At 33.2% G+C, this 72089-nt stretch overlaps 2 protein-coding genes and 1 non-coding gene across 6 annotated transcripts; 1 reads left to right on the top strand and 2 right to left on the bottom strand.

Annotated features, from left to right (window-relative positions):
- The first annotated feature begins 13621 nt into the window (after positions 1-13621).
- On the top strand, positions 13622-45402 carry LOC141394633 (sodium- and chloride-dependent neutral and basic amino acid transporter B(0+)-like). Its single transcript, XM_073969356.1, has 9 exons — positions 13622-14724; positions 34478-34782; positions 34842-34975; positions 35056-35191; positions 38617-38944; positions 39012-39160; positions 39302-39430; positions 39497-39703; positions 44870-45402. Exons 1-9 carry the CDS (start codon positions 14562-14564, stop codon positions 45152-45154), a joined length of 1836 nt encoding a protein of 611 aa, XP_073825457.1. The 5' UTR covers positions 13622-14561; the 3' UTR covers positions 45155-45402.
- On the bottom strand, positions 45340-69481 carry Ntl (Neurotransmitter transporter-like). 4 transcript variants are annotated; one of them, XM_073969354.1, is made up of 11 exons: positions 69375-69481; positions 68782-69161; positions 53191-53322; positions 52961-53124; positions 52837-52898; positions 52482-52605; positions 52075-52408; positions 50000-50151; positions 49806-49934; positions 45917-46117; positions 45340-45809 (listed from the first exon to the last, which is right to left on the bottom strand). In XM_073969354.1, the coding sequence occupies exons 2-11, from the start codon at positions 69029-69031 to the stop codon at positions 45492-45494; spliced, it is 1866 nt and encodes a 621-aa protein (XP_073825455.1). In that variant the 5' UTR covers positions 69032-69161; positions 69375-69481; the 3' UTR covers positions 45340-45491. The 4 variants fall into 4 exon arrangements, with proteins under 4 accessions (XP_073825455.1, XP_073825454.1, XP_073825453.1 ...); XM_073969353.1 differs by having other exon boundaries at positions 69333-69479; XM_073969352.1 differs by having other exon boundaries at positions 69356-69479.
- On the bottom strand, positions 53395-53605 carry TRNAY-GUA (transfer RNA tyrosine (anticodon GUA)). The gene is made up of 2 exons: positions 53569-53605; positions 53395-53430 (listed from the first exon to the last, which is right to left on the bottom strand). It is a non-coding gene; the product is annotated as a tRNA-Tyr (tRNA).
- Positions 69482-72089: the final 2608 nt, after the last annotated feature.

The raw sequence follows: 72089 nt of genomic DNA, 5'->3' as shown, positions 1-72089 counted from the left end.
TAATAAATAATAAATAATAAATAATAAATAATAAATAATAAATAATAAATAATAAATAATAAATAATAAATAATAAATAATAAATAATAAATAATAAATAATAAATAATAAATAATAAATAATAAATAATAAATAATAAATAATAAATAATAAATAATAAATAATAAATAATAAATAATAAATAATAAATAATAAATAATAAATAATAAATAATAAATAATAAATAATAAATAATAAATAATAATAATAAATAATAAATAATAAATAATAAATAATAAATAATAAATAATAAATAATAAAATAATAAATAATAAATAATAAATAATAAATAATAAATAATAAATAATAAATAATAAATAATAAATATAAATAATAAATAATAAATAAATAAATAATAAATAATAAATAATAAAATAATAAATAATAAATAATAAATAATAAATAATAAATAATAAATAATAAATAATAAATAATAAATAATAAATAATAAATAATAAATAATAAATAATAAATAATAAATAATAAATAATAAATAATAAATAATAAATAATAAATAATAAATAATAAATAATAAATAATAATAAATAATAAATAATAAATAATAAATAATAAATAATAAATAATAAATAATAAATAATAAATAATAAATAATAAATAATAAATAATAAATAATAAATAATAAATAATAAATATAAATAATAAATAATATAATAAATAATAAATAATAAATAATAAATAATAAATAATAAATAATAAATAATAAATAATAAATAATAAATAATAAATAATAAATAATAAATAATAAATAAATAAATAATAAATAATAAATAATAAATAATAAATAATAAATAATAAATAATAAATAATAAATAATAAATAATAAATAATAAATAATAAATAATAAATAATAAATAATAAATAATAAATAAATAATAATAAATAATAAATAATAAATAATAAATAATAAATAATAAATAATAAATAATAAATAATAAATAATAAATAATAAATAATAAATAATAAATAATAAATAATAAATAATAAATAATAAATAATAAATAATAAATAATAAATAATAAATAATAAATAATAAATAATAAATAATAAATAATAAATAATAAATAATAATAATAAATAATAAATAATAAATAATAAATAATAAATAATAAATAATAAATAATAAATAATAAATAATAAATAATAAATAATAAATAATAAATAATAAATAATAAATAATAAATAATAAATAATAAATAATAAATAATAAATAATAAATAATAAATAATAAATAATAAATAATAAATAAATAATAAATAAATAATAATAATAAATAATAAATAATAAATAATAAATAATAAATAATAAATAATAAATAATAAATAATAAATAATAAATAATAAATAATAAATAATAAATAATAAATAATAAATAATAAATAATAAATAATAAATAATAAATAATAAATAATAAATAATAAATAATAAATAATAAATAATAAATAATAAATAATAAATAATAAATAATAAATAATAAATAATAAATAATAAATAATAAATAATAAATAATAAATAATAAATAATAAATAATAAATAATAAATAATAAATAATAAATAATAAATAATAAATAATAAATAATAAATAATAAATAATAAATAATAAATAATAAATAATAAATAATAAATAATAAATAATAAATAATAAATAATAAATAATAAATAATAAATAATAAATAATAAATAATAAATAATAAATAATAAATAATAAATAATAAATAATAAATAATAAATAATAAATAATAAATAATAAATAATAAATAATAAATAATAAATAATAAATAATAAATAATAAATAATAAATAATAAATAATAAATAATAAATAATAAATAATAAATAATAAATAATAAATAATAAATAATAAATAATAAATAATAAATAATAAATAATAAATAATAAATAATAAATAATAAATAATAAATAATAAATAATAAATAATAAATAATAAATAATAAATAATAAATAATAAATAATAAATAATAAATAATAAATAATAAATAATAAATAATAAATAATAAATAATAAATAACAAATAATAAATAACAAATAATAAATAATAAATAATAAATAATAAATAATAAATAATAAATAATAAATAAAAAACCTTAAAGTTAGTAAAAGTCGCGCAATGTGCATACGATTTTGATGCGCATCCGGTTTCATCAGCGCCCATCAAAAATACGTCAATATACACCTATTTCAAATAGATTCTTCAAAAACCGCGGATGTGCCTCCACATTAAATTTTTGTCGAAATACCCATATTACTCGCGTATCTCTGTTTTTTTTATGACACATGTTTTCGCAAATATTATAATCGCAAGTAAAAGATTCCATTTATGGAAAAAATTTTAAAGAAAATAGCGGTTTAGTACGCGGATTTGTCAAAATTTATTTCTGCTGATTTTCCGATTTTCAAGGTATCTATACGCGGTTTTAGTTGATGAATTCGATCGCGGAAGGCTTCATTAGAACCGTCGCGTAAAAAAACTAAATTCACGCGGGTTTCAAAGGAAATTGAATGACAGTTGTAAATTTTACACGCAAAAAATATGTTTTGTAAGAAAATTCACGCATGAAATTTTGGCCTTTCGACTCCAATTACTACGATGCTGTAAGGAACACACTGTAAGGTTAAGCCAGAAATCGCATGGGAACATAAAAAAACTTGTTGGCTTCAACCCATTTTTACCCATTTTTCTACATTGATGCCAACACAGCTTCCACGAAAATTAATTTTAATGGTCGACATTATGGGATCCCTCCTAAAACACTTCATTTTAAAGAATTGTAGTCATACTTTATAGAATATGTTAACAGTTCGCGAATTCTGAAAGGGTGAAACTCGGATTCATCGATTGAAAAACATTTTTGTTATTTACCATATGCAGTTTGATTTGTATTGGCTACTACACCATTTTCAACTGTAATTCAGAAAACACCAGTTGTAATTCACATATTTTATTTGAAATTCAGATGTTTTATTTGTAATTCAGACATTATATTTGTAATTCAGATATTCCGCTTCAAATTCAGAATACTTCATTTGAATTTCAGATTTTCCATTTGAAATTCAGAAATTCCATTTGAAATTCAGAATATTGCAATTGATATTCAGATATTCCATTTGAAATTCCGAATTTCCATTTGATATTCAGAATTTTTCTATTGATATTCGGAATTTCCATTTGAAATTCAGGAATTCCATTTAAAAGTCAGATATTCCATTTTAAATTCAGAACACGTCAATTGAAATTCAGATTTTTCATTTGAAATTCAGAAATTCCATTTGAAATTCAGAGTACATCAATTGAAATTCAGAAATATTCAATTGAAATTCAGAAAATAATCTATTAAACACATTTTTAATAATATATTGAGTTTTATTTAACAAGAAAAACAGCGAACGACTAAAGTGATGATAGGATTGTAAATAAAATGGTGGAAAATTAAGAATGCATAACAATGACAATACAACGCATATCTATATATATAAAAGAGCTTAGTGATGACTGAGTGAGTGAGTGAGTGAGTGACATGTATATCATCGCCCAGACGAAACCGCTGAAGCTAGAAAGCTGAAATTTTGACTGTGGGTTGCTGTCGGTGTGTAGGGGTGAGATAAGGCTGGGTTTTTGGAAATTCGACCTAGAAGGGTACGAAAAGTACTAAAAGGTACTAAATATGGTACCCTTTGTATTAGGCAAACGGGAAGAGCTAGAATTCTGAAATTTGGAATGAGGGTAACTGATGGAGATTTAGAAAGATGTACCAAAGGGTTTTTGGAAATTCGACTTATAAGTGTACGAAAAGTTACTAAATTTGGTACCAATTGTATATTTTGAGCGGATATAGCTACAATGTTCATATTTGGTATGGAAATCAAGGTTGTGAAGTGGTGTTGATATAAGGAAATTATTTTGGAAGTTCGTACTTATGTGTACGAGTAGTACTAAATGGTACTAAATTTGGTACAATTTGGATTTGGGTGAACGGATAGAGCTGAAAACCTGAAATTTGGAATTTAGATTACCGTTGAAGCCAATTTGGATTTGGGTGAACGGATAGAGCTGAAAACCTGAAATTTGGAATTTAGATTACCGTTGAAGCGTACGATTGAGATATGGGTGTACTTTTGGAAAATCATACTTATGTGTACGAAAAGTACTAAATGGTACAAAATTTGGTACAATTTGGATTTAGATAGACATGGAAACCTGAAATTTGGAATTAAGATTACTGATGGAGTAAAGGAATTAGGTAGTTTTGGAAATTCTTACTTATGGGTACGAAAAGTAGTAAACGGTACTAAATTTGGTACAATTTCTATTTAGGTGAACGGATAGAGCTGGAATCCTGAAATTTGGAATTTCATTACTTTTGGAGTGTAGGATTGAGTTAGTCTTGGAAATGTATACTTATGGGCACGGAAAGTACTAAATGGTACTAAATTTGGTACAATTTAAATTTAGTTGAACGGATAGAGTTGGAATCCTGAAATTTCGAATTAAGTTTACTGATGGAATGTAGGATAGAGGTAGTTTTGGAAATTCATACTTATAGAAACGGAAAGTACTAAATTTGGTACAATTTGGATGTGAGTGAACGCATAGAGATGGAATGCTGAAATTTGCAATTAAAACTACTTTTGAAGTGTAGGATTGAGGTAATTCTGAAATTCGTACTTTTAAGTACGGAAAATACTAAATTTGGTATAAATTGCCTTTGGATGGAGAGATAGCGCTGGAATCCGAAAATTATAATAAATAGTAAATAATAAATCATAAATAATAAATAATAAATAATAAATAATTAAATAATTAAATAATAAATAATAAATAATTAAATAATAAATAATAAATAATAAATAATAAATAATAAATAATAAATAATAAATAATAAATAATAAATAATAAATAATAAATAATAAATAATAAATAATAAATAATAAATAATAAATAATAAATAATAAATAATAAATAATAAATAATAAATAATAAATAATAAATAATAAATAATAAATAATAAATAATAAATAATAAATAATAAATAATAAATAATAAATAATAAATAATAAATAATAAATAATAAATAATAAATAATAAATAATAAATAATAAATAATAAATAATAAATAATAAATAATAAATAATAAATAATAAATAATAAATAATAAATAATAAATAATAAATAATAAATAATAAATAATAAATAATAAATAATAAATAATAAATAATAAATAATAAATAATAAATAATAAATAATAAATAATAAATAATAAATAATAAATAATAAATAATAAATAATAAATAATAAATAATAAATAATAAATAATAAATAATAAATAATAAATAATAAATAATAAATAATAAATAATAAATAATAAATAATAAATAATAAATAATAAATAATAAATAATAAATAATAAATAATAAATAATAAATAATAAATAATAAATAATAAATAATAAATAATAAATAATAAATAATAAATAATAAATAATAAATAATAAATAATAAATAATAAATAATAAATAATAAATAATAAATAATAAATAATAAATAATAAATAATAAATAATAAATAATAAATAATAAATAATAAATAATAAATAATAAATAATAAATAATAAATAATAAATAATAAATAATAAATAATAAATAATAAATAATAAATAATAAATAATAAATAATAAATAATAAATAATAAATAATAAATAATAAATAATAAATAATAAATAATAAATAATAAATAATAAATAATAAATAATAAATAATAAATAATAAATAATAAATAATAAATAATAAATAATAAATAATAAATAATAAATAATAAATAATAAATAATAAATAATAAATAATAAATAATAAATAATAAATAATAAATAATAAATAATAAATAATAAATAATAAATAATAAATAATAAATAATAAATAATAAATAATAAATAATAAATAATAAATAATAAATAATAAATAATAAATAATAAATAATAAATAATAAATAATAAATAATAAATAATAAATAATAAATAATAAATAATAAATAATAAATAATAAATAATAAATAATAAATAATAAATAATAAATAATAAATAATAAATAATAAATAATAAATAATAAATAATAAATAATAAATAATAAATAATAAATAATAAATAATAAATAATAAATAATAAATAATAAATAATAAATAATAAATAATAAATAATAAATAATAAATAATAAATAATAAATAATAAATAATAAATAATAAATAATAAATAATAAATAATAAATAATAAATAATAAATAATAAATAATAAATAATAAATAATAAATAATAAATAATAAATAATAAATAATAAATAATAAATAATAAATAATAAATAATAAATAATAAATAATAAATAATAAATAATAAATAATAAATAATAAATAATAAATAATAAATAATAAATAATAAATAATAAATAATAAATAATAAATAATAAATAATAAATAATAAATAATAAATAATAAATAATAAATAATAAATAATAAATAATAAATAATAAATAATAAATAATAAATAATAAATAATAAATAATAAATAATAAATAATAAATAATAAATAATAAATAATAAATAATAAATAATAAATAATAAATAATAAATAATAAATAATAAATAATAAATAATAAATAATAAATAATAAATAATAAATAATAAATAATAAATAATAAATAATAAATAATAAATAATAAATAATAAATAATAAATAATAAATAATAAATAATAAATAATAAATAATAAATAATAAATAATAAATAATAAATAATAAATAATAAATAATAAATAATAAATAATAAATAATAAATAATAAATAATAAATAATAAATAATAAATAATAAATAATAAATAATAAATAATAAATAATAAATAATAAATAATAAATAATAAATAATAAATAATAAATAATAAATAATAAATAATAAATAATAAATAATAAATAATAAATAATAAATAATAAATAATAAATAATAAATAATAAATAATAAATAATAAATAATAAATAATAAATAATAAATAATAAATAATAAATAATAAATAATAAATAATAAATAATAAATAATAAATAATAAATAATAAATAATAAATAATAAATAATAAATAATAAATAATAAATAATAAATAATAAATAATAAATAATAAATAATAAATAATAAATAATAAATAATAAATAATAAATAATAAATAATAAATAATAAATAATAAATAATAAATAATAAATAATAAATAATAAATAATAAATAATAAATAATAAATAATAAATAATAAATAATAAATAATAAATAATAAATAATAAATAATAAATAATAAATAATAAATAATAAATAATAAATAATAAATAATAAATAATAAATAATAAATAATAAATAATAAATAATAAATAATAAATAATAAATAATAAATAATAAATAATAAATAATAAATAATAAATAATAAATAATAAATAATAAATAATAAATAATAAATAATAAATAATAAATAATAAATAATAAATAATAAATAATAAATAATAAATAATAAATAATAAATAATAAATAATAAATAATAAATAATAAATAATAAATAATAAATAATAAATAATAAATAATAAATAATAAATAATAAATAATAAATAATAAATAATAAATAATAAATAATAAATAATAAATAATAAATAATAAATAATAAATAATAAATAATAAATAATAAATAATAAATAATAAATAATAAATAATAAATAATAAATAATAAATAATAAATAATAAATAATAAATAATAAATAATAAATAATAAATAATAAATAATAAATAATAAATAATAAATAATAAATAATAAATAATAAATAATAAATAATAAATAATAAATAATAAATAATAAATAATAAATAATAAATAATAAATAATAAATAATAAATAATAAATAATAAATAATAAATAATAAATAATAAATAATAAATAATAAATAATAAATAATAAATAATAAATAATAAATAATAAATAATCTATATATATATAAAAGAGCTTAGTGAGTGAGTGACTGAGTTACTGAGTGACTGACATATCATCACCCAGACGAAACCGCTGAAGCTAGAAAGCTGAAATTTTGACTGTGGGTTTCTGTCGGTGTGTAGGGGTGAGATAAGGCTGGGTTTTTGGAAATTCGACCTAGAAGGGTACGAAAAGTACTAAAAGGTACTAAATACGGTACCCTTTGTATTAGGCAAACGGGAAGAGCTAGAATTCTGAAATTTGGAATGAGGGTAACTGATGGAGAGTAAGAAAGATGTACCAAAGGGTTTTTGGAAATTCGACCTATAAGTGTACGAAAAGTTACTAAATTTAGTAACAATTGTATATTTTGAGCGGATATAGCTACAATCTTCATATTTGGTATAGGAATCAAGGTTGGGAAGTGGTGTTTATATAAGGAAATGATTTTGGAAGTTCGTACTTATGTGTACGAGTAGTACTAAATGGTACTAAATTTGGTACAATTTGGATTTTGGTGAACGGATAGAGCTGAAAACCTGAAATTTGGAATTTAGATTACCATTGCAGTGTATGATTGAGATATGGGGGTAGTTTTGGAAATTCATACTTATGGGTACGGAAAGTACAAAATGTACTAAATTTGGTACAATTTATATTTGGGTGAACGGATAGAGTTGGAATCCTGAAATTTCGAATTAAGGTTACTGTTGGAGTGTAGGATTGAGGATGTTTTGGAAATTCGTACTTATGGGTACGGAAAGTACTAAATGTACTAAATTTGGTACAAATTGTTTTTGGGTGAACGGATAGAGCTGGAATCCTGAAATTTGGAATTTAGACTTGGAAATTCGTACTTATGGGTACGGAAAGTACTAAATTTGGTACAATTTAAATTTAGTTGAACGGATAGAGTTAGAATCCTGAAATTTGGAATTTAGATTACCATTGCAGTGTATGATTGAGATATGGGGGTAGTTTTGGAAATTCATACTTATGGGTACGGAGAGTACTTAATGTACTAAATTTGGTACAATTTATATTTGGGTGAACGGATAAAGTTGGAATCCTGAAATTTGGAATTAAGATTACTGATGGAGTGTAGGATTAAAGTAGTTTTGGATATTCATACTTATGAGTACGGAAAGTACTAAATGTAATTTTTGAAACTTATATGTACTATAAGTACTAAATTTGGTACCAGTTTGGTGTTGCATGATGGGATATAGGTGGAATTTACGAATTGTTGTATGAGGGATTGTGTTGGTGTTTAGATACGGATTTTTTGAAATGCATACAAATTCAAAAATTAGGCTGAGGGCTGGATGATTTATTGAGAAATGCGAAATGTACTAAATGCTATTAAATTTGACGTTGGGTGTAGCAGTGAAGATGGAATTAAATCATTAGTGCGTGAAAAGTACAAAATTGCAATAAATTTGGTATTGGGCTAAGGAATAGAAGTGAAGTTCTGATATATTATTGATTTGTCAGGTTCATTGGTAGAGGTGGTCGTACAATGAGTGTACTAGAAGTATTAAATAATACTAAATATTGAAGCAATGGTTGAATCGATAAATGAAATTTGTTTTGAGGATAACTGTTGAGATTGGATCAGAATGTTTATTTAAATCCGCCTTTAAATGTATGAAAGGTTTCTACATGTAATACCATTGACATTGGGTGAACAAGCAGAGCTAAAACTGTAACATTTGAGCTAAAGTCCTGGATTTTAAAAATTATACTGTACTATTGTTTCTAGGTTAACACGAATTTGGTTTCTAAATAATGTACTGAAATCAAAAAGTCAAACGTACCTTTTCAACAAAATTGTTTTTATCTTTGTTGTCTATTCTAAACGTTATTGTAAGTTCATTTGAAAAGGTAGATCTATGCGGCTAATGTTTTACAAGAAAGTTTTTACATCCTGAGAAAAAAGGCCTATAATAAAATGTCTCAAAAACTAACTGTTATATAGGGTAACATCTTTTGAATAATGGTTTTCTAGATTTTGATATCACAAAATCCAAAATTCGGTTGGAAAATGTGGGTAAAATTTTCAAAATACCCATACCGTTCTAATAAAACATGGACTGGAATTTAAAATGTAGGCCGCTGTTGAAGTGTAGAGGCTTTTTTTGAAATTCGAACAAAACGTATACGAGCAGTACTTGAAAGAAATTAAACATGAAATCAAATAGGTATTAGTATATCAAAATTGTCAGTGTTCTCCATATTAAATATTGTTTGTTATATTATTCCTTTCCCGTTACGAAGTAGCGGGCATTTTGCTAGTAATCAATATACTATGTAAATACATAGTATTAACAGTTAAAAGCAAATGTAAAATAATCTATCGTCCCACCGGTATATCTTCCAGAGATAGGGCTTCTTCGCGGAATGTTGAGGAGTGTTGAATGGCTCGACTGCAGTCGCCTGAATGGCTCGACTGCAGTCGCCGATACTAATAGTTAACAAAGCTTCGTCTATTACAGATTCCAAATATTGCAACCTCTGCTGACCGATGTTTGGTGGTGTCACGGTTGGAATGGCCAAATTCCCTTTAACATAAGTTTATATTTACGCCATGTAATTTCGATTTGGTATTATTGACGAGAATAATGCGCTAATCGTAAAAGAGACGCGGGGGATTGCAAAAATATTTCCTCCAATCTATTGTGACATGGAGCGTTAGCCACAACAAGAACGAGTTCCGACAATTGGTTCCCCATTTCCACCCACCTGGACAAAACCGACTGGACCCACTCTTTTGCATCGTTTCCTCTGAATGCTTCTCGGCGTCGATCGATTTTTATTATGCCGCACGCGCCTATTGCTCCAATGAGATGAACATTTGGACCTCTGGACGTTGGGAGAATTTGCACTGCCCTAGTACCAGTGCGAGAACATCCATGGCTCCTTTTACAAAAAAGGTTAAAATCGGTTTCGTCCATTGTACTTAGAAATCGGTTTCGAAATTGTAGAAATCGCGACTATCTTTTGAAAGGTATTGAATATTGTTTCCTTTATTGATTTTAGGGTTATACACGGGTTATCTTCAACCCATTCCATTATTTCATCGACTTCTGCTCCTGATAGTATATGTGGTTTTTTACCACCACGTGGTTTTGGCTCTTCATACATTCGAAGGCTGAAAATCCTATGGACACTATGTTTTTAGGAATTATGTGAAGTTAATTTTAATTTGTTATTAATATTCTGAATTGTAAATGAAATTTTCTGAATTTCAATTGAAATATTCTGAATTTAAAATGAAATATCTGAATTTCAATTGACGTGTGCTGAATTTAAAATGGATATTCTGAATTTCAACTGATATTTTCTGAATTTAAACTGGAAACTCCGAATTTCAATTGATATTCTCTGAATTTAAAGTGGAAAATCTGAATTTCAAATGGAATTTATGAATTTCAATTGAAATTTTCTGAAATTTAAATGAATTATCTGAATTTAAAATGGAATTTCTGAATTTAAATTGACGAGTTCCGAATTTCAAATACAATTTCTGAATTTCAAATGGAATATCTAAATTCCAAATATAATGTCTGAATTACAAATAAAACATCTGAATTTCAAATAAAATGTCAGAATTACAACTGGTATTTTCTGAATTACAGTTGAAAATGGTGTAGTTATTTTTCTTAAAAATTTTAAATCAATTATAAATTGTTTTATGAAATGAAACATGTCTATGAAATTAAAGTTATTTTTTAATTTTCCTATGCATTTGAAATAAAAGTTGTATTTAGAAAAAAATTTAATTTTAACCAGTAAGGAAAGGATCAAAGTCGGGCGGGGCCGACTATATGATACCCTACACCACTGTGAATATGTAAAATATAAATCGGAGCTATATCCAGATCTTACTCGATTTTTATATAATTTGGCACATTTATTTCCAGACCGAATTCAGTCACACATTCCAAATATCATTGAAATCAGACTTATATATCGTGTTTGGAGCAGAAAATACACGAAATCGGCCGAAAATATATATGGATGCTATATCCAAATCTGAACCGATTTCGATATAATTTGGCACATTTATTTCTAGACTGAATTCAGTCACACATTCCAAATTTCATCGAAATCGGAAATAAATAGCGTGTTTGGTACAGAAAATACGTGAAATCGGCCGAAAATATATACGGGAGCTATATCCAAATCTGAACCGATTTCTATATAATTTGGCACATTTATTTCTAGACTGAATTCGGTCACACATTCCAAATTTCATCGAAATCGGAAAAATATAGCGTGTTTGATACAGAAAATACGTGAAATCGGCCGAAAATATATATGGGAGCTATATCGAAATCGGTTCCGATTTTCACCAAAAGCAATAGCTTTCTTCCTATGGCTAAAAAAGTTGTAGTCCCCAATTTTCAGCTGAATCGGACAAAAAATGCGACCTGTATGTTGCGAACAAAAATACATGGACAGACGGACGGACAGACAGACAGACAGACAGACGGACGGACACGCATAAATCGACTCAGAAAGTGATTATATGTATATCCCCAAAAGGAACTGTGGGTCTATTTCGTTTCCTTTTGTATGTTACATACAAATGCACAAAGACATAATACCCCTTACCAATGTGTGGTGTAGGGTATAAAAATGCTAGGGTGGGTCCGACATAGCTCCAAGGCGGACATAACTCCCAAAATAGTTTTGGGAGTTATGTCCGTTGGGAGTTATGTCGCGGCACCTGGTTTAAGAACTTCTCCGTCAAATATTACGGACATAGATCCATGTTTTGGTATGGTCCGATTTCAGTTTTTTTAAGTTTTTTTCTACATTTTCGTGCAAGATTGGTTGTCATTAGGCATTTATGGTCCCAATGGTTAACGCTTTTTAGTTGTTTTTCATTTCGTATTTATATGATTAAAGAAATAAAAAAATATGTTTTCACAAAAACATATAACGAATAGTAAAAACCTGCTGAATAGAACAAGAAAAAATTAACAATATTCGTTGTTTTGTGAATTTAAGCTTATAAATTAAAATATTTTATTTGTTTAAAGTTTTTATGCTATTTTGACCTTCAAAAACCCGTTCGCTTGAATTTTGAATGGTTCGATATCTATTGGCCCATACCCGAGAACAAATTATAAAAGAAATTTGACCTTGAAGATGAAGTTTGATGGAGTTTATGTATTCACTATTTATGTTTTTTATGACAATTGGTACAACTTTGCCTCCGAGAGTAAATCAAAATTCTTAACGGTTGGAAGATATAAGCCATATGAAGATTGTGTCGCACAGTATTAGTAGGGGAAGGCCAAGATTCTGATCTATCGATCGACAAAGTGAATAGTGATATCTCTACCTATGTAATTATTACTAAAAGTTTAATGATAACAAAATACATTAACCCCATAAGATAAAAGCTATGCCTCTGGTTTTGGGTCACTTTGAGTTTCAGCATACAATTCCTTATGAAAACACATATACCCCAGTGTGTGATATGACAAAAAATTCCCCATTGATGACGATTTCAGATGGATGGTGCCTCCAATGATGTGTGTTCTCGCATATGAATGAGTGACTGACTAGCTGACCGATATACTGAGTCGCTGCTTGTTTACCAAAGATCATCTCTCCGATGAATTTCTTTTTGAGATCACAAAGTTGACGTTTATTCGGAATGGTTGCTTAGTGTGGATGAATTTTATGAACGCTGTGATACTTATTTACATACATAGATATTTACGTATGTGATGCCTAAAGCGCTAGTGAGCATTCGAAGCATTCTCTGTAAACAGTTGGGGGTATATCGAATGCTTTTTTGATTTGTTTAGCTAACGGATTGTTTAGTTGTTCGTCAAAGCTTCGACTAATTAGAACGCTTCATATTTACGCTCTGCTTTCAATGCATTTGGATATTAACAACAATAAAAACAAATAAACAAATAAATCCACAACCCCCCTCGCCCTCCTCTAGTATATATTCAATAGCATTCACATATGTATAGTATGATTGCATGCATATGTGTCCGAGTGTGTGTTTGTGTGGCCGCTTTTTGAATGAAAACAAAAATTAATATTAATTAAAAACTTTGAATGAAGACCAAACACAGAAACAAACAAACAAAAAGTTTAATTGAAATTAGTGCTAAAGTTATTAAAAAATCCGGAAACAACGAGTCGTAAAACCTTAACCATGTTCGAGTAAAACGCAACAAGCCGCAATTACCTTGATCCGTGTCATTTTAATTTGACTGCCGACCGCCGCCTCTAAGTGTATCAACAACAACAAACATACTTACACATCATCATACTTACGAATAAGTGGTCTCTCTGAATGTGCGTTCTTTGTACAGAATTTTCAATGTCAAGTTCATAGAAATATTTTCTTACATATTTATTTATTCTGTGGGCAAATAAAACCGCCACTTCGCCAAAGTAAACAGAACGCAAACAAAACAAAACACTTCCACTGTAGATATTTGCATTTGCCGGTCGGGAAAAGAAAATCTGCCCAGTCACTATGGTCTATGAGACGTCATATGAAAGCGGGCGCCAGCCCTTTGTTCCTGACACTCAACGTGGCAATTGGTTGCATCCCAATGATTTTATTTATGCCGGCCTGAGTTTAGCATTCCGCATTGATATATTTTCAATGTCTTGGTATTTGTCAATGGAATCGGGAGGTAAGTGAACATTTCTGTCAAATAAGTAAAAAAGTTGTGACATTTGAGGTAATTTTATGCCCTGATTCTCGTCGCCATATTTTCGATTATATTGCAGTTTTATGGGTATGGTCAGAAATACGACGTAAGTTAAGGCATACAATAATTACATTTTGATAGAAAACAAGTAAGAACGGCGTTAAGTTTGGCCCGGTCCGAAAGTGTTATACCCTCCACCACGATTTGTTTGTATTAAAGTACAATAGTTTCCTTTCGTTATGATGAAGACTAAATAACAAATGTCAGCAATTTCGGTAAAGCAATATGGCTAACTTTCAAAATACCGAAATTCCGGAGGTACCGTTCTATGGGCGCTATATGAGGGCACCACCATTAACCAACAAACAACATTAGCTGTGAAATAAAAAGAAGAATTGTATTGGCCAGCAGATGCTACTTTGGCTTAAGTAAGCAGTTTAAAAACAAAGCCACATATCGTCAAACAAAAACAACACTTTACAAAAACCTGATACTACCCGGGCTAATGCATAGTTCCGAAGCCTTGGTTCTTACACAAGCAGATAAGGCAGTGCTTGGAGTGTTTGAGAGAAAAATTCTTCGAAAGATCTACGCGCCAATCTGCGTTCACGGTGAATATCAACGTCGTATGAACGACGAGCTGTATCTGCAATACGACGACATCAGTACAGATAAACGTATCGAGATGCAACGACTGCGTTGGCTAGGCCATATCATAAGAATGAACGATGATGAACACGCTAAAAAGGCGTATAAATACATAAATAACATGGCGGTATACGCAGAACTGGCAGGCCAAGGCTTCAATGGAGCAAACAACTGGAAAAAGAGATGGAAAGTCGCGGTATTTCAAAAAGCGAAGCAACAAACAGAAAGAAATGGAGATCTTTTCTTAGTAACATCTTTCAAAATACCGAAAATCGGAAGGTACCGTTCTATGGGGACTATATGAATACAAACAAATTTCATATGGAAAGTTTTATACCCCAAATGAAGACTAAATATCAAATTTCCGCCATTTCTGTGGAATATTGAGGCAACAACCTTCAAAATACCGAAAATCGGGAGGTACCGTTCTATGGGGACTACATGAAGGCGTGGACTTGTACCATCAAAATTTTGGGGGAAAGTTTTATACCCCAAAATGAAGACTCAATACAAAATTTCAGCCATTTCTGTGGAATATTAAGGCAACAACTTTCAAAATACCGAAAATCGGGAGGTACCGTTTTATGAAGGCTATATGAAGGCGTGGACCTTACCAATAAAATTCTGGGGAAAGTTTTATACCCCAGCGAATACTAAATATCAAATTTTATCCATTTCGGAGGAATATTGTGGCCATAACCTTGAAAATAGCGAAAATAGCGAAAATCGAGAGGCACCGTTCTATGGAGGCTATATTAAGGCGTGGGCATATGCCGACAAATTTCATATGGACATTTTTATACACCAAATGAAGACTAAATACCAAATTTCAGCCATTTTGGAGGAATATTGAAGCCACAACCTTCAAAATGCCGAAAATCGGGTGGTACCGTTCTATGGGAGCTATATCAAATCGTGGACCGATATAGCCCATTTGCAATACCAAACATCCTAGGAGTAATAGAAACTTCTATAACAAGCTCTATCTTAAAAATTGCGAGCTGTATCTTGTTATCAACAGACGGAGGGACAGACGGACATGGTTACTCCGACTTAGAATTTTACCCTGATCAAAAATATATATAATTTATAGGGTCTCCGATGAATATTTCGATGTGTTACAAACGGAATGATAATGCTAATTATACCATCCATATTACGGTGGAGGTGAAGACTCCCCACACCACGTTGTGCACGTTGGTGCACTACACCACTTCTCAAATGAGAGGTCAACAGTTGGTTTTCAAGTTTCGTGTTCGTAATTTGTCGAAATATGTCCCAAAAGTTTAAAATTTGGGCCAAAAATTAAATTTGGATTTTTTTCCCTCAATGGTCAGTGATCGATTTCACTCGCTAAATACTATCCAATCATTTCTAAAATTTACTTGCATTTTCCTTGACCAAAACTCTTACTTCGAGCAACAAATTTGTCAGCATTAAAATATAACTGCGACCTCTGCTTGCTTATGGTTAAACTACACACAATTATAACTGTGGGGTCCCTGTATGTACTAGGACGTAACTATGTTATCTGACCACATATATCAGCATAATTGGCATCAATGGGAAGATCAAGAGTTCCTCTTCTTAATATAAGTTACTGGTTTAGAACATATCTTCCAGCAATAAAGATATAGTAATTATTCTAAAAAATTTACTAAATTTCACACAAAAGTTTTGGTCCTTTTCACCCGCTAAATATTATCTGATCATCATGTTAATTACAAGTTTCTTCTTTGTCGTAAACCCAAACATTAAATAAAATTTCGCGTCGATCAGACCATCATTGCGACCTACAGAGCCACTACCAAATCAAATAAAAATTTTGTTTTTGATCCATTTCACCCCCTAAATGTTTTACGATCACCACCAGAAACTATTAATTTCTATTCTGGTGTGAACCAGACCTCCATACAAAATTTCGTAAGGATTGATCCATAATTGAGGCATGCAGTTTGATTACAAATTTTAATGGATTGATCCATAATTGCGGCCTGGAGTTTGATTACAATTTTTAATGGACGATACCGACAAAATTCTAAGGAAAAGTTTTATACCTCCAGAGAAGACTAAATACCAAAATTCAGATAATTCAAAATACCGAAAATCGGGAGGTACCGTTCTATGGGGGCCATATGAAGGCGTTGACGTATACCGACAAAATTTGGGCCAAAAATTAAATTTGGATTTTTTTCCCTCAATGGTCAGTGATCGATTTCACTCGCTAAATACTATCCAATCATTTCTAAAATTTACTTGCATTTTCCTTGACCAAAACTCTTACTTCGAGCAACAAATTTGTCAGCATTAAAATATAACTGCGACCTCTGCTTGCTTATGGTTAAACTACACACAATTATAACTGTGGGGTCCCTGTATGTACTAGGACGTAACTATGTTATCTGACCACATATATCAGCATAATTGGCATCAATGGGAAGATCAAGAGTTCCTCTTCTTAATATAAGTTACTGGTTTAGAACATATCTTCCAGCAATAAAGATATAGTAATTATTCTAAAAAATTTACTAAATTTCACACAAAAGTTTTGGTCCTTTTCACCCGCTAAATATTATCTGATCATCATGTTAATTACAAGTTTCTTCTTTGTCGTAAACCCAAACATTAAATAAAATTTCGCGTCGATCAGACCATCATTGCGACCTACAGAGCCACTACCAAATCAAATAAAAATTTTGTTTTTGATCCATTTCACCCCCTAAATGTTTTACGATCACCACCAGAAACTATTAATTTCTATTCTGGTGTGAACCAGACCTCCATACAAAATTTCGTAAGGATTGATCCATAATTGAGGCATGCAGTTTGATTACAAATTTTAATGGATTGATCCATAATTGCGGCCTGGAGTTTGATTACAATTTTTAATGGACGATACCGACAAAATTCTAAGGAAAAGTTTTATACCTCCAGAGAAGACTAAATACCAAAATTCAGATAATTCAAAATACCGAAAATCGGGAGGTACCGTTCTATGGGGGCCATATGAAGGCGTTGACGTATACCGACAAAATTTCGGGGGGGGGGGGGGGGAGGGGAATTGTATACCCCCCAACGAAGACCATAGGGGAGTTGTATACCCCCAACGAAGACTTAGTACCAAATTTCAATCATTTCGGTGTGATAATGGAGCTAAAACCCTAAAAATACCGAAAATTGTATACTGTTGAATCCTCTTCTGGAATGTTTAATCTGGAATGTAAGAAACATATTTTCAATATTTTCATTTCGGTGTGATAATGAAGCTAAAACCTTAAAAATATCGAAAATCGGTATATATGGGGTTATATCAAAACATGGGCTAATATATGGGGGCTATATCAAAACGTGGACCGATATAACCCATTTGCAATACCAAAACTTCCTAGGAGTAATTGAAACTTCTATACTAAATTACAAAGCTCTATCTTAAAAATTGCGAGCTGTATCTTGATTTCAACAGACGTACGGACGGACAGACGGACATGGTTATATCGACTTAGAATTTTACCCTGATCAAGAATATTCATTAGGGTTATGACTTTTTTACAACCTCATATCCCTGTATTATAGCGTGATGAGTTTTGCCATAAGATTACATAAAATCTTAATTATAAGGTGATTCGGTGAAAAAACCTCACGCACAAAATGATTTTAAAATTTGAATTTATCAAAATTATGGACAATTTTTTGAAGTCACTGAAAACAGATATATAATTGCAAATAAACTTTAGAGCCACATGAGATAATTAAAATGACATAAAATTTATTTCTCACTATTTTTCTTCAATTCTGAGAATCGTAAAAATGTCGTAAACGCTTTTATTCAAAAATATAATTTTTTAACAAAAAACAAAAATTTAAAATTTTTTCAAAGTGACTTTTTTCGCGACTTTTTTAATATTTGAATGAAATAAACGTTATTATAGTTATTAGTAGGCTTATCTTTATTCATTCGTGCAACAAAAATATTTTTTTGAAAAAATTTTTTTTTTCATATCATATGTTTTTTCAAAAATTTTTTTTTTTAAATCGATTTGTGCGTGAACTTTTTTTATATTTCAATGGAATAAACGATAGCATAGTGATTAATAGGCAAAAGTTCATTCATCCCTGCTACAGGAAATCATTTTTGAGGAAAAATGCCACCGTGGTGCAATGGTATGCACACCCGCCTTGCACGCTAAAGGTCGTGGGTTCGATTCTCAGGCCAGGCAACATCAAATTTTCAACGGTGGCAAAAATCCCCTCAGTGATGTTGTCGACATTTCCTGAGAATTTCAGCCTTGTAAAACTTCTCTACAAGTGGTGTTTTAGGACACGCCGTTCGGACTCGGCAGTAAACAGTAGTTCCCATATCATTGAGCTAATATGAATCGGGGTGCACTCATTGATATGAGAGAAGTCTCCCTTGTCCCATCTGGGATGTTTGTGGAACAATTATTATTATAGGGTCCCTGATGAATATTTCGATGTGTTACAAACGGAATGACAAATTTAATTATACCCTCCATATTATGGTGGAGAGTATAACAAGAAATGAGCGTTGAGTTCGGCGGGTCGAGCGAGACCTTTACATGGGGTCTATGTAAAAGTGTGGACTTACATATATTATTGTAGAAGTTTTGCGATCACTGGGAACCTCAAATGTGAAACTACAAGTAGTTCTGCCAAATCGGGAGGTACCTTTATATGGGGGCTATACCAAAACATGAACTTATATCGACAATTTTCATTTTTCATTTTATTTATTCAGTAATAACACTGTGCGACAACAAAAAAAATGACGAGGAAAATCGAGTAGATAATGAAAGTAGAGCTAAAAATATGAGGCACGTGTATCGGCGTTTTAAAAGTTTACGTCGGAAAGTAACCAAAATAGGCGGGGCAAGTTCCGCCCATTTTTAATTTTTTCGAAATATTCGAGTTAAGATATCTTTGAATCCTTGCATTTCAGGTATATAGTGTCTTTGGCAACTTTACAGAAGAGTATGTGGGCAATATTTTTGTTAAAAATTTTAACCCTCATGCGGTTCATCAAAGGGGTCTTGTTTGTCCTTTTTTCAAAAATCTTTCAAAAACTCCTTAAATATGTAATTGCATCAAATCCAAATATTCTACAAAATTGTTCGCCATAAAATTTTACTATAGGTCTCAGAATACACCAAATCTGTAACTCTTATCTAATTGCCAGGAATCTCTAAAAATGAAAAACAAGTTTTAGGGTTAAAGTCGGACTTCATCTGAGTTTATTCAAAATTGTCCCACAAAACATAATTTTAGAGAGATGAAGTCAAAGACGAAAATATTCTTCGTCAAATTTCACTATGAGTCACCAAAGAAATGAAATGTCTATTTACATTTTATAGCATGAAAATATCAATTTTGCTGAAAAAACATGAAAATATTTCCCAATTTTTTTGGTGAAAATTTTTTCCTTCTTTTTTCGAGTTGGTACATGGAATTAATATGAAACTTGGTTATAAGTGAAAAGTGTCAAAGGATGAAAAATTCTACACAAAATTTCACTATGAGTTTCAAAATAAACCATATATCTATGTATACTATTTCCTTAAAAAATTAGATTACAAATTTATATATATTAGGATGAAATTATATGTTTTAATTTTGGACTGTTAATTTTACATAATTCCATACTGGATCAAAATCTAGCAAAATCCTTTACTTTTTGGGAATATTGTTAAAGAAAGAAATGTTCCAAATGAAATTTTATTATGGGTCTCTGAATAAAAGAAATCTGTAACCATAACATATAACATTCTTAGCAGCACTTGTTTTTGATATATATGTTTTAGGACCATATTTCCATATTTTCATACAGATTGTCGTTGTGATTGGATACTGTAAATATCATATTGATGGTTTTTTGTTGTGAATTCATACAGAAGATGTTGTGCGTTCCATTCATAATGTTTTGTGGTGCATATATATTTGGAATATAAAAAACCCACATTGGACCTGCCCAAATTGCGTATTTTTAGTACTTTCAACTTAAATTCTGTAGTTTGGATAAGCCATTGGTTGCTTATATTGTAAGTGAAAATACATTAGAGGTCAACGGCTATGGTCAAGTGAAAATATAGGTGTCATATGGGCTCTCACATGCACAATTTGGTGTGGTCCAAAATACTACAATGATGGGACTAACTCCCACTTTGGTGGCATATTTGGATTTGATACAATCACATTTTTAAGGAGTTTTTGAAAGATTTTTGAAAAAAGGACGAAAAAGACCCCTTTGATGAACCGCATGAGGGTTAAAATTTTTAACAAAAATATTGCCCACATACTCTTCTGTAAAGTTGCCAAAGACACTATATACCTGAAATGCAAGGATTCAAAGATATCTTAACTCGAATATTTCGAAAAAATTAAAAATGGGCGGAACTTGCCCCGCCTATTTTGGTTACTTTCCGACGTAAACTTTTAAAACGGCGATACACGTGCCTCATATTTTTAGCTCTACTTTCATAATCTACCCGATTTTCCCATCATTTTGAAAAAAAATTGAATTTTGTTGCACAGTGTAATGAAGCCTAAGAGGCCGATAATATATTAAAAATGTCAAAATACGCCTGATAACTTATATAATAATATAGTTGTAGGGAACATCAAATGTCAATACCAAATTACGGTCGCCATTTTATATACCGTGAGATAGGGGCATCATTGGGAATTTCTTTCACCAACTAACATTTGATATTAGATGAAACCTGGCCGCAAAAATGGGGCCTCCCTTTAGATCCAACACAATTTTAAAATTGCTGAACAAAAGATCGTTTATAAGATCGTCATCGAAGACCAATCTTGAATCTATGCGTATGAGCCCGAAACAAAACAGCACAGATAGTAGAATTCTTGCAAAAATGTTTGCAATCACTGGAAATTCATTGAAAAAGGAGAAGCTATTTCATTCTTTTGTTTTTGAAATCTAAAAGCACATGTTTATTAGGGTTTTATTTTTTTTTTTTTCAAATTTAAAAAATTCCACACATATTAACAAATGTGTACCGCTTCTATAAGCGGTGGTAAACTGGGCAGCATGTCGTTCGGACTTGGAGGAGGTTACATGTCATCGATATGAAGTAGTCTTTATAGGAAATAGTTTTTTTTCTGAATGATATATCTTTTCCTTAAAAAATGTATATCCCTAATATACATCGAAAATAGAAATAAATATTGAAAATGTCGCACGGAATTTGACAATAACATTACAGCCCGTTTCAGTCAGCTGTGTGTTGCTGTTACCTTATATTGTTCTACCATGGTAATCAAATATATAATTGAAAACAAACTTTAGAGCCACATGAGATAACCAAACTGACATAAAGTTTGTTTCTCACTAATTTTCTTTAATTTTGAGAATCATAAAAATGTCGCAAACGCTTTTTTCAAAGATATCATTTTTTAACAAAAAACCAAAAATTCAGAATTTGTTCAAAGTGGTTGGTGTATGACCTTTTTCAATATTTGAATGGAATTAACGTTATTAGTAGGCTTAAGTTTATTCATCGTGCTACAGGAAATAATTTTTGAGATTTTTTTTCACACATTTTTTCAAAATTTGGTATGACTACTATAGTATGGAGGGTATAATTTAATTTGTCATTCCGTTTGTAACACATCGAAATATTCATCGGAGACGGTATAAAGTATGTACATATATTCTTGATCAGGGTAAAATTCAAAGTTGATATAACCATGTCCGTCTGTTGAAATCAAGATACAGCTCGCAATTTTTAAGATAGAGCTTTGTAATTTGGTACAGAAGTTTATATTACTCCTAGGATGTTTGGCATTGCAAATAGAGTTGTGCCAAAGGAACTATTTGGAACTATCTAGTTCCTTTCGCAGTTCCAATGGCCCACATTTTTTCTTTGAACAAACTGCGTATACTTACTATCACACGTTATATTTCATGATGTTACTCATACGCTTTGGAACTAGTACAAGGAACTAGGAACTAGATTGCCCAACTCTAATTGCAAATGGGCTGTATCGTTCCACGTTTTGATAAAGCCTTCATAGAACAGTACCAACCAATTTTCGGTATTTTGAAGTTTGTGGCATTAATATTCCACCGAAATTATTGAAATTTGTTATTTAGTCTTCATTTGGGGTATAAAACTTTTCATATGAAATTTGTCGGTATAGGCCCACGCCTTCATATAGCCTCCATAGAACAATACCTCCTGATTCTCGGTATTTTAAAGGTTGTGGCCTCAATATCCCTCCGAAATGGCTGAAATTTGGTACTTAATCTTCGTTGGGGTGTAAAACTTTCTCCCTGAATTTTGTCGGTATAGATCCACGCCTTCATATATCTCCCATAGAACAATACCTCCCGATTTTCGGTATTTTGAAGTTTGTGGCATCAATATTCCACCGATACTTAGTCTTCTGTTACTTAGTACTTAGTCTTCGTTAGGGGTCTAAAACTTTCCCCAGAAATTTTTCGATACGGGTTCACGCCTTAGTATAGCCCCCATAGAACGGTACCTCCCTATTTTCGGTATTTTGAAGGTTGTGACCGCACTAATCCAACGAAATGGCTTAAATTTCGTATTTAGTCTTCGCTGGGGGTATTCAACTTTCCTCTCTAAATTTGACGGTACATCCCAATTTTCGATATTTGAAGGTTGTGGCCTCAATATTCCAACGAAATGGATGAAATTTGGTATTTAATCTTCGTTGGGGGTACAAAACTTTCCACCTGAAATTTTTAGGTACTGGTCCACCCCTTCATATTGCCCTTAAAGAAAGGAACATCCCGATTTTCGGTATTTTGAAGGTTTGTGACCACAACCTTCAAAATACCGAAAATCAGCCACAGAAACGACTGAAATTTGGTATTTTGTCTACGTTGGAGGTAAAAACCTTTCCCACTGAAATTCATCGGTATAGGTCCAAGTTTCGATATAGCCCCCATAGAACGATACCTTTCGATTTTCGTAATTCTGAGGGTTGTGAAATTTGTTATTTAGTCTTCCATGGGTTTATAAAATGTTCCAGAAGAGAATTATCAGTATAGGTCCACGTCTTCCTATATGCCCCAAAGAAGCGTACCTCTTAGTTTTCCGTATATTGTAGGTTTTACCAACTTTTTGAGTCTAAAAACATTCCGCCAGAAATTTGTCGTTACAGATCAAAGTTTTGATATAGCCCCCATAGAACGGTACCTCCCGAATTTCGGTATTTTGAAATTGCTGAAATTTGGTATTTGGCCTTTTTCATAAACATAATATTACTACTTGGGGATTTTAACGCCCAAATAGGCTCAAACATTGATGGTTTTGAACATGTAATTGGGGCTCATGCGCTAGGAAATCGCAACATAAACGGGGAATTGCTGTTAGAGTTGTGTATGAACTTTGACCTAAAGATTGGTGGTTCGTTATTCCCCCATAAGCAGAAACATAAAACAACATGGAAATCACCTAGTGGAAATTACGAAAATCAAATAGACCACATATGTATCTCAAAGAGATGGTGCAACATATTATGCGATGTTCGTAACAAAAGAAGCGCAGAAATTGGTAGCGACCATTACCTACTTTTAGCGGAGATAAAACTAAAATTATTTTATAAACATAACAATCAATCACCTCAGGTGAGAAAATTTGATATTGAAAAACTAAAAATGAGCCAAACGAAAAGTATATTTTCAAACAAAGTGAGAGAAATAAACATAAATACCAATGAAACACTGGAAGAAAAATGGAAGCGGTTTAAAGACAAGATGACAGATATATGCAAGGAAGTCTTAGGATTCAAGAAACGGCAACAAGATGCGGAGTGGATGACCAATCTCTCCTGGGATCTTATCGACAAAAGGAAGAACCTAAAGCTTAAAATGCTCAATGAACAGGAAGAGACCAGCATAGAAGAATACAAAGCAACATATAAACAATTGAGTAAGGAAATAAAGAAACAGATAAAACGAGGCAAACGACATTACTACAATACAATGGGTAGTGAGGCCCAAAATGCAGCAAACAGTGGACACACTAAAGAGCTCTACAATGTCATTAGAAAGCTAAGTGGAAAAGCTACTTCTCAGACTAATCGTACTCCGGTAGAAGACGAAACGGGATGTCTTGTTACAGCAAAAGACGACCAAATAAAAATTTGGAAAAGGCATTTCGAAAAAACCTTGAATACTAGTCAACATCATCAGGAACAATTTCACATATATAGATCCCATCCATCAAACCCGCAAATTAATATTGAAAATCCTACGCGAAATGAAATTAAAGAAGCTATTGATAGCCTAAAAAATGGAAAAGCCCCCGGAAATGACGGTATACCATCAGAATGTTATAAGGCATGCAGCACAATAATGGCGGATACATTATTTCCTCTGTTCAAACAAATATGGGTGGAAGAAAGTACCCCTATGGACTGGAAAGAGTCAATAATAGTAAAACTCCATAAAAAGGGTCCTAAGACTAAATGTGGTAACTGGAGAGGCATATCGTTGCTACCATCAATATTACAGATATTCAACAAAATAATATTGAACAGAATAGCAGATCCCTTGGAAAAAACTCTACGAAAAAACCAAGCAGGATTCAGAGCTGGTAACTCATGCATAGATCATATATGCACAACCAGGATTATAATTGAGCAATCGATTGAATACAATGCAAGTTTGTATCTGGCCTTCGTCGATTACGAGAAAGCATTCGATGCCATTAATAGAAGCTACATCTGGGAAGCACTCTCATCAAAAGGAATACCCAAGAAAATTGTGAATATCATAGAAAAAAGCTACGAGGGAACATCGTCTAGAGTCTTACACGATGGCAATGTGAGTGAAGCCTTCGTTACCACCAGTGGAGTACGTCAAGGCTGTACACTATCACCTTTACTCTTTATAACAGTTCTTGACACAATATTCGAAAACCTAGATTCCGCCCCAACTGGTATTAATTGGAGAATGTTTGACAAACTTGGTGATTTGGAATATGCAGACGACGCCGTATTACTGACAACAACATTTTCGGATATGCAGACCAAGTTAAATGCACTATCTGAGGAGTCTCTCAAAATCGGGCTTAGGATAAACTGCGGAAAAACAAAGACGATGAGAGTCAACGCAAACAATAATACCCCGTTTAAAATCTATGACAAAGAAATTGAAAATGTAGACCGATTCGAATACCTCGGTAGCATTTTATCTATATCGGGAGGAACAATTGAAGACGTTGAAAGCCGCATACGAAAAGCGCAAGGTACTTTTGCGTCTCTCGCTAATATCTGGTCTTCGGAAACGATAGATCTAAAAACAAAAATAGACATTTTCAATGCGTGTGTAAAATCTACACTATTATATGGCTCCGAAACTTGGCTCGTCACCAGCAGCATCACTAACAAATTGCAGGTTTTCATAAACAGATGCCTCCGTAGACTTTTGAAAATATGGTGGCCGCAAACCATATCTAATGAGCGACTGTGAATAGTTACAAGGCAGCATGGAATAGGATCCGATATGACCAGAAGAAAATACGGTTGGCTTGGTCATACTTTAAGGAAAAGCGAGGACGAAATTTCCCACTCGGCACTTAGATGGAATCCACAAGGACGTCGCAATAGAGGCAGACCAAGAACTACATGGAGAAGAACAATCATGTCAGAAACTAATCAAACTCTTGATCAATTACAGTATTTAGCGAACGATAGAAACACATGGCGAAACTTTGTAAATAGACTAAGTTTGTAATATGTAAATCATTTATAAACATGTCATAATAAATAATAAATAAACGAAAGGAAACTAATTGTTCCATTTTACTTCAATACCACTCGTAGTGGATTTTTGAGAAAAAATTTCGAAAAGTCATAACCCTAATGTATATTTTTCTCGACAGCATCTGTATGTGCAATTTAATATTTAATGCCTCTTATAATAATTATAATCTTTATTCGTTTCGATTATCGAAATGTGGTTATCAGTAAACAATATGCCTTATTGCTTGTTCGTCTATGTTTTTCATTTATACATACAAATGAACATACATACATACATGAAAGGTCAATAAGATTATTGGAATGGAATCTTATATATTGAATGCAAACTATGAAATTTAAATGAAAATTTAGTAAGTAGGCAGCTTCATCCAACCCTCCATATCCGTGTAATAATTTTTTTCATAAATTTTCAAGTCTACATTATTTTCATTTTTTTAGAGAAAATTTCCCTATTTTTCTACAGCAATATCGCATACGCTCTGCTGAATAACGAATTGTTAATTGTTGTGTTTTGTTTATACAGCAGGGGGTGTGTGTCAGTTTCAAATAGTATACGCCAACCGGCATGCCAACTTTCAAACGTTTTAGATACAACAAAATTTGAATATATGTAATTTGCTGTTCTTTTAAATCGCTTAAGTTGTATACCCTAGACCATTATACCTTATGGTAAGGGGATTAGTCTAAAAGAAACGTTATGGACCTATGGTTCATTTTGATGGTCAAAATAACAATTAAATTGAAATGTAATAAAATTAATTAATTAAATTGTGTTTTTTTTTGTGTTAAGACTTCCTTAAAATAATATTACCACTACAATGCATAACTAATTGGTCTCATTAAGCTTCCTTCACACAATGGTCAAAATGCAAATTCTTTAGCCAACAAGTAAAAAAAGTATCAGTCAGAGATATACCCTCAGCCTATGTGAATTGAAACTTTAATCTACGGACAGGTCGAATGTATTAAGGGTCTTTTCAGAATTTTGTGGCCCTTTTTGTACATTTGAACTTGTCGACAAAAATGTGGATTAGGATTAAGGTTTAAAAGTGTTGCGGATGAGGTGCTTAAAGGAATGGGCCGACATAGTCAATTGTGGAAATGGATCTTATTTTGATAGTCATATCTTTTTGATATATGTATATATTGGGCTCACTACACGCAGAAAAATATATGTTAGAAATATGTTTGGATCCAAACAATTATTTGTTTGGGACTGGTTGCAAACAAATATATGTTTGGATCCAAACATAATTTGTTTGTGTCCAAACAAATATATGTTTGGATCCAAACATAATTTGTTTGTGTCCAAACAAATATATGTTTGCAACATTTTGTAACATATCTTAATTTTATTTGTTTGGGTACCAACATATTTTTTATGTTAGAACATATTTTTTATGGGTGGAGAGAGGATGTTTATCAAAGAGAGTAACAAGAGTGCTCTCACGGCTGCGGAATGCTGTTTTATAATAAAGAGCTGTGTGTATGTTATAATAGAAGACGTAAAAGCGTCAAACACGTGTGTTTGTTGTTTTGTTGTTGTTAACCAACGTAGCAAGCGAAGAAGAAAAGAAAAAATGGTATGAATTATCTTGTTCTTTTTTCTTCTTTTCAACGATGTTTCTATATATTTTTCTCTTTTTAAAGTTTGACTATTTGCAAATTATTTCATTCACTTTTTATTTTATTAAAGTGTGTTATGTATTTCTTTGGAATTTTGTATGTACATATGTTTTTGTAGTTGATTTGTCTTTCAATAAACAACCACCATTTATAAATATGTGGTTATAATGGAAATAGCCAGTGAGCGCTTACTGAGAGCAAGTGAGCATACATTTCAATGTGTTTTACATTGAAATTTACGCTCCCTTGCTCTCAGTAACCGCCCACTGGTGCATGTGTTTGCTTTTTGGCTTTTGGGTTTGTATTTGTTTGCACCCAAACATATAATTTGTTTACATCCAAACATATAATTTATTTGCACCCAAACATATATTTGTTTGCAGGACCCCAATTATTTTTGTTATGTTTGGGACTGCTTGCAAACAAATATATGTTTGCTGCAAAATATGTTTGGGACATATGCTAGAGAGACCGTTTTTCTTTTGTGTGTAGTCATCATCAGTGGGTCATCCTATAACTTTTGGACCAGTATGTCAGGAAGTCCTCGGAAAACATAATATGGCAGTAAACAGGACCACAACGAACAGTATCGGTATACACTTTCAAAGGATCTTCGAACAGACCCTAAACTGCACTTAGACACAAATGTTGAACTTTTGTGGGGAGGTGCCCTAAGGGGAAGATCAATATCGGTCATTTTAGAAATTAAACTAAATTTAAACCAAATTGGTTACCCCTTTCAAGACATATCGTGCAAATTTTGGACCAAATTGGGGACCGAATCGGCAGATCCGTTCGAGGGTTATCTTGCGCTCTAACCACAACACACGGTGTCATTATTGCAACTTTTAAGCTATTTTCTCAGGAAGTATGGACTTGATCCTGATGAAACTTGTACCATCGTAGTGGGGTCAGTGAACACAAGTTGCAACAACAAAAATCAAATCGATTCGAGAGCAGGTCCTAAACTGAACTTTTCCGAAATTTTGTGTGGGACGTACCCGAAGGAGTGGACAGATTTACTCCATATTGAAACCTCATCCAAGTCTGGTAGAAATTTCACGATGTGCAAAGTATGGACCAAATCGGTTACTCCCTTCAAGAGTTATCATGCCCACAAATTTTCCGAAGATTTTCGAACTTTTGTGGGGGAGGTACCGGAAGAAGTGGACCGATATACCCATCTTCGAACTTAGCCTGAGTTTGGACAAAATATTACGAAAGCCAAATGTTGGACCGAATCGGTTGATTAGTTCGAGAGTTATCGTGCGCTCCTGCCAGCCAGACAAGCAGAGAGAAGGACGTGGCTAAATCAACTGCAAATTGTCTGAAACGGATTTTGTCCAAACATACTTGGGGTCTAAAACCATTATTTCGATGAGGCACATTTTGCCCGTATGAAAGTGTATATACCCTCGATAGCATAAACGCTGAGGGTATAAAAAAGCGTTAATATCGGTCAAGCCGAATATTCTGAACTTTGAACACTGGGAACCATTCATGTCATATGACATCAAATTTTGCTGGCACATGTTGACCTAGACCTATGTTCGAAATTATAGGTGTAGAAATTTCGTGATCATTGGGAAATGCCAATGCCAAATTATTTGCTAATTCGGCCAGGAACGTCAAAATACCTGAAATCGGGCGGTACTGTTATATGGGCCCTGTAACAAAACGTTGACCTATGTCAATAACTTTTGGTGGAATCTATGGTAGCGCCCTTTCTTTCATGATCACTGAGAACCCTAAGTGCTAAATTTAACTATAATTTAAGCCGATAGCAGCTAGTGCTTTTAGCTATAAGTTTATTATAATTTTTAATTGTAATAAACATTTAAATAAATAATAAATAACTATAATTTAATTTAGCTATAATTCGGCTAATAACTTTAAAATACCTGAAATTTCCACAAATTTCTTACTAACAAGTGAAGCAAGGGTAACAATTATGCCGTATATAAAATATATTGATTTTGTATCACGAGTTTGCTTCAAAATACGTGGAATCTGTAGGTACCGTAATTTAGGGCGGGACTATACCAAATCATTGATATATACAAAAAGTTTGATTGTTATCTTGTCCAAACTTATTTTAAGTTCGAAGATTGTCCATATTGGCCAACTCCTTCGGGTACCTCCCCCACAAAAGTTCAAAATTTGTCTGTAAAATTGTGTGAACGTTAACTCTCGAAAGGAGCAATCGAGTAGGTCCAAACTTTGCACATCGTAAAATTTCTACCAGACATAGATGAGGTTTCAATATGGACTCTATGCATCCACTCCTTAGGGTACCTCTCACACAAAATTACGTAGAAGTGCAGTTTAAGACCTCCTCTCGAATACCTTTGATTTTTGTTTAACAACTTGTATTCGCTGCCCCCATTACGACGGTACAAGTTTTTTCAGTAGCATGTCCATACTTCCTGAGAATATGACCCGAAATCTGTAAAAACCCCTCTGGTAACCAACTGAGTTTTTGAATGTTTCTGTTGAATTCGAATTTAAACGAATTCGTGGGTCACATTTATTCTTGAGCTCGAGCCGTCATAATAAGAGTTCTTTGTTTCAATACAAAGAACTAAGGGAACTGATGAGTCCAAGTGGCGTTGGACGAAACTAGTCTTCTTTGCCGTTCCCTAAAGTAAATCAATTTAACTACAACGACTTTAAAAACTTGTTGTTTTTTTAATTTGAAAAAAAAAACAAATCTGTGATTAAGCTGGTCTTACTTTAAAAATAAGAACAAAATTAGTATCTCGAACAGATTTGAGAATGGGAATTTTTCTCAATCCATGTACCAAAAATCGTCCATGTAGCGTCAAAAAAAATATTTTTTTTTTCAAATGGAATATTAAAAAATTCTAACTTTTCCAGTAAATAAAATATATGTAGACCAAAAAAATTTTTTTTATTATTCATACAAAAGTATTGGTCCATATTACCCGCTAAATAATATTAGATCATCATCCACAATTGTAGGCATCTTCTTTCACCTAAACTCTTATCTCGTGCAAAATTTTGTAATTATTGAGCTATAATTGCGACCTCTAGCCTGTTTATGATTACACTACAAACAAATAACTGGGTATATTAGGCTGTAACTCTGTTATCTTATCATGTACACCAACACAATTGACATCAATAGAAAGGTCAAGCGTTCCTCTTCCTAGTATAGCTTACTTGCCCGGAATATATCTTCCAGGAATAAAGATATATGCTGTATATTAAAATTTTTTTTAAACCTCTAAATATTATCTGATCGCCATCTCAAATTGCAGGCTTCTTCTTTGTCATATACTCTGACCTTATTTCGCGTTGATCGGACTATTATTGCGACCTACAGAGCCGCTACAAAATTGGATAAATATTATGTTTTTGGTCCATTTCACCCGCTAAATACTTCACGATCGTCTCCAATAAAAAAGGGTCTGAACCCGAACCCATCCTCCATACAAAATTTCGTGACGATCGGTCCGTAATTGTGGCCTGGAGTTTGATAACAATTTCTAACGGACGGAGGGACGGATGAATGGACGGACACACATCTAAAAATCGCTTTATCTCGTCGAGATATTTTCCGGTGTTACATGAATTTTTACCAAAACAAACTTATGATACCCTTTCCACATAATGGTGTAGGGTATACAAATTTCAGGATTTCTGCTCTGTCCGTTCACCACAATCCAAGTTGTACCAAATTTAGTATCAAATGGTACACATAAGTACGAATTTCCAAAACTATTTCCATATCTCAATCCTCCACTCTAACAGTAATATTAATTCCAAATTTCAGGATTTCACCGCTATCCATTCACCAAACGCAAATTTAACAAATTTAGTACCATTTAGTACTTTTTGTACACATAAATACGAAATTGCAAAAACTATCTCAATCTTACACTCCAACAGTAATTTTAATTCTAAATTTCAGGATACCAGCTCTATCCGTTCACCCAAATCCAAATTGTACCACATTTAGTACCATTTGGTACATTTCGTACACACAGGTACAAATTTCCAAAGCTGTCTCCATAGCTCAATTTTAGGTTTCCAGCCTTACGCATTCACCCAAATTCGAACTGTACCAAATTTAGTACTTTTAGTACACATAAGTACGAATTTTCAAAACCAACATATACTCCAACAGCAATCAGTATTTCAACTTTTACATTTCCAGCTCTATCCGTTCACCAAATACGAATACTTACACAGAAATACGAATTTCGAAAACTTCCTCCATATTTTAATCCTACACTTTAACAGTAATCCTAATTCACGGTGCTTTTGAATCAAATTTAAATGGAAGGTGCTTACACCTGGGAAGTTTTTGCGGATTCTGAAACTACAATGTTCATAGATTGAAAAAATTAAAAAACTAAAAAAATCACCGGAGCGCTTTTTAAATAAATCTCGATTCAAGTTGGCATTTTTAAAGGGTTTTTTTAGGTTTTCACGATCTTGCTTGAAAACCGCAAGTCCTATGGAAACGTAACTGAAGAAAATGTTGTAGCTATGAAAATTCTCTACAAGATTGGCTTTTGTGATATATTCGTAGTTTTTACAGTTTTTGAAATATATAAGTTCAAATTAGGACAATGAGGTTCAGATCAAACTTTCAGATTTTTTCATAGGTCTTCAGGATTTACCTTGAAAACTGCAAATCCTTTCGAAATAGGACTAAAGAATATGTTGTTGCTGTAAAAATTCTCTACAAGACTGGACTTCTCATTTTTTCCTAGGTTGTACCGTTTTTGAGATATATAGGTTTAAGTTGGGAAATTGCAGTCATGACGATGTTTTATAAGGAGGCGATACAGTCAATCCATTGTCCTAATTTGAACTTCTATATCTCAATAACGGTAAAAACCACGAAGATATCATAGAAATCAGTCTTGTAGAGAATTTTTCTAGCTACAACATTTTCTTTACTCCCATTTCAATAGGACTTGCGGTTTCCAAGCAAAATCGTGAACACCTAAAAACCCTCAAAATTTTCAACTTTAATCGCGATTTATTTAAAAAGCGCTCCGGCGATTTTTTAGTTTTTTGATTTTTCTCATCTATTCATCTATTCATCTCATCTATTCAAGAGCGCCGTGAATTCCAAATTTCAGGCTTCAAGCTCTATCCGTTCACCCATATCCAAATTGTACTAAATTTTTTTCCAAAACCATTTCCTTACATCAGAACCACTTCCCAACAGTGATTCCATACCAAATTTCAAAATTCTAGATATATCCCTTCAATACATAACATTGGTACTAAATTCAGTAAATTGTAGTACTTTTCGTACACTTATGGGTGGTGTTTCCAAAAACCATTTCGTACATCTTTCTAACTCTCCATCAGTGACCCTCATTCCAAACTTCTAGCTCTTTCTGTTTGCCTAATGCAAATACTACCATGTTTAGTACCGTTTAGTACCTTTGTACCGTTCCGCTTCGAATTTCCAAAAACCCAGCCTTATTTCACCCATACACACCAACATCAACCACCCACCCAAAATTTCAATTTTCTAGCTTCAGCCGTTTCGTCCGGGCGATGATCTGTAAGTCACTCACTCACTTATCACTAAGTTCTTTTATATACTCGTATTAAAATAACTCTAATTTCAAGGAATTGTCGATACCCCAACCTATACAAATTTAATTAACAATAACAATTCATTCTTTATTTCTCTTTGCAGTTGTTTCATTTCTGCCCATTTATCTCATAAGTTTGGCCGTCTATATAATACCCTTTATTGTGATCCAGTCGTTTATGGGTCAATTTTCCAGCAGTGGATTTATATCGTCATTTCGTTTATCGCCATTATTCAAGGGAATCGGTTATGTAACACTGGCCATGAACATCTGTGTCCTGACCTACTACAGCATTTTTGCCATGGTACCATTGTTGTATTTTTTTGCTTCACTAAATCCCACATTGCCATGGAGTTGTGAAGGATTCAAGACATGGGCCCAAAACTTAACCGAAGAACAGGAGATAAATGTAAGTTAATAAAGACAAGGAGGGTTTCAATTAAAACTTTTTACATTTTTTCCTTTCAGTTGTGTAATATGAAATTCGGCAATCTCACCGAACCAATTGAGGGCAGTGGATCTGGTGTTGGTGGCAATGAAACTACTCCATCATATATTGATAATTATGTTAATCATCATATACCATCTGTTTTATATTTTCAGTGAGTATTTTTTTGGAAGAGTATTTCAGGGTTTTTGTTGGATTAATGCAATTTTTTTTTTTGTTACTTTTCACCATAAGTTCCCTATTCCATGACTTGAACCTGTTCAGTTACAATGATGTGGACTATTCAATGTCCTGGCAGTTAATACTTTGTGCCCTTTTCGTGTGGGCCATTGTGGCAGTGATAGTCTATAAATTTTTCAAAACCGAAACTGTAAGTAAGAATACTCACTTCCCTGAACATCGATTTAGCGTTTGGAAAGTACACTCTTGCTATCTATACCCTCCACCATAGAACGCACCATAACTTTCAAAACTTAGTCTATATGTATATTATACCATTTTCCATGCGGCAATTGTAAGTTATTTTCGGTGAGAGAGGGCACTAAGAGGCTCTCTCCAAGAAACTGAAAATAACGCAAGGATAATTGCTTAAGGTAAATGTGGACTTAAGTCTTCGGTACATAAGAGGGCTGGCTTTCTCGCTCAAGTTATTTCTTTTAAAATACTAAATGGCGAAGGGTAACCTATGTCGAATTGTGGTCTGGATGGTATATTAAGGTTGTTTTTTCGGCTTGTAACCCATTGAAATAAACTATATATTCCTGATCAGGGTAAAATTCTGATTCGACCTATGTATGTCCGTCCGTCTGTTGTAATCAATCTAGCATTCACAAGAATGGAGATAAGGCACTGACATCCACAAGAATGGAGATAGGCGTCTTTTGTGTGCAGATCAATTTCGATGATGGGCTATATTAGTCCACGTTTTGGTATAGCTCCCATTTAACGGTACCCCCCGATTTCCGGTATTTTGACGAGTTTAGCTACATTTTCAGACCGAATTAGCTATAATTGGACATTTAAGGTTTTTAGCGACCAACAAACTTATATTCCAAAATGTCCGAACATAGGTCGATGTTTTGGTGTAGTCCCCATATAACGGTACCTTTCGATTTTCGGTATTTTAAGGATTTTAGCTACAACCGAACTAACTGTAATTTTACATTTGAAGTTCTCAGTGAACACGAAAGTTCTCCACAAAAAATCGTCAACATGTGTCCATGTTTTGGTATAGCCACCATGTAACGGTACCTCCCGATTTTCGGTATTCTTAGGATTTTAGATAGAAATCTTAACCGAACTGCCTGCAATTCGACATTTAAGGTTATCAGTGGAAACGAAAGTTCTCCACGAAAAATCGTCAACATCGGTTCATGTTTTGGTATAGCCCCCATATAAAGGTACCTCCCGACTTTCGGCATTCTTAGGATTTCAGATACAAACTTTAACCGAACTAGCTGTAATTTGAAATTTGAGGTTGTTAGTAGTCACCAAACTTCTTCACTGAAAGTCGTCAACATAGGTCCATGTTTTGGTATAGCCCTCATATAAAGCTAACTTCCGATTTTCGGTATTTTGTAGATTCTAGGTACAATTTTTAACCGAACTAGGTGTAATTTGACAGTTAGGGTTCTCAGTGAACACAAAAGTTCTCCACCAAAAATCGTCAACATGGGACCATGTTTTGACATAGCCCCCATATAACGCTACCTCCAGATTTTCGGTATTTTGAGGATTTTAGCTACAATTTTAACCGACCTAGCTGTAATTTAACATTTGGAGTTCTCAGTGGACACGAAAGTTCTCCACCAAAAATCGTCAACATGGGTCCATGTTTTGGTATAGCCCCCATATAACGTTACCCCCTGATATTCGGTGTTCTTTCGATTTTAGCTACAAACTCTTCACTAAAAATCGTCAACATAGGTCCATGTTTTGGTATAGCCCCTATATTACGGTACCTCCCGATCGTCAACATCGGTCCATGTTTTGGTATAGCCCCTGTTTAGGTTTAATACATTCCAACTCAACTTCCCGAGCTCAGTCGATCACGGATGCTGATTGACATCATCGTGCATCACCTCAGCAAGTTCCCTCTGCGGAGACCGTAGAGTGTTGATGCTAACGAGCGGTGGTTGTTGAGTTTTCTCTCATTGGAATATGTAATTGTAGTAGTAAAAATCGACTCAGATCCTCTGCGATCGCTGCAATCCTCTGCGATTGCAAGAACCTCTGCGTTCACTTGTCGATTAGCCTTTGAAGAGTTAACTTGTCGCGTATTAACCAACCGTCTCGCGTTAATACTAACCGGCCTCCGTCGCCACTCCAGATTACAATTGGTAATCTTTGTTGCAACTAACAGGCCTCTGTCGCCACCCCAGATTACAAGGTAATCTTTCTTGTTTGAAAAGAAATACACCAATAAACGGCAATCATTTATTATATTTAAACTGATACTGCTTTTGTTGTTTTATTTTATTCTTTTCACCCCCACTGCTCATCATTCCTTTACCGAGTTATCGAAGCCTATGGATTTCCCCTCCCTAACCTAAACAGCCCTCATATAAAAGTACCTCCCGACTTTGGTATTCTAAGGGTTTTAGATACAAATTTTAGCCGAACTAGCTGTAATTTGAAATTTGATGTTGTTAGTAGTCACGAAACTTCTTCAATGTAAGTCGTCAACATGTTTTGGTATTGCCCTCATATAAAGCTACCTTCCGATTTTCGATATTTTTTTAGATTCTAGGTACAATTTTTAACCGAACTAGCTGTAATTTGACATTTAAGATTCTCAGTGAACACGAAAGTTCTCCACCAAAAACCGTCAACATGGGACCATGTTTTGATATAGCCCCCATATAACGGTACCTCCCGATTTTCGGTATTTTGAGGGTTTTAATCGGATCGATTTCGGTCAGATTTCGAAACGAAATCAGAAGAAAATCCTTGGGAAATTCGGAATGCGAATATCTTCTTCCGAATTTTCGTACAGATTTCTGAACGATTTCAAAATAATGTCGTATGAAAATCGGAGATACCTTCCGAATCTTCGTAAAGATTTCTGAACGATTTCGGAACAATGTCGTATGAATATCGAAAGAAAATTTTTTTTCTCTGGCGCCATTTTTATTGATCTATTGTTTTTTTTTTTTGTTATATTTTTTATTGGAAGATTGTAATTTCAATTTTTTCTTATGATTTTCAGTGTTGTTATAATTTTGTAGTTATAGTAGAACAATGTAAACTTTGTGTACAAATATGTTGAGTCTATCAGCAATAGCTTAAATTTTATTTGTTTATTTAATTATTTATTATAATTAAAAATTATAATAAACTTATAGCTAAAAGCACTAGCAACTACGGCTATCGGTTTTAGCTTGAATTATTATGTGCTGCATCTATAATAAAAATATTTCAAAATTGTATATGCGAATTTTATAACCAATTACTTTGTTTTTCGACAACAAACTAAAATGAAACCAACCCCTTGCTGTTAGATATATACAAAATGTGATTGTTGTGCGAAGGGAATTTTGTTTCCGACATTTCGCTTTAAATTCGTACTAAAATCGGAAGAAAACCTTTGGTATATTCGAAGGAAAATACGAAAAATCGTATAGAAATCGGAACGAAATCTGAACGAATTTGTTTCCGAAATTGTTCAGCTATGTCGGCCATTCGACATTTGGTTTGCAGGGTAATTATTCCATTTAGAATATTTTATGGTGGTGGGTATAAAAATTTCGGCCCGGCCGAACTTAACGTCTTCTTACTTGTTACATTTTTTAACAGTTCGGCGTAATAATTCGTTACTGTGTTTGGACTTTGCTCGGCCTGCTGGTGTTCCTTTTAATACGTTTTAGTTTCCTACCGGGTGCAGAAAAGGTATATCGTCATCTGTTTATACCTACCTGGAGAGATGTTGGTGCCGGTATTGCTGCCATACCGATATATGGTATATCGGCTTTTGGTCCCGGTTGGGGCCTCTTTATAACTCTATCAAGTTATAATAAATTTAAAACAAATATTATGAAATTCAGTTGGATAATTGGACTGGGGCAATTTTTCCTAATATTAGGCCTGGATTTATTGCAGAATTTTACAGAAGTCTATTTGAGAGGTAAGGATATGGGAAAACGCATTATTTTTATATTAACCATACTTATTTATCTTTATTTTGTTTTCAGTAAAAACTGAACACAATTATTACTCGGAAGTTGAGAATATTTGGACGCTGTATCTCTCGAGCGGCAGTGTAATGGCCGATATGCCTTGGCCTAATTTTTGGTGTCTATTGTTGAACTTCATGTTATTCTTGAGTGGATTGCTATTAATTGTAAGTTTTCTTTTCATCAACTTCGTCAGCAACATTTCTAAATTATATGACATCTATTTGAAATCAGATTTCAAATTTTTGGAGATATCTTTAGATGATTGAAACTCTATTCACCTTATTTTTTAAATTCTATCATTTCAGCTCATCCAATTGAATTCAATTTTAACCACGATTTTTGATGAATTTGTTAAGCTGCGTGAAAGGAAGCTGGAAGTTTCAATGGGTTTAGTGGGTTTAATGACTGCTGTTTCTTTGTACTTTACCTCGAATGTAAGCAATAATATTACCATACCTATTTCTCGTGTAATGAATTCCATTATCTGTTCTATATCGTAGCATGGTGTCACCTATTTCACGGCCCTGGCAGTTGATACTTATACCACTCATACAGCCATAAATTTACTCCTAATTTTGGTGGTACTTTGGATTTATGGTCGTGTTCGTTTCCAGCGGGATTTCGAATTTATGACAGGTCACCGCTTTTCCACATGGAATATAAATATCTTGAGATTTGTTGCCCCACTGGGTATGCTGTTGGCATTGGTAAGTTAAAAATTTTAAATTGATTGTGGAGATCGATTGAGGGTTCCATACTAGGGTGATGATAGCGGTACCGTCTAATTTCAGGTATTTTTGAGTTGTTCGCTACATTTGGAGTTCTTTGTGGTAAAAAGTTATCTACCAAAACATGGGTCCATGTTTTGGTATACCATTAGATTTGGAATATTTTGATAATTTTAGCAACATTTTCCGACCGAATTAGCTATTTTTTCGCATTTTACCTAACAAAAATATAAACATAAGTATTTTGACGTTTTTAACCACATTTTCAGACCAAATTGTCTAGAATTTGGCACTTAAGGTTCCTCGAAGTCAAAAAACGTATCTACCAAAAATTACGAACATAGGTCCATTTTTTGGTATAGCTTCCATATAATGGAACCGTCCGATTTTAGGTATTTTGAACCGCCATATTAGTCTCTCATTATCGGAGATCTTTAGGAGTTGTTTAGGTCTTTATTCGGCTTATAGCCTTTTAGGGCTTGGTCGACTGCCTTTATGTGCAGCTGTCTTATATCTGCTGCTAATGATTTACTGTTGACATCTGATGGAATAACTTGTTGTACATCTTGGCCATAGAGGGATAGGCCGGTAAGACCGAGCAAGTACTGCAAAGAGGGAATGCCATTATGTTGCGGTACTAGAAGGATCTTCGACTCCTCAAGCAGCTGGCCCACTGAGGAAATGAGGAAGCATTTGTTGCAGTCGCAAAGCGACGTTCTGATACGTTTGAATACTGTTCCATCACTTTGCACGTATGCTACCGGACCACATTGGCGCCGCATAGCTTATCACAGACAGGACTATCACTAGCTTCCTTTGTCTGAGCATTAAGTGCTGCCAACTATAGCTATGACATGTACGAACGACGTGAATTTACTGTGGAATGTTAATCCAAGAATCTAAGAGTAGTTGGTGGTCGGAATTCTATTGACATTGACCAGGAAATTCATGTCTGTGCTCATCTCCACAGCCCATGTGATGAATGGAGTGGACGTCGGCATAGTAAGGTCGGTTAAATGATATTAGGGAAGGTACCTGACGCAAAGATTAAACAATCATGCACATACGTAACCATCTTAATGCCGCCTTGAGGGGTGGCATACAGGATAGGTAGAGGTTATACAGTTCCGGAGATATCCTTGGGGAAATCCCGTTATCACATTACGGGGCTTGGATTTATTTTTTCCTGAATTCTACATACGACTAGCGTCCACAAATATATATAATTGATTATCCAACGTTTCAAACTTGGCTGGAGGTTAGTATGCCCAATGTCCTCAAACAACGGGAAGTGCTTGTCAGTATCAAAGGCTTTTGATAAGTCAAGCGGCTATCACACGGATGTCTCTGGTTGAGTCCTCGACAAATATGTGTGTAGATAACGTGTAGCGCTGTTGTCGTGCTGTGCTGCTTACAGAATCCATGCTGATGATCGGCAATATGATATTCTTCCAAGTCATGAGGCCCAGTATTTTCTTAATCTTACCTCGAAGTCCATTGGAGTTAAATTGGAAAACAGATGCACCTTTAGCGATTGGATCAGCAACGACCGGATGTTAAGTGCTGCGTATGGGGTTGCTGTTGGGTGACTGGGGGGAGACTCGTATTCTGATGACGACGACAACCACTCACTGGGGGTTATGTTCACGCAACATGCAAGTCCCTGTCGTTATCCCTTGCATGGACTAGTCCGGAACAACACCTGAGATGCACCCACTCCCGCCATCTATTGCATCTCACCAACATTTGAGTGTTGTGAATGCGGATTTGACAAAGTGAGAACATACAAATTGGGCAAGTTTTTCATCCGTTCCGGCAGGAACCAAAAGAATCCGGAGCAGCCATTTCAGTATATGCTGCTCCAACACAGATTATCAATACAAATACAAACCGGTGTACACTGAGGAGGCATGCGCTGGCAGAATCGCTGATGTACTGTGGTTTCGGGTCAATCAATTTTCAAAGAACCCGCCGACGTGGTACTGTTTATTTTTATACCCACCACCATAATATGGAGGACATAACTAAATTTGTCATTCCATTTGTAACACTTCAAAATATTCGTCGGAGTACCTATAAAGCATGAATATTCTGATCAGCATAAAATTCTATGTCGAAATAGCCATGTTCGTCTGTCCGTCTGTTGAAATCAGGAAAAAGCTCGCAATGTTTAAGATAGAGATTTGTAATTTGGTATAGAAATTTCTATTACTTCTAGGATGTTTAATATTAAAAATGGGCTATATCGGTCCACATTTTGACAGAGCCCCCATTGAACGGTACCTCCCGATTTTCGTTATTTTGAGGGTTTTAGCTTCATTATGACACCGAAATGGCTAAAATTTGGCATTAGGTCTTCGTTGCGGTGCAAAACTATCCACCTGAATGTTGTCGGTATAGGTCCACATCTTCATATAGGCCCCATAGAAAGGTACCTTCCGATTTTCGGTATTTTGGAGGTTTTAGCCCCATTATCATACCGAAATGGCTGAAATTTGGAATATAGTCTTCTTTGGGGATACTAAACTTTCCACCTGAAATTTGTCGGTATAGGTCCACGCCTTCATATAGCACCTATAGAACAGTACCTCCCGATTTTCGGTATTTTGAAGGATTTAGATTCATTAACTCACCGAAATAGCTGAAATTTGGTACTTAGTCCTCGTGTGGGTGGAAAACTTTCCACCTGAAATTTGTCGGTATAGGTCCACGCCTTCATATAGCCCCATAGAACGGTGCCTCCAGATGTTGGGCATTTTGAAGGTTATAGCCTCATTAACACACCGAAATAGCTGAAATTTGATAGTCTTCATGTAACCCCCATAGAACAGTAAAATTATTTTACAGGAAAAGCAAAAAACTTTATAAAATGAAAAACTGTTTTATGGAATTTTAATCTCATGAGGGCGAGTATTTGGGATATTATCAATCATATACGAATGGGATTAAGTAATAAAACCAAAACCTTGGAAACGTTTGGTTTTGGGATCCGTCATTACAACATAATCTGCAATGTTATTCCATTTTCCGAAATGCCTTTTCTTGAATAGGATTATTATTTTTGAATTATTTTGCAAGAGCATGTATTTTAGTCTTATGTATTAGATTCATTCAAAAAAACAAATTTTAATTTTTTGAAGATACGTCTTCGGGCATTTATGGTGACGATATATGGGAACTATAACCAAATCTGAACCGATTTTCACCAAAAGCAATAGCGTTCTTCCTATGGCTAAAAAATTATTCTCTTCATTTTTCGACTGAATCGGACAATAAATGCGACCTGTACTTTGTTTACAAAAAGACATGGACAGACGGAGGAACGGACATGCGTAAATCGACTCAGAAAGTGATTCTATGTATATCCCCAAAAGGAACTATGCCTTTTTCCTCTTATTGCATGTTACATACAAATGCACAAAGACATAATACCCCTTACCACAATGTGGTGTAGGGTATAAACATTAAGTTCAGTCGGGCCGAACTTTTTATTCCCTCAACCATAAAATATTCTGAACTAAAATTGAATAATTAGTTTCATGTTAGATGGAAAAATTGTTGTATCCCAAATGCGTAAAATAGGTAAAAAAATTTTGGTCCAGTTGGTACCATTATATAAAATTTTTTTACCTATTTTACGCATTTGGGATACAACAATTTTTCCATCTAACATGAAACTAAAATTGAATAATTAGTTTCATGTTAGATGGAAAAATTGTTGTATCCCAAATGCGTAAAATAGGTAAAAAAATTTTGGTCCAGTTGGTACCATTATATGGGAGATATACCATATCATTCACCTATAGGGACGATTTTTGGTAGAGAAGTTTCGAACCACTGAGAACTTCAAATCTCAAATTTCAGCTAGTTCGGTCAAAAATTGAAGCTAAAATCATCAAAATACCGACAATCGAAAATACCGTTATATGGCGGCTATACCAAACCATGGTCCCATGTTCACGATTTTTGGTGGAAAACTCTCGTGTCCACTGAGAACCTTAAATGTCAAATTGCAGCAAGTTCGCTTAAAAATAGTAGCTATAATCTACAAAATGCCGCAAATCGGAAGGTAGCTTTATATGAGGGCTATAGCAAAACATGGACCTATGATAACGATTTTCGGTGGAGGAGTTTCGTGACCACTGAAAACCTCAAGTGTCAAATTACAGCTAGTTCGGTTAAAAATTGTAGCTAAAATCTTCAAAATATCGTGAATTGGTAGGCACCCTTATATGGAGGCTATACCAAAACGTGGACAAATCTTGAAAATGTTGCCAAATTTCAGCTAGTTCGGTCAAAAAATTTAGCAAAAATCCTCAAAAAAACCGTAAATGGGGTGCTACCGGCATAAGAAAAAAATACACTCTGGTGCAAAATTATAGCGTTCTATCTCAATTATTGCGGACGATAGAGATTATAACAGACGGACGGACAGACCGACATAGCTAGATCGTCTTAACATGTTATCCTGATCAAGAGTATATATACTTTATATGGCCGCAAATGATTAGTTCGATCTGTCACAAACAGAACAAGTGGGAAAAGCGTCGGGCCGAACTTTTTATACCCTGCACCACAAATTTCAGCCATTTCGGTGGATTAATGTGGCCACAACGTTCAAAATACCGAAAATCGGAAGTTACCGTTCTATGGGGGCTATATGATGGCGGGGACCTATACCTACAAATTTCTGGGGGGGAAGTTTTATACCCCCATCGAAGACTAAATACCAAATCTCGGTGTGATAATGAGGCCAAAACCTTCAAAATACCGAAAATCGGGAGATATCGTCCTATGGGGCTATATCAAAAATGGGGCTATATCAAAACGTGGACCTTTATAAACATTTTATGGTAGAAAGGTCCAAAACGTGGACCTATATAAACCAACTTTGGTAGGAATGTTTTTTGGCCTCTGGAGACACAAAATACCGGAGACACGAGCTATACCTTGATTTCAACGGACGTACAGACAGTCGGACTAAGAATTTTATGCTGATAAAGAGTATGTATGTACACGTACTTTTTAGGGTCTCCGACGAGTAATTCGATCGTAAACTAAATACAGAACCGCACTATCGACTGTCTTTCAAAAAAAATTAATCTCAAAACATTTAAAAAATATTTCTTTTTCATTTCTTTCCAGCTACTCGGCATTATTGTTGCCTTCTATGAACACATGCTGTCTAATGTTGTTATAGCCATATTGGGTTTCATATTCATGTTCCTGCCATGGCTTTTCATACCCGGCTACGCTGCTCATTCAATGCTTCAAAGTTTGGGTTCGTTTAAGACACGCTTTCAACGTTGCTGTCGTCCAACAGATTGGTATCCCACAAAGGCTGAAGATCGTCAACGCTATGAAGAAGCAATGGGTAATATGGAAATCACACATCAATTGAATGAGGTGACCGGCGATGAGGTGTTATAATCTCCTCGGCCAGAATGTACTTCATGCTAAGAGAATGTACAAATACCAAAAAAAGAAAAACAAAAACATAAAAATGTGATAGAACAAACCATCGAATCGAACAAATCCAAATGTAAATATTTCCTTTTGTTTTAGATAAATAGTTACAACAAAACGAGATTGTTTTTTTTTTTAATAAATATATGTAAAATTATTAATAATCATTTTATTAAATATGTTTTTCTTGAGATTATGCGTATATTTTCTAAGATATTTTATTTTAAATTTTTTTTAAATTTCTATGTAATATTCTTAACTATTTGTGTGGTATTCTCCATCATTATGTGTGAGGGTTGCCCTATGATTTTCTTAGCATTTCCACTTTCTCGAAATTGCGACTACTCAACTCATCCATTAGTTTCCTGGCTGTCTTAAATTCGCCATAGGCCACACGATAATCCTCTTGACCTGGTAACCAAAATTTCGCCTTCAATGAAGTGATGAAATTTTCTTTCAGGCTACCTTTACCATGACACAAAGTCCAGAACATATACAGTGGAATGCACAAAATCGATATGGCACAGCTGCACCAGCCCAATGCCACAGCCCAATCCGGATAGACTTTATCGTTATAGCGAACTGGACGATTGAATATAATGCTGGTAAAGAAAATGAACTGAAGAGAAATATAAAATAGAAATATAAGTAATTTAAATATGAAGTAAATTTAACATAAAATCATCACTTTTGGAAGTTATTGTAATAATTTTGGTCTGAACTTACCACCAATATAGATGGCGTCACATATTTCCAACAATAGCTCCATATTTTCTCCGGCTTCTTGCCAATCATAAAATAAATATCATCCAGAAAATTATCAATGCCATAGATCCACGCTGCCATTATCACCTCAAGTATGCAAATCAATATAACGGATATTGAGGCTGAATACCAATCTAACAGCTGTAAGATGTACATGCCGCCCTAGAAGAAATGAATATTTTTCAATTACCAATTTTGGATACAAGGATAACGTAGGGGATGAAAGATACCAAGGAACGGTCCTGACCGGCGTTAACATGGCAATGCCCAGGATCTATCAAGTGGACACTGACATCCCCGTGGTGTCACATGGGGAGCTACCTTTAACACCCGCTAAAGGTAGTGAGCTAACATGTGCCGCGTGTTCACCTATAAGAACATTAAAAAGTTAGGTTTGGGCGTCGGGTTAATAACCCTCCCCTAGAAAAAAAGCGGTCTATTATGAAAAAACGAAAGAAAGGAAAAACAAACACCTCTAAATTTGACGACCCCCGCAAACGTTTTAAGCCAATGATCTACGAACCTGCACCTGGAATGTTCGCACTCTTTATAGAGAAGGTGCAGTTTACGCATTGACAGTACTTGAAAAGTACAATGCCGACATTTCTGCCATACTACAATACGGATAAATGCAAAATTTTTCAACATTAGCTTTATCTGCGCTCATGCTCCAACCGAAGACAAAGACGAATAGACCAAAGATATATTCTATGAGCGCTTAGAAGAAACATACGACCGTTGTCCTGCCCATGACATTAAAATTATTCTAGGCGATTTTAATGCCAAAATTGAAGAGGAGAACATCTTTGGCCCAACAGTCAGGAAATTTAGTCTCCACAGTGAAACATCTGACAACGGAATGAAGCTGATAGTCTTTGCTGCGGCAAAAAACATGGTAGTTAGCAGCACCAGATTTAAGCATGATAGATGGGAGAGATTCATCGAGCGTGTTGGATGTACGTTCGTTCCGAGGAGCACACATAGACTCGGACTACTACTTTATTGTAGTGCAGTTATAAAACTTTTCCACCAAAAATTATAAAGATAACTCGACACTTTGATATAGCCCGTAGGTGGTACCTTTCACCTGGCTGAACACCCTTTTTAGATAAGATAATTTAGGCAATTGAAGTATCAATCCATGGTCGAAAAATTTGTACACCTAAAATTGTGAAAGGACACTAATTATTCCATTTTAATTAAGACTATTTTTGGTGGAGGGTATAAAAAATTCGGTCTGGCCGAACTTAACGACTTTTTACTTGTTATACCTTCCACCATAGTATGGAGGGTATATTAAGTTTGTCATTCCGTTTGTAACACATCGAACTAATCATTTGCGACCCTATAAAGTATATATATTCTTGATCATGATAAAATTCTAAGACGATCTAGCTATGTCCGTCTGTCTGTCCGTCTGTTGTAATCACTGTAGCGTCCGCAATAATTGAGATAGAGTGCTGAAATTTTGCACTCGAGGGTCTTTTTTCTATAGGCAGGTCAAGTTCGAAGATTTGCGACCCTATAAAGTATATATATTCTTGATCAGGATAAAATTCTAAGACGATCTAGCCATGTCCGTCTGTCTGTCCGTCTGTCCGTCTGTTGTAATCACTCTAGCGTCCGCAATAATTGAGATAGAGTGCTGAAATTTTGCACTCGAGGGTCTTTTTTCTATAGGCAGGTCAAGTTCGAAGATGGGCTATATCGGTCCACTCTTTGGTATAGCCCCCATATAATGGTACCTCCGGATTTGAGGTATTTTGACGTTCTTCGCCACATTTGCAGACCGAATTAGCTATAATTTGGCACATATGGTTCCTAGTGATCAACAAACGTATATCCCAAAGGATATGGGCATAGGTCCATGTTTTGGTATAGTCCCCATATAACGGTATCTCCCGATTTTCGGTATTTTGAGGATTTTAGCCACAATTTTTACCCGAACTAGCTGTAAATTGACATTTGAGGTTTTCAGTGGTCATGAAATATCTCCACCAAACATCGTCGACATAGGTCCATGTTTTGGTATAGCCCCCATATAACGGTACCTCCCGATTTTCGGTATTTTGAGAACTTTAGCCACAATTTGTAACCGAACTATCTGCAATTTGACATTTGAGGTTCTCAGTGATCATGAAATATCTCCACTAAACATTGTCAACATAGGTCCATGTTTTGGAATGGCCCCCTTATAACCGTACCTCCCGATTTTCGGTGTTTTGAGTATTTTAGCTTCAATTTTTAACCGAAATAGCTGTAATTTGCCATTTGAGGTTCTCAGTGGTCATGAAATATCTCCACCAAACATCATCAACATAGGTACATGTTTTGGTATAGCCCCCATATAACTGTACCTCCCGATTTTCGGTATTTTGAGAATTTTAGCTACAGTTTTTAAACGAAATAGCTGTAATTTGACATTTGAAGTTCTCAGTGGTCATAAAACATCTCCAACGAAACATCGTCAACGTAGGTCCATGTTTTGGTATAGCCCCCATATAACGGTATCTCCCGATTTTCGGTAGTTTGAGAATTTTAGCTGCAATTTTTAACCGAACTAGCTGTAATGATCTGTATTTTGAGAACTTTAGCTACAATTTTGTCTATTCAAAAATAATCGTTAATATAGGTCCATGTTTTGGTATATCCCCCCATATAACTGTACCTCCCGATTTTCGGGAATTTTCAGTGGTCACGAAATTTCTTCACTAAAATTCGTCAACATGGGTCCATTTTTGAGGGTCTATATTGTTTTGATGAAACTACCCTCAATTTGACTCTTGAAGTTCCCTGAAGCTATAAAACTTTCCGCAAAAAAATTTAAAGAAAGGTTGACATGGAGGTGAAAGTCTGGGGCACGGAAAATTCCTCTTGGGGAAGAAAGGCCTTGGTGAGTATATTATGAACCCCGAAGGACAGATCCGCCGTGAGTCGAATTTCCGCGTTATGGCGTGATGAAATTTTTGTTAGAGACCCTGTGGGCCATCAGGAATTAGCGTTATATCTTTGTTAAGTGCTCTACAAAAACAACAAATAAAGATATAATGCTAATTCATGATGGCTTATAGGGTCTCTTGCAAAAACTTCATCACGCCATAACGCGGAAGTTCGACTCACGGCGCATCTGTCCTTCGGTGTTTTTAATATACACACACCAAGGGCTTTCATTTCGAACAGGAATTATCCCAGCCCCAACATTTGTATTCACAGTGTAATTTAAGCAAAAGTGGGAGGCAGTAGTATTCTATCCATTGTCGAAAAGTTATTCCATTTTAATTAAGACTATTTTATGGTGGAGGGTATAAAAAGTTCGGCCCGGCCGAACTTAACGACTTTTTACTTGTTATTTATATAGATTAGTATTTTTCTACCTGCACAGGAATCGCGCTGTCGATTTGTTTTTATGTTTCGGCCATTCGAGTTTCTCGAAAGAAAAATTTCAATTTTTTTCTAAAATTTTCCGCAGCGATAGGGTGGTTAATAATATAAGGATATATTATAGGGCACAAATTACTTAAAATTGAGCAAAAATATACTATTGGAGCAATATCAAAATCTTACCCGATTTTCATACATTTTTGTAGGATTCGTTTTCTAGCCACGGCAATGAACTGGAAAAAAATTATCATCGATTGGACAATAAATGTGGCCTTTAGAGCATTTTCGTGAAAATTCTCCTTTGGCCCCCATACAAATTACTATGGAAACTTTGAGGCCCCCTACTAAACTAAACACTTAAGGTAGATGCCGCCTAAAAAATCCGACATCCATTTTTTAAAACCACTCTAATATACATATAAGCTCAGTGTATACTCTTCTTCTCGATTGACTTTAGATTCCTACTTACATTTGTTACAAATAATATTGCGATTAAGAACATTAGAAGACACGAGAGGAAGGTAACAGCATATTTATATGGTCTAATCTTGGGTATTTCATCCAATACCGATGATATAATGGCCTCAATTTGTACGAACTAAAAAAGTGAATAAGTAGAAGTTCATTAAACAGCAAATTAATCCACGGGAACTATAAACTTACCACAGTATCTAAACCCAAAAGGAATAACATGCAAAAAAATAAGACAGCCCAAATTTTTGAAAATGGCAGCATTGCTATTGCCTGGGGATAAATTATAAATGCTAAGCCTGGACCAGATGTGGCAACATCTGCCACTGGAATACCTGTTTGATCTGCAAAGAATTGAAGGAAACATTATTCTGAAATAAAACAAGTAAAAAGTCGTTAAGTTCGGCAGGGCCGAACTTTTTATACCCTCCACCATAAAATAGTCTTAATTAAAATGGAATAATTAGGGTCCTTTTACAATTTTAGGTGGAACAACTTTTCGACAATGTATAGACTCCTACTGCCTCCCACTATTGCTTAAATTACACTGTAAACACAAATGTTGGGCCAGAGATAATTCCTTTTTGAGATGAAAGCCCTTGGTGTGTGTATATTTAAAACCCCGAAGGACAGATGCGCCGTGAGTCGAACTTCAGCGTTATGGCGTGGTGAAGTTTTTGCAGAGAACCTGTAAGCCATCATGAATTAGCATTATATCTTTGTTTGTTGTTTTTGTAGAGCACTTAAGCAACAGTGAACAAAGATATAACGCTAATTCCTGATGGCCCACAGGGTCTCTAACAAAAAATTCATCACCCCATAACGCGTGATCTGTCCTTCGGGGTTCATAATATACTCACCAAGATATTTCTTCCCCAAGAGGAATTTTCCGTGCCCCAGACTTTCACCTCCATTTTGTTGCACAGTGTTATCTAATCTAATCTAAAAAAATGTGTTCAACGAGGTGAAAGGTACCACATACGGGGCTATATCAAAGAGTCAACCTATCTTTAAAATTTTTGGCGGAAAAGTTTTATAGCTGCAGGGAACTTCAAGAGTCAAATTGAGGGTAGTTTCATCAAAACAATGTACACCCTCAAAAATGGATCCATGTTGACGAACTTTAGTGAAGAAATTTCGTGACCACTGAAAATTCCCGAAAATCGGGTGGTACAGTTAAATGGGGGGATATACCAAAACATGGACCTATATTAACGATTATTTTTGAATAGACAAAATTGTAGCTAAAATTCTCAAAATACCGATCATTACAGCTAGTTCGGTTAAAAATTGCAGCTAGAATTCTCAAAATACCGAAAATCGGGAGATACCGTTATATGGGGGCTATACCAAAACATGGACCTATGTTGACGATGTTTGGTGGAGATGTTTCATGACCACTGAGAACTTCAAATGGCAAATTACAGCTAGTTCGGTTAAAAATTGTAACTAAAATGCTCAAAATACCGAAAATCGGGAGGTACCGTTATATGGGGGCTATACCAAAACATGGGCCTATGTTGACGATGTTTGGTGGAGATGTTTCATGACCACTGAGAACTTCAAATGGCAAATTACAGCTAGTTCGGTTAAAAATTGTGACTAAAATGCTCAAAATACCGAAAATCGGGAGGTACCGATATATGGGGGCTATAACAAAACATGGACCTATGTTGACGATGTTTCGTGGAGATCTTTTCTGACCACTGAGAACCTCAAATGTTAAATTGGAGGTAGTTCGTTTAAAAATTGCGGCTAAAATTCTCAAAATATCGAAAATCGGGAGGTACCGTTATATGGGGACTATACCAAAACATGGACCTATGCCCATATCCTTTGGGATATAAGTTTGCTGATCACTAGGAACCCTAAGTGCCAAATTATAGCAAATTCGGTCTGCAAATGTGGCGAAGAACGTCAAAATACCACAAATCCGGAGGTACCGTTATATGGGGGCTATACCAAAGAGTGGGCCGATATAGCCCATCTTCGAACTTGACCTGCCTATGGAAAAAAGACCTTCGGGTGCAAAATTTCAGCACTCTATCTCAATTATTGCGGACGCTAGAGTGATTACAACAGACGGACAGACGGACATGGCTAGATCGTCTTAGAATTTTATCCTGATCAAGAATATATATACTTTATAGGGTCGCAAATGATTAGTTCGATGTGTTACAAACGGAATGACAAACTTAATATACCCTCCATACTATGGTGGAGGGTATAAAAAAAAGTTATTACACAAATTATTAAAATCAACTCACGTGATAAAAATCCCAATACCGAAAACACCACAAATCCAGCAAAAATACTTGTAGAACAATTTATAATCGGTATGAATATGGCATCACGTTTTGCATTATTGCGAAAATGATTAAAACTAGCCATATTGACAATGCCACCCCAACCAGGACCCAGAGAAAAGAAAATTTGTATAGCAGCATCAGCCCACACCTTCAAGTCCAACAGACGTGACCACTCTGGTTTAATGTAAAATAAAATGCCTTTTATGGCACCGGGCAGTGTGACACCCCGCACAAATAAAATGAACAAAATAACGAAAGGGAATGTGGCAGTGAAATAGACAACTTTTCCAACCTGCGGGCGAGAAAAGAAGGAGATAGAAATGACAAAAATTTTAAAATAATTTGAGCTTTTTTATAAATCTTACCGATTCAATACCTTTGATAATGCAAACGTAAACCATAATCCATGATAAAACCAGGCCAGCAAATAAAGACCACTGAATAGAACCGATTTCATTGATGCCACTCGATATTTTCAAAATTTCTAAGCTTTAAGGAAAAAAATAAAAAGCAAGATGAATAACAATGAATAAGTTTAGATATAGTAGGTGAGATGGGTCATATCTGTATAGCAGATTTTATATATTTTACTAAATGGCAAAAAGTCAGACGGTCCTGAGTATTATTTGTATATGATATGGGTTATGATGGGTGCATGGGCGATGTATGTATATATTGTGACGTAAGGGGTAGAATACAACTTTTCTGTTTTCTACTTACTGAAAAAATTCATCTGCTGGCGTTTTAAATTCTCCTCGTGTTGTGAAATTATACTTTGCCATCTGTAAGTAGGTACAACATTACTTATCCAACTTATAATATTTTTTTTACATTTACAACTTACATCTGTCACCTCAACACAATGATTTGTGTTCCATGCGTTTTGACATGTTTCCCAGGGTAGCTTCGACGAAAATATATGTTTGAGGAACATTAAAGGATATGTTATAATAACGGAATAATATGTTGTACAAATAACATTGACCAAAACAATGGCAAAACCAGCACCTTCAAAAAATACACTTGTAAAAGTTTACACAATTTTGAAACAATTTCTACCCATATTCTTCTTACCTTTAAACAATGGTGTCAAACGAAATATGCCAATACAACCCAGACTAGAAAATTGTCCCATTATTATTTCCATAAAGAACAATGGAATGCCGCAGAGGAATAGCATTAAGAGGTAGGGAATTAAGAAAGCACCTGAAAATAAGAAAAGATATGTAATTAGATTTGAAAATGATAGACAAAATTAAAGAACAAAAAGTAACAACTTCCTTCGAGCCGGATTTGAACCAGCGACCTATGGATATCCTCGTTGATCCCTAAGTAGTGTATAGTAGAAGCGAAAGCCAATGCGTAATTACGTCGACGTCGTGTATTGTTCGCGAAGAACGCTAATTGCTTGGAACCAACACTCCACGAAACTATACATCTGAACATTAAACGCTACAGTCCACCGCTCTACCAACTGAGCTATCGAAGGCAATATGCACAGCTGAACAAATGACAATGTTATGTTGCACATGCACCAATATGAATTCGTATAGAAAGTGCCCCATGTCATGCAGTTACTAGTTAAATGTACTAAAAGTTTTCAACATTTTTATAACCTCCACCACTGTATGGAGGGCATGTAAAGTTTGTTTTTAATTTGTAACGCATTGAAATAAACACTTGCAATCCTACAAAGTATATATTAGGGCGGCCCAAAAAACGACAAAGTTTTTTCTTGAAACGCCTACCCCCTAATTTTTTTTTTTCATTTGATCCAAAAACCTTATATACGAACTTTTATGGCGATCGCTTAACGTTAACCCGTGCCACCAGAGGTATCTTTGTTTCCATAGTAATTTGTATGGGGCCAAAGGTGCATTTTCACGAAAATTCCCTAAACCACACTTTTATGATCCAATCGATGAAAAGTTTTTACCAGTTCATTGTTGTGGCTAAAAAACGAATCCTACAAAAAATTGTGAAAATCTGATCGGATTTTGGTATAGCTCCGATAGGATAGGATTGAAGGTATTTTAGGCTCTATATAGCTATACCGAAATCTGATCCGATTTTCACAATTTTCGTACTTCCCGATTTTCAGTATTTTGAGGATTTAAGCTACTACTTTTAACCGAACTAGCTGTAGTTTGCCATTTGGGGTTCCCTGCATTCACGAAATTTCTCCGCTAAAATTTTGTCAACGTAGGTCCATGTTTCGGCATAGCCGCCATATAATGATGCCTCCCGATTTTCGGTACTTTCATGATTTTAAGTAAATTTTTTGACTAAAGTACCAATGAGATTCCCAGTGGTCACTCCACTTAAATTTGTGGACAGGAAGGAAAACTAATTATTCCATTTTAGTTCAGAATATTTTTTGGCGAAGGGTATAAAAAGTTCGGCCCTGTCGAACTTAACACTGTTAACTTCTTTTTATGCACATTTGCATCACGTAAGACATTTTCCCGCAATATCTTAAAAAGATAACTCGACTGAGTGTCACCTTGTGTGAAACCTCGTTTGGTTTTAATAGGCTCGGAGAGCCTTGTGTCAGTTAATGTTATTTTGGATATTCGAATTAATTTTGCGGGAATGCCAAACATTCTTGGGTTTTCGAAAGCGGCCTTATAGTCGACGAATAGATGGTATGCAACGATCTGTTTTTTTTTTATACCCTCCACAATAGGATGAGGGTATATTAAGTTTGTCACTACGTTTGTAACTACTCGAAATAATAATTGTAGACCACACAAACTATATATATTCTTGATCAGCGTGCAATTCTACATCGATATAGCCATGTCCGTCCGTCCGTCCGTCTGTCTGTCTGTCCGTCTGTGGAAATCACTCTAGCGTCCTAACAGATTGACGTAGGTGGATGAAATTTTGGAAAATCTATTATTTGTACGTAGGACTTTTGGTATTAAAAGTGGGCTATGTAGGTCCACGCTTTCGTATATCCCCCCTACAAAATGACGCGTGACGCGTCGTCGTTTTAAGGAATTTTTAAAATATTTGTCCCATTTTACCACCGAATTGGTTGTAATTTAGTATTTTGTGTCTCCAGGGGCCAAAAAACATTCCTACAAAAGTTGGTTTATATAGGTCCACGTTATGGTATAGCCCCCATATAACGCCCCATATAAAGTACGCGTCATTTTAATATATTTTGAATGTCCCATTTGACAACAGAATCGGTTGCAACTTTGTATTTTGTGTTTCCAGAGGCTAAGAAACATTTCTACCATAAAATGTTTATATAGGTCCACGTTTTGATATAGCCCCCATAGGACGATATCTCCCGATTTTTGGTATTTTGAAGGTTTTGACCAGAGTTTCGGAGTCGAGGTATTTTTGACTCGACTCCGACTCCAGGCGAGTTTTTTTCACGACTCCGACTCCGACTCAGACTCCGGGTCGACTCCGAGAGTGAATTCCTATACCACTAAAAATGAATAAAATGTGCACAAATTTTTAACTTTTTCCTATATTTTGGCCTATATAGGATAATGTGTTAGTTTTTCCTTACTTATTCATTAGAAAGGGCATTTTTTCGAATACATTCGAACATATCAATACTGTTTCTGCCGAATCTTACATTGAAAAATAGCAAAGTTACAAAGTTTTTGTCGGTTTTCATTTTTTTGCACGAGTATATTCTGGACGGAATTCCTTCGCGTGAGAAAATCTTTAAGCCTTCAAAATATTTGAAAATGATGGGGCAATACAAATCGTAAAGACTACATGCAATAAAAACTATAAGCAATTTACGATTTAGTGTGCTTAGCCTTAATAGGAGACCAGTTGTAAAGCTCAATAAAAGCCATTTTTCATGATTTTTTCCCGAGAAAACTACGTAACTTTTTGGCAGATTTTTTTTTTTTCATCTGAAAGAGAAAAATATTACGAACGTTTGAGGTCGTCTACGAAAATTAGTTTTCATTAAAGCATTTTGCGGTGCCAACTCTATCTCGAAAACTAATAAACCAATTGTCATATATTTTTGTGGCCGATTTCGAGAAAAACAAGGTTTATATGCTGCATACAAAATAAAATAAATTGTTCCCATCTAACGCTCATACTGAGGCAATATTGTTCCGATCGATCGAAAATTTGACCACATATTCTATGCTATTTATACTTTCTACCTTTTTCTGAAATTTATAAATAGGGATCACCCCTTAAACTAAAATTCAGCGCTCACATTTTGAACTTTGGTGTGGAGTGGATATTTGATATATATTGTGTACACCACTCAGCACGTAGGCAGATGGATGTTTTCTGGAACTGAAAAATTAGCAAACGATGAGATTTCGTGCATGAAAATATACTACAACAAGTAAAAAAGCATTAAGTTCGGCCGGGCCGAACTTTACATACCCTCCACCATAAAATATTCATTCCTGTCCTCAAGTTTAAGTGAGTACGTTAAAATGTCAGATAATGTACATAAAATGCTTCATTCGGGAGGCCCTTTTTATGGTGCCTATATCTAACTGTTGACAATTTTTGGTGGGCTAGAAATTAGGAGGTACTGTTATATAGGGGTTATAATAAAACATGGGCCTATGTTGACAGTTTTTGATGGGAGCCTTTTATGTCAAATAACTCCTAATTCGGCTAAAAAATTTAGCTAGAATCCTCAAAATATCGAAAATCGGTACATAACGTGGGAACTTCAAATGTCATTAACAGCTAGTTCGGAGGTATCTGGGCTATACGAAAATATGAACTTAAATGAACAATTTTTGTTGCAGAATTTTTGTTGACTTTTAAATTTCAAATTACAGAAAGTTCGTCCAAAAAATAAAGCTAAGGTACGGAAAATCGGGAGGTTTGTTTTGGGGCTATATAAAAACATGGACCTACGTTCGGTTAAACATTTTAAGTAAAATCCTCAAAGTACCGAAAATCGGGAAGTATTGTTATATTGGGGCTATGTTGAAAATTGTTGATGCAGATGTGTGGTGACCACTACAACCTTCATATGTCAAATTACAGTTAGTTCTGTTAAAAATTGTGGCTAAAATTGTGGCCAAATTACTGAAAATTGGGAGGTACCGTTACATGGGAGCTATATCCGAACATGGACCTATGTTGACAATTTTTGATGGAGAGGTGTTGTGACTACTAGGAACTTCAAATGTCAAATTACTGCTATTTCGGTTTAATATTGTAGCTAAAATCATCAAATTACTGAAAATCGGGAGGTACCGTTATATGGGGGCTTTCTTGACAATTTTTGGTGGAGAGGTGTGGTGACCACTAAGAATTTCAAATGTCAAATGTTCAAATTACAGATAATTCGGTTAAAACTTGTTGGTAAAATTCTCAAAATACCTGAAATCGGGCGGTAACGTTATATGGGGGCTATTCCAAAACATGGACCTATGTCCACTAGTTATATAAGTTTATTGACATTTAAGAACCCTAAATGTCAAATTATAGCTTCATCGGTCTGAAAATGTAGCTAAAAACGTCAAAATACCGTAAATCGGGGGGTACCGTTATATGGGGGCTATACCAAAACGTGGACCTATGTCCACAACTTTTTTTATATAAGTTTATTGATACTTAAGAACCCACAATGTCAAATTATAGCTAAATCGGTTTGAAAATGTAGCTAAAACCGTCAAAATACCGTAAATCGGGGGGTACCGTTATATGGGGGCTATACCAAAACGTGGACCTATGTCCACAACTTTTGTTATATAAGTTTATTGGCACTTAGGAACCCTAAATATCAAATTATAGCTACATCGGTCTGAAAATGTAGCTAAAACCATCAAAATACCGTAAATCGGGGGGTACCGTTATATGGGGGCTATACCAAAACGTGGACCTATGTCCACAACTTTTGTTATATAAGTTAATTGGCACTTAGGAACCCTAAATATCAAATTATAGCTACATCGGTCTGAAAATGTAGCTAAAAACGTCAAAATACCGTAAATCGAGGGCTACCGTTATATGGGGGCTATACGAAAACGTGGACCTATGTCCACAAATTTTGTTATATAAGTTTATTGACACTTAAGAACCCTAAATGTCAAAATATAGCTAAGTCTGTCAAAAAATGTAGCTAAAACCGTCAAAATACCGTAAATCGGGGGGTACCGTTATATGGGGGCTATACCAAAACGTGGACCTATGTCCACAAGTTTTGTTATATATGTTTTTTGACACTTAAGAACCCTATATGTCAAATTATAGCCAAATCGGTCGGAAAATATAGCTAAAAACGTCAAAATACCGTAAATCGGGAGGTACCGTTATATGGGGGCTATACCAAAACGTGGACCGATATAGCCCATCATCGAACTTGACCTGCCTGCAAACAAAAGACGCATTTTCCCAAAATTTCAGCGTCCTATCTCCATTTTTGTGGATGCTAGAGTGATTACCACAGACGGACGGACGGACGGACGTGCTCAGATCGACTTAGAATTTTACACTGATCAAGAATATATATACTTTATAGGGTCGCAAATGAGTATTTCAATGCGTTACAAACGGAAAAACAAACTTAATATACCCTCCATACTATGGTGGAGGGTATAACAAGATGAGAATACCAATAGACCTTTGTGAGAAGACCAGTAAGACTTCTGACGAAAGAGGTTAAAGGTCCAATCTTAATTCGATTGATAGAACTTTACTATTGTTTAAAAATGTTAAGAATCAGTTGGATCAACAAAATAGGGATGAATAGACTACACTTTAGAGGATAGTAAATATCCTGTGAATTGTCCTTTATTTAGTATGATATATTATTGCATATATATTTTCTTATACCTTTCTTTTAAAATAAATAATCATTTTAAAGAAATGTTCTTGTTCCAAATTTAAGGTTATATATCTATAACGTAGAAAAAAATTTTGCCCGGAGTCGGAGTCGAGTTATTTTTTTCGACTCAGACTCCGACTCCGACTCCAGCAAAATTGCTCGACTCCGACTCGTAGACTCCGACTCCGAAACCCTGGTTTTGGCCTCATTATCACACCGAGATGGCTGAAATTGGGTATTTAGTCTTCGTTGGGGATATAAAACTCCCCCCCCCCCCCCAGAAATTTGTAGGTATACGTCCGCGCCATCATATAGCCCCCATAGAACGGTAACTTCCGATTTTCGGTATTTTGAAGGTTGTGGCCACATTAATCCACCGAAATGGCTGAAATTTGTGGTGGAGGGTATAAAAAGTTCGGCCCGACCGAACTTAACGCTTTTCCCACTTGTTCTCCTTCTCTACGCTTTGGCGTAGAGTGAATATTTGGTCTATTGTAGATTTATCAGCTCTAAAACTGCATTAGTATGACCCGATAATTCCATCTACCACAGGTGTATTCTGTTCACACAATACAACCGACTGTACTTTATATGCGGTGAGTAGGTGATTTATGCCTCTGTAGTTGGCACAGACCGACTTGTCTCCTTTCTTGTGCACGGGACAGATGGAGGTTCCACTCGTTGGGTATGCACTCTCTAGGCAATCTTTGCTAACCAACTGATACATACTCCTTATCAGTATGGCGCCACCAGTCTTGAACAGTTCGACATGCAGCCCATAAGCTCTTGCTGTTTTATTGCTATTCAGTCGATTAACTGCAGTCTTGACCTCACATTGGCAAGGTGGCAAACACTCAATGCCGTCGTTTGGTATTGGTTCTGGGGTATCTTTATCGTCACCCATTTCCGATGCTTGAATGAGATGCTTCTTCCAGATCCTCACTATGCTATCTGTATCAGTTACCAGGAACCCTTCATCATCTTTTCAGGAGAATATGCCTACGCAATAATTCCAGCCAGGTGTTTTACACTCTGGTAAGATTTTTGGACTTCATTCTCTTAAACATCTCGAATTTCTAACGTTCACTTTTCCTGCTCTTTTTTTTCTTCCGAAAATACGCTCTCCTCTCCTTCGAGATATAAGAAGACTCCCGATATTTTTCCTTGGCGCTTCGAGTTGCTACTGACTGAAGGGTTGCCCTGCATGCCGCGTTCTTCTCTTCAGTAGCCTAACAACACTCCTGATCGTACCATGGATTTTTAGGCGCCAAAGTATAGATTTTGCTGCAATTTGAAGAGAGTGGGCTATTCTTTTCCACTTCGCTTCCACTTATCGGGACAAGGGTGCCGCACAGTGTTGCCGCTTCCATACAAATGTGGACAAAAATGAACCGATTTTTATTAAAATCGGTGAAACTACTCAGGGGCCCAAGGAAATAACACATACTAAATTTGAATTTGATCAAAATTGAACGAGTTGTAACAAAATCGGGAAAAGATATATATGGGGGCAATATAAAATCTGAACCGATATATCTCAGAAGGTTGCAGGAATGGGCAGAATGTTTTTACACATTTTGATTTGGAAGAGATGTCCAATTAATGGAAAACAGGAGCCAAGGTGGAAATAGGTGGCAATCAAAAGATCAGGGCCCTATTCCTCGAAACAACTTGTCGCTTTTCATTTTGCACTTATCAAAAAGTAGTTATTTTGAAAAGTGATAACCTTTTTTTGTTCCACAAAATTACTTTTCAATTTCCCTTGCACTTAGCAAATTTGCCTATCACTGTTCTTTTAGCACAGTTGTTGTGCTCTCTTGCTCAATTTTTCCGCCATATTGGTAAGTCTCTCAGTTCTCTTGCAAAGTGTGAATGATATTTGTTCCACAGAACGTTTTATCATCTTTGCATTATTTTTTACTTGGCAATAATAAATAAGACATGTACAATTGAGACGAGCGAAAAAATGAAAAGAAACTGATATTATTAAAAGTAAATAAAATAAAATAAAATAAAATAAAATAAAATAAAATAAAATAAAATGAAATAAAATAAAATAAAATTTAATAAAATTTAATAAATTAAATTAAACTGAAATGAAATAAAATAATATAAAATAAAACAAAATAAAATAAAGTAAAATAAAATAAAATAAAATAAAATAAAATAAAATAAAATAAAATAAAATAAAATAAAATAAAATAAAATAAAATAAAATAAAATAAAATAAAATAAAATAAATTAATATGCAATAAAAATAAAATAATTTTAATAAAGATTAAATAATAATTAAATGAAATAAATTAAAATAAGATCAAAATAAATCAAATGAAGTAAAATAAAATAAAAATAAAATGAAATAAAATAAAATAAAAAAAAATAAAAATAAAACAATATAAAATGAAGTGAAATAAAATAAAATTAAGTGAAATAAAGTAAAGTAAATTGAAATAAAATAAAGTTAAAAAATAAAGTAAAATAAAACAAAATAAAATTAAGTGAAATAAAATAATCTAAAATAAAATGAAGGGAAATACAACTAAAATAAAATACAATAAAATCAAGCGAAATAAAACAAGTAAAAAGCGTTATGTTCGGCATAGAGTAATTAGTTTTCTTTCTCCACAAAGTGGAGAAGTTACTTGCCAAATTATAACTAATTCGTTCTAGAAATGTATCTAAAAACCTTAAAATAGCTGAAATCGGACGGTACTGCTATATGGGGGCTATAAAAAAACGTAGACCTATATCCATAATTTTTTGTGGAGACGTTTCTTGGTGATTGACTGAATTATACCTAATTCGGCCTGGAAATGTAGCTAATAGCCCCAAAGTAGCTGAAATTGGGCGGTATATGGGGGCTATAATAAAAGATGAGCTCAACTTCCAACTTGATTTAAGTCACGTGTGAACAGCATTTCATCCTCCTATCTCAAATCGTTCGGAAAATAGCGTGATTACAACAGACTGACGGACGGATGTGGTTAAATCAACTTAGAATTTTACGCTGATCAAAAATATATGTATATAGCTTACAGGGTCGCAAATGATTATTTCGATGAGTTACAAATGAAATGACAAACCTAATATACCCTCCATATTATGGTGGAGGGTATAGTAGTAAATAAAAATAGTCTCTCAAATAGAGTTTAGTCTAAATGTAAAATCGATAAACATCGATTTGTGAGGTTGTTCGCAGGGTGGAAGTTCGGAATGGGGTTGTTCGTAGGGTGGAATTTCGGATAGTGAGTTGTAGGATGGTTGATTCAGAGGGTAGAAGTTCGAAAATATCTTTACAATTTCTTGTCATAACCGTGTTTTCACTATTTCCGAACAAAATCTCGCTTTAACTATGTACATTGGCAAAAAGAACGTTTACCTCGCAAATTTAAGGCAAACTTATCAAAATTTGATCTGCAAAATCAAAATGCAGAGTTTTCTGTGGAACGAAAGAGCAAATTTTTTTGCAAAATCTTAGCAAAATACGCTTTGCATTTACAACTTTTCACTTAGCAGAAATAACGTTTGTGGAACAGAAATCAAAAAAAGAGCAAAATTTTTTTGGAAAGTAAGCAAACTCTCTTTATAATTAGCAACTTATCACTTATCAAAAATAATGGTTCTGTGGAACACTTAGCTTTGAGAATTGTCAAAAATATTGATAAGTGCAAAATGAAAAGTTGATAAGTTGTTTCGTGGAATAGGGCCCAGCTCTACGAAATATTAAGAATTTATATTTTTCATCAAATTTAAATTTTTAATTCTTGATAACGGTACATTGCCCATGTGCAGTTAATGTCAACTTTTTGAACTAAAACGTTGTATTTATAACCCGCTCATCAAATCCCCATCTAAAACTTTTAGTATTATCAACAAATTTTTCAGAAAATGTTATTTTAAATGTCGTCTATATTTCATATGATTATCACCTTAGATTACCTGGGAAATATTTTTCATATTTAAAGAGCTATATATATCATTATGGATGCACATATCGACAAAATTCTTTCAGATTCCTTGTATCGGATGTGTTTACTGTAAGAAACATAAACATATGTAAAAGTTAACATTAATTTTTTTGATTTTTGTCCACGCGGCAACACTGTGTGCCGTCTGCAGCATGTGGGTCAGTTGAGTGGAGTAGGCTTATACCATCTGCAGAGTTTCTCGGCATCCAGTTTCCGTCCTATGTTAGATCGCACATTTGCGTCATCATTAAGACTAGTGCGTACCTCGGCTGCTACAAAGAAATGGCCCCAATCTATGTTCGATCTAGGCATAGGGATCTGAAGTCAAAAACCAACTTTTCGATTTTCCAATTGTTACCTTTATCTAAAAAATGATTTATTGATCTTTCGATTGTGATGAAAATTAGCTTAAATCGATTTTTGACCGATTTTAGCGGTTTTTGATATATATTGTTGTCAACAGAGGGTGCCATTTCAAAACTTGTTATATAAAAAATCGTGGGGATGAAAATTGAAAGTCGACTCTTAAATTTTCTCTATAAACAAAAGTCGACTTCGATTTTTGGACTTTTCAACTTTCTTATCTTTTTTTCGTTCTTCGAATAGATCGGACATATATATTTTTAATTCCAATTTTAGCATTAAAATCACCTAGAACAGTCTGATAGTCATGCCAGAGCAGCGGTCAATTGCTCTCTCTAGGAGCTCCGGGTTTTTAAGTCTCCGATTTACCATAAAGTCAACACTTAGTTCGTGTTTCGTTTCATGACAGCTATAATTCTGTGCGTAACCGTTTGTGATCATATGCCTGCCTGATTCCATCGCACGCCCTGTCCATAATATTAGCTTTGTACTGACCAAGTGCATCCAACAAATGCACCCACCAGGTGCAGATTCGCAAATAAATGCCCTTAAAACGTTTGCCAGGATCGTCAACTTTAGAGATTTATGCATTTTTTTCTTTGTTTTTCTTTTTTTCATAGTAGAATGCCTTTTTATAGAGGTGGGTTACTAACTCGACGTCCAACCTAAGTTTTATCGTACTTATGGGTGAACGCGCGTACATGTTAGCGCACTACCTTTAACGGGTATTAAAGGCAGTTCCGCAGGTGACAGTGCTCACTTGAAACGAAAGAGGAACCAAGTCCTCGGCTTTGCTAGGTTAAAGCAGTTGGAAACTGGTATTTTGAAATATAACCCAATATTAGATACAACTTCTTAGTAACGAAAATATTATTAATTCATGCACAAGTAATTTGAACAAATACTTTAGCGATTCTAATCGAATTTGTTATGTGACTAGTTTATATGCTTGCACAAGCGGGTATACCGAATGTATGCAACTGTTTCCAAAGCTTTTCAACACTTTAGCTATAAGCAGTCAGTCACACAAACGAGGACACACACAGTGGTGAAGTAATGACGTGTTGTTGCAGTAAACACTCAACAAACTATAAGGTCATAGTGCAATTATAGGGTGGCTTACGTCATTTCTGGTTAAACAATAAAGTGCAGTACACATTGTCATTTTTGAATGACGATTTTTCGCAATTATCGATAACTGTCCAACCGTCCAACATTGCATTATGAATGACAAAAATGAACGGCCAAACTAGCAAGCAACCGATTATTTGAGCAACGCTGTCATTCAAAACTGACAATGTGCACCCAGCTTAAGGAACGGTCGGAACTAAGTTGCCCTTTCCCTTTTATTCTCGTACAAGAAATGACTTTAGCAAGAAGACCAGACGCTTATGTACCAAGGCCTTTAAGTAAGAATGCCATGCTGATTATGTACCAAGGGCTTACGTAGCATAGTCCGCCAATAATAATCAATAATTTGGAAAATAATCTGAATGCAAAATGCTAAGAAATCGATAGTAAGATGTCCACTAGAGGCCTACAGCGAAACTAGTTACTTTTCCTCCCTCAGCTTAATGTATTCAACATGTATTCGTCTCCAGGGTATACATAAAAAATGCAACGTACATATTTCCTGTACTGCAAACTGAAAGTTATGCAATACATTTGGTTGTTATTGAATACATTTGGTTACTACATATTGTCGCCAAAAAACTCACCTAATAAACATTTCGAGTGTGATGAATAATTAATATGTTCACCACTGACACTATATAAGGTGAAAAGCTTTAAGCACAGCAAATAAAAGCAGCCAGCAGTAATTTGTGATAGCAGCACGAGGCAAACCTAAGCACACAACTTTCTCAATTTCATTTTTTATACGCTTTTTTATCCAAGTCTTAGTAGTCTACGTAATTCCACAAAGTCCGATTCAAGTTTCCAATATTACTCAAATATATATTCACCACAAATATAGCAAGAACTGTTTAAATCGAGTACATAACATATTCTGGGCGAATTAATAACGAAAAATCATCAATAAAAGTTTTCTAATGTCCAAGGATAAGGAAAATCTGGACAAAGCTTGTAAAACATGGCCTTAAACTATATATCAAAAACAAGGGGTGCTAAAGATATTATATGTTACAGATAGCGCTTGTTCAGAGACTCATAGTGAAATTTGATTTGGAAACTTTCTTCTTTTGGTACTATCGCCACAACGTGAAATATTTTTGGAGATTTTGACTCTGTATGGTAACATTCAAAATTTACATTAAGAATTTGAACAAATAATTTCTACCTTTAAAATAGGTTTAATTTCGGAGACGGTAAACTTCGCAGCAAAGCTTTGTATATCGACAAAAAATTATTAACTACGCCAAATTGATGCAGTCATAAGAAAATATTACAATGGTGGATTAACTAAACAGCCATTTCTAATTGTGGAGGGTTTGTCTGATGCTGATTTTATATATTTTTAATCATAAGTTGTTAAAGTTTAAATATTTTCGAATGATTGGATACACCCTTTACAAACTTTAGCTTTAAAATGTCAATTCGAGCACAAACGTTGTTGCTACACTATCGACAACGGATGTTCAATTTGACCACGTATGGTGTCATTTTTTCTCTGGGTGTATAGACTTTGATACGACCACAAATGTGCCTCATCGAAATAATGGTTTTAGACCCCAAGTATGTTTGCCCCAAAACTGTTTCAGACAACTTGGAGTCGATTGAGCAATGTCCGTCGGTCCGTCTGTCTGACTAGCTGGTGCGCACGATAAGTCTCGAACGAAGCAACCGATCGGGTCCAAAATTTAGCATTCATAATATTTTGTCCAAACTTAGTGTAATTTCGAAGATGGGCCATATCGGTCCTTTCCTCTCGGTACCTTCCCCACAAAAGTTGAAAAATTTTCGGTAAAATGCCATAACTCTCGAAATCTCGAAGGGAGTAACCAAATTGGCCATAACTTTGCATATGGTAATATTAATTCCAGGCATAGATCGGGTTCGAATATGGACTTATCGGCCAACTTCTTCGGAAAATTAGGAAAAAGTGGATCGGATCGGATCGTTTTGAAATTTACGACGGTATAATTTTTTCGGGGGCAAGTCCATACTTCCAAAGATAATAGCCTAAAAGCTCCAAACAACCTTGACGGCACAAACTAAAATAGCAAATTCGCAAGGTAACTCCCGCGGGGAGTTGGTGCAAACTTTGCACATCGTATAATTTAATCTATTCATGTATCAGGTTGGAATATGGACTATATCGGTCTCGTCCTTCAGGTACCTCCCACACAAAATTTGGAAAAAGTGCAGGGCTCATCCGATGGTTCTTCTTAAGGGCCCTGTTACGACGGCGCGTTTTCTGGCCCAAAATCTCAAAAAAAAAACTCCAGCCGGTACCAACTTAACCTGCAAGGGAGAAACCTATTTGGTCCAAATGCTGTACATCGTATTACTTTTTACAGCCTCGAACTATGTCCGAATATCGACTACATCGGACATCTCTGGGTGTAAACATAGATAAAGTGCAGCATTAACCCTAAAACGTGTTTTTGATTTTTACAGGTTCTCGGCTTTCAGGTAAGATTTAGAGTTCTGATATATTCCAGTGCCTATAGTGAAATATTCTTGCGAACATTAAAACTGCTTTTGGGAAAAAGGTACCAAAAGACCCCATTAATGACTCGCTTGTATGCACACTAGGGTTATGACTTTTTGACATTTTTTCTCAAAAATGATTTCCTGTAGTGAGAATGAATGAACTTTTCCTATTAATGCCTAAAATAACATTCATTTTATTTTATTATAAAAAAAAGGTTCCGCACAAACAACTTACCAATACTGACAATTTTTCGTGGGGATGCTTACAATGCAATAATAACTCCTGGTACCGGATTACAGCAAATTTGGTTGAACAATGTCTTGGTAACAGTAAAATACTTAAATTCAAGATGATTCTTTTCATGGGAACCACGGGAAGTTACGTAGAGTGTTTTACGTAGAGTGTTTTTAGGCCACTATGATCCATTGATAACAATTTCAGTTCGATATAGCATTTAGAAGTATTTTTGTCACACCTTCCCATGTAAGTACCATCACTGTGCATTGGTACTTTCGTAACAGAAAGCAAACTACTTATTCCATATTAATTCAGAATATTTCGTGGTGGAGGGTATAAAATGTTCGACCCGGCCGAAATTAAACGATATTTTTACTTGTTTAGATACATATTTGTTATGGAAGATATTCTCGATCGTATTACTAAACAATGATATTCCATTTTTTAAATAACAGAACTAACGATATATAAAAAACATGGTGTATGACAAATATAAAGCATGGACAGGATTCAGTGATGTACGCAGGGTATTTTCCCATAATGAAAAATTTTTCATAAACTTCTTGAGCATTTTGCTTCAAACAAAATCATATTTGGTCTAGTGGGATACAGGACACCATACTTCAGAGGTTAATTCCATATACTTGTTACAATGGAAAATATCACTTAATCGACTGTAATCCAACCGAAAGACGATGTACGCATTCGTCTGTCTTAAGGGAAGAACGTCGATAAAAACATGATTGCTTAAGTCGGGAGTATTCCCCCATTGGCTTAACTTCATTCATCATTACTTTCTTTGCAGAGAGTAATGTTTACAAAACGCACTGACAGCTTGCAAAATTTACTGATCGCTACCAATATCATGATTTCATCCCGGCGAAGGGAACTATCAATTGGCTTTTTTTTAGTGAGCACCTGACCTCTTTAAGCATCGAGTATTCTCATGTTAATGAGAATGATGCTCTCTTTTCGGCTTTCCCAAAAAAAAAAAAAAAAACACCAGAACAAAATATTTGCAAGCTGACAGCACGATTCAACTAAGAAATCATCGATTTCTGTTAAGTTGAAATAACATCAGCAGTATGTGAGTATGTTGTTGGAATTTTATTTAAAAAATTCCCTTTTGCGCGTGCCTTCGCTGTTTTTTGTTTGTTTTGTTTTAGTTGAAGATTCAATCATATGATTGCTTAAGTCTGGAGTATTCCCCCATTGGCTTAACTTCATTCATCATTACTTTCGATTAAAATGCCGATAATCGGGCGGTACCATTATATGGGGGCTATAACAAAATGTGAGCCTATGTCCACATTATATGGTGGAGAAGATTTTTGACCACTAGTAACCCTAAATGACAAATTATAGAATAGAAAATATTTCGGATAGAAAATGTAGCTAAAAACGTCAAAATACCTCAAATGTGAAAGCTATACCAAAACGTGGACCAATAAAGCCTATCTCCCACTCTAAAGTTGTACGTACATCGGTCTGTCTCAGCCTGTGTCCTTGACTTCTAATGAACCTTTATGAATGGCCTGTTTATACTTGCGAACAAATTCAAACGAGCTACTACAAATCACTGTATGCTACTATTTTATAATTTTTTTTTTCAAATCTTTCTTCGATTTTAAATAGGTTAACAAAAAATACTAAAAAAAAATAATTTAATAATTTTTTTCTTATGTCACACTTACCACCGCCACTGCGATAACATAAATAGGGAAAACGCCAGACATTGCCTAAACCAATAGCATATCCTAGGCATGATAGGATAAATTCGGTTTTTGATGCCCATCTGCCACGATTTTCATCGGGATCATATTTGACATTTGTCGTCGATGTTTGCGATATTGAACTTTGACCAACATGAAGCTTTTCATCATAAGACGAATACGACATTCGCATGGCATCGTTATAATCCAGTTGTAGTTTCACGTTCGTCATCTTGCCAACACGGACGACGATGACGTTTCAGTTGACTAATTTACAAATGCTGTCTAATTTCCCTGTGCGGCTTCTCGTTTAGTTTCTTTTTTGAATTCACTCACAACAATGTTAATCAAAAAATATGAATCTAAAAATAGCGAACGAAATCATTTAAGCAAATGGCACATCTTTAAGTACCAATGTACCGGGAAAGAAATAAATAATTTGTTTTATTTTTTGTTTAGGATTTTAAATGAATCTCATCAAGTGGATATTAATAACAATTTATCCTTATTTTTTAAAATTTGATAACTTTTACTGCATATTTTTTATTATTAGCACTTTATTTTTGTATCCTTGCATTAATTTGTTTATCCTTTAGCAAAATTTATCTAAATCCATATTGTTTTCTTTTTAAGAAATTTTTATTCCCACATTCGATACGCTTGAAATCTCGCCGTCAACTAAATTGAATGTAATGAACTTTTCTTAGATTTTGAGACTATTGTTCATTACTAGGTAACGAACATGTCATCTTTAGGCTTGAAGAAAAATCATTGTTGAAAAAGAACTTCCACCAAGGGCGTGACTTGCGTAAGTGCGATCTCCACGGAAATACGTTTTATACTGTTTGGATCTGACCTTGCTATGTAAGTCCCTATCCCAATGCCTGGCTAGTTAACACAATAACCAAGTAAGCAATTTGATTCAGCAGTAGTAATTCTTCAATTATGGACCCACTAAAAAGGCGTATAAATACGGACCGCATGGCGCTACCCGCAAAACTGGACGGCCAAGGCTTCGATAGAGTAAACAAGTGGAAGACGAGATAAAGTAAAAAATCGTTAAGTTCGGCCGGCGCAAACTTGTTATACCCTCCAACCATAAAACATCCTGAACTTAAATGGAATGTTTAGCTTGCTTTCCTGTCCACAATTTTAGGCGCAGAAGTTTTTCGACCCCAAATTAGCTTTAATTATTGGGCGGTACGTTGACAGTTTTTGCTGGAAAATCTTTGTCAACAAATGTAGCTAAGCTTTTCAAAATACCTTAAAACATGGTCCTGTGTTGAACATTTTTGGTGCAGAAGTAATGTGACCACTCGAAACCTCAAATGTCAAATGTCGGTCACAAAATGTAGCTAAAATTCTCAAGAAACCGCACATCGGGACGTACCTTTGTATGGCAATTTTTAGTGAAGACGTTTTGAAACCACTGCGAATCTAGAATGTCGAATTTCAGGTAGTTCGGTCAAAACATTAAAACCATCAAAATTCCAAAAATCGGTAGGTACGGTTATATGGCGGCTATATCCAAACATGGACCAATATTGAAACTTTTTGGGAGAGAAGTTTCGTGATCACTGGGAATCTCAGATGTCAAAATGCAGATAGTTCGGTCAAAAAATATAGCTGTAATCCTGAAAATACCGAAAATTGTTGACCCCTTCGAACCTTAATTTCAAACTTTGGTGGAGAAGTTTTTGGTCACTGGGAACCCTAAATGCCAAATTATAGCTACTTCAGTCTAAAAGTACAGTCAGAAACGTAAAAAGACCTAAATTCGGTCGGAACTCTTATATGTGGGCTATTCCAAAACATGGACCTATGTTCAGAATTGTTTGACCAGTAGAACCTTAAATGCCAAATGAGAAAGCTAATTCGATCTGAAAATGTAGATAAAAACGTAATAAATACCTGAAATCGGGCTGTACCGTTATGTTGTGCTATACCAAACCATGGACCTATGCTAGCAATTCTTTGTGGATAACATTTTTGACCCCTTCGAACCTTAAATACCTAATTATAGCTAATTCGGTCCGAAAATATTAGCTACATCAAAATATCTGAAATCGGGCAGTACCATTATATGGAGACTCTACCAAAGCGTGCACCGATATGGCCAATCTTCGAACATGACGTACCTGAAAACAAAAGACACATCTTTCCAAAATTTCAGCGTCCTATCTATGGAACACTTAAGCATGACACCGACGATATATCGACTCAGAAATTTTCCCTGACCAAGAATATTATTTCAAAGGGTTACAAACGGAAAACAAACTTTCATACTATGGTGGAGGGTATAAAAATCGCATTTCCAATCAAAGAAATCCCGCTCCCTTCAAACTGAACCAAAATGTTTACTTGCGACTGCTTCCATAAAGAATCAGGAGGCAGTTGAGTGGGGTTACTTGGGCATCTAAAGAAATGCAGCATGTCGTGCGGTCCCAATCCACATGAAGGACATGTGTTGGATATCATGCATTAACTTCGGGTCGGTATGAATTGGTGCAGCTGCATCATCCTGATCTTAACTGGTCTAAAACCACTAGTGTTTGCTTTGGCAACAGGAATTCTTCTGCTGCAAGAGTCACCGCGTTCGACATTCACACATAAATCATAACCGCATCAGTGTGAAAACTCTTCAGGCCTGCTTGATAGGGTCATTGATCTAGAAGTTTTCTTATACCTTCGGACCTCTCTCTACAGATCATAAAGATCCCTCCTAACGTATCTGACTGGGGGAAGACTACCCAATAGATCGTGACAGGGATGCTCGCGGTGACACCCAAACAGATATTGCATCGACAACATCTGATTGTATTGATGTACCTGTAAAATCTTCCTCTACTCATGAAGATGGCGACTGGTGTCATGCAGAGGCATCATTTCGTAGTCCTCAGAGCGGCAATCTGCAAGGTTTGAACATTCTTCCACTTCGTAGCGTTAACATTTGCATACCACAATCGTGCTGCATAGCTTCCCACAGACCAGCCTATTGCTTTATAAGAAGTCAACATGGTTTCTTTGTCAGCATCCCAAGTTCTGCCGGCCAGCGACTTGATATCCTATTTCCGATCTTGTCACTAATAAATGTGGATTGTGTAGACGACATAAACATACTTTCGAACGTTACACCCAATATTTTGAGGTAGTTTGCAGTCGGAATCAGGACGCTAATATGTTGAAGGAGAGCCTCATTTCTGCCGTCCAGATAGTGAATAATGTGCCAGTAGATTTAACGGCGGATATTTTCATATTTCGCAGATTGAAGAACTATATCGTCTGGAGGG

Source organism: Musca autumnalis, unplaced genomic scaffold, assembly GCF_047663935.1.
Source record: "Musca autumnalis isolate F117 unplaced genomic scaffold, ASM4766393v1 scaffold_2, whole genome shotgun sequence".
Taxonomy (NCBI): Eukaryota; Metazoa; Arthropoda; class Insecta; order Diptera; family Muscidae; genus Musca; species Musca autumnalis.
The sequence above is the reverse complement of the archived record's forward strand: the minus strand, read 5'-3'. Positions and strand labels throughout refer to the sequence as shown.

Bases quoted from the DNA above. Each gene is read 5' to 3' on its own strand.
- Ntl (XM_073969354.1), bottom strand. From the start codon at position 69,031: ATGACGAACGTGAAACTACAACTGGATTATAACGATGCCATGCGAATG. The intron at 49,935-49,999 runs GTAAGTTTATAG...TCACTTTTTTAG, and splicing joins TTTTGGGTTTAGATACTGTG to TTCGTACAAATTGAGGCCAT. The intron at 45,810-45,916 runs GTAAGTTCAGAC...ATTTCTCTTCAG, and splicing joins TGACGCCATCTATATTGGTG to TTCATTTTCTTTACCAGCAT.
- LOC141394633 (XM_073969356.1), top strand. From the start codon at position 14,562: ATGGTCTATGAGACGTCATATGAAAGCGGGCGCCAGCCCTTTGTTCCT. The intron at 34,783-34,841 runs GTAAGTTAATAA...TTTTCCTTTCAG, and splicing joins CCGAAGAACAGGAGATAAAT to TTGTGTAATATGAAATTCGG. The intron at 35,192-38,616 runs GTAAGTAAGAAT...ATTTTTTAACAG, and splicing joins AATTTTTCAAAACCGAAACT to TTCGGCGTAATAATTCGTTA.